At 38.9% G+C, this 60,948-nt stretch overlaps 7 protein-coding genes and 2 non-coding genes across 17 annotated transcripts; 4 read left to right on the forward strand and 5 right to left on the reverse strand.

Annotated features, from left to right (window-relative positions):
• The first annotated feature begins 8,153 nt into the window (after positions 1-8,153).
• Positions 8,154-11,107, forward strand: LOC18022104. Its single transcript, XM_024158096.1, has 10 exons — positions 8,154-8,285; positions 8,731-8,831; positions 8,932-9,106; positions 9,189-9,425; positions 9,521-10,009; positions 10,101-10,209; positions 10,309-10,364; positions 10,488-10,594; positions 10,710-10,797; positions 10,881-11,107. The coding sequence occupies exons 1-10, from the start codon at positions 8,154-8,156 to the stop codon at positions 10,896-10,898; spliced, it is 1,512 nt and encodes a 503-aa protein (XP_024013864.1). The 3' UTR covers positions 10,899-11,107.
• A 795-nt stretch (positions 11,108-11,902) lies between these two features.
• LOC18022105 (mRNA-capping enzyme) lies at positions 11,903-16,453 on the forward strand. 3 transcript variants are annotated; one of them, XM_006404899.2, is made up of 15 exons: positions 11,903-12,297; positions 12,522-12,648; positions 12,728-12,879; positions 12,959-13,042; positions 13,134-13,196; positions 13,320-13,451; positions 13,540-13,749; positions 14,175-14,288; positions 14,716-14,765; positions 14,894-15,056; positions 15,148-15,288; positions 15,377-15,484; positions 15,577-15,675; positions 15,739-16,050; positions 16,139-16,453. In XM_006404899.2, the coding sequence occupies exons 1-15, from the start codon at positions 12,196-12,198 to the stop codon at positions 16,271-16,273; spliced, it is 1,992 nt and encodes a 663-aa protein (XP_006404962.1). In that variant the 5' UTR covers positions 11,903-12,195; the 3' UTR covers positions 16,274-16,453. The 3 variants fall into 3 exon arrangements, with proteins under 3 accessions (XP_006404962.1, XP_024013893.1, XP_024013892.1); XM_024158124.1 differs by having other exon boundaries at positions 11,910-12,390; XM_024158125.1 differs by lacking the exon at positions 16,139-16,453 and having other exon boundaries at positions 15,776-15,904.
• Positions 16,454-16,566: 113 nt separating this feature from the next.
• On the reverse strand, positions 16,567-18,847 carry LOC18022106 (serine/threonine-protein kinase STY13). Its single transcript, XM_006404900.2, has 3 exons — positions 18,555-18,847; positions 17,172-18,094; positions 16,567-17,072 (listed from the first exon to the last, which is right to left on the reverse strand). Exons 2-3 carry the CDS (start codon positions 18,056-18,058, stop codon positions 16,733-16,735), a joined length of 1,227 nt encoding a protein of 408 aa, XP_006404963.1. The 5' UTR covers positions 18,059-18,094; positions 18,555-18,847; the 3' UTR covers positions 16,567-16,732.
• A 4,504-nt stretch (positions 18,848-23,351) lies between these two features.
• Positions 23,352-23,957, reverse strand: LOC112088016. The gene has a single exon (XM_024158163.1). It carries the CDS (start codon positions 23,955-23,957, stop codon positions 23,352-23,354), a length of 606 nt encoding a protein of 201 aa, XP_024013931.1.
• Positions 23,958-25,732: 1,775 nt separating this feature from the next.
• On the reverse strand, positions 25,733-29,099 carry LOC18022107 (serine/threonine-protein kinase STY13). 6 transcript variants are annotated; one of them, XM_006404904.2, is made up of 3 exons: positions 29,007-29,099; positions 27,417-28,401; positions 25,733-26,295 (listed from the first exon to the last, which is right to left on the reverse strand). In XM_006404904.2, the coding sequence occupies exons 2-3, from the start codon at positions 28,289-28,291 to the stop codon at positions 25,959-25,961; spliced, it is 1,212 nt and encodes a 403-aa protein (XP_006404967.1). In that variant the 5' UTR covers positions 28,292-28,401; positions 29,007-29,099; the 3' UTR covers positions 25,733-25,958. The 6 variants fall into 6 exon arrangements, with proteins under 6 accessions (XP_006404967.1, XP_006404966.1, XP_024014145.1 ...); XM_006404903.2 differs by lacking the exon at positions 29,007-29,099 and adding an exon at positions 28,786-28,962; XM_024158377.1 differs by lacking the exon at positions 29,007-29,099 and adding an exon at positions 28,897-28,957.
• A 3,096-nt stretch (positions 29,100-32,195) lies between these two features.
• On the reverse strand, positions 32,196-35,673 carry LOC18022108 (U-box domain-containing protein 52). Of its 2 annotated transcripts, none has more exons than XM_024158394.1 (9): positions 35,339-35,673; positions 35,135-35,229; positions 34,932-35,053; positions 34,631-34,836; positions 34,383-34,518; positions 33,998-34,298; positions 33,825-33,926; positions 32,541-33,728; positions 32,196-32,434 (listed from the first exon to the last, which is right to left on the reverse strand). In XM_024158394.1, the coding sequence occupies exons 1-9, from the start codon at positions 35,553-35,555 to the stop codon at positions 32,402-32,404; spliced, it is 2,400 nt and encodes a 799-aa protein (XP_024014162.1). In that variant the 5' UTR covers positions 35,556-35,673; the 3' UTR covers positions 32,196-32,401. The 2 variants fall into 2 exon arrangements, with proteins under 2 accessions (XP_024014162.1, XP_006404968.1); XM_006404905.2 differs by having other exon boundaries at positions 32,196-32,440.
• Positions 35,674-36,645: 972 nt separating this feature from the next.
• On the forward strand, positions 36,646-36,718 carry TRNAR-ACG. The gene has a single exon. It is a non-coding gene; the product is annotated as a tRNA-Arg (tRNA).
• Positions 36,719-47,527: 10,809 nt separating this feature from the next.
• On the reverse strand, positions 47,528-47,634 carry LOC112088303. The gene has a single exon (XR_002900466.1). It is a non-coding gene; the product is annotated as a small nucleolar RNA R71 (small nucleolar RNA).
• Positions 47,635-51,026: 3,392 nt separating this feature from the next.
• On the forward strand, positions 51,027-52,713 carry LOC112088017. The gene is made up of 3 exons (XM_024158164.1): positions 51,027-51,081; positions 51,249-51,743; positions 51,830-52,713. Exons 1-3 carry the CDS (start codon positions 51,027-51,029, stop codon positions 52,711-52,713), a joined length of 1,434 nt encoding a protein of 477 aa, XP_024013932.1.
• Positions 52,714-60,948: the final 8,235 nt, after the last annotated feature.

The following is a 60,948-nucleotide window of genomic DNA, read 5'->3' on the forward strand; positions in this document are numbered from 1 at the left end:
AGAATTCAAGAACGCGTTAGAAATATTCATGTATCAGGCCAAAAATATGGAGAGAACGAAAGAAAGCAGAAAGATGTTTTGTCCTTGTTTGAAATGCAAGAATACAAGGTATACACTAACAGATCATAACCTGGCTAAGGTTTGCATGGATGATTGGGCTGATCTTCTGAAAGAGTATCTACCGGAGGATAACTTGGCAGTGGCAACATACTATGAAATACAGAAGTTGATATTTAGTCTTGGTCTACCTTCTGAGATGATAGATGTATGTGTTGACAATTGTATGATTTTTCTGGAAAGATGATGATCAGCTGGAGGAATGTCGATTTTGCCAAAAACCAAGACACAGGCCGCAAACTAGTGGGCGTAAAAGGATACCGTACCAACGTATGTGGTATCTCCCTATAACTGATAAGTTGAAAAGGATTTATCAATCTGAAAGGAAAGCTGCATCAATGAGATGGCATGCAGAACATACACAAGTAGATGGAGAAGTTGTTTATCCATCAGATGCAAAGGCATGGAAACACTTCAATACGATATACCCAGATTTTGCTAAGTTCAAACAAAATGTCTATCTTGGTCTGTGCACTGATGGTTTTAGTCCATTTGGTATGTCTGGTAGACAATATTCATTATGGCCAGTAATCCTAACCTCTTATAATCTTCCTCCAGATATGTGAATGCAAAGGGAATTTCTTTTTCTTAGTATTTTGGTTCCAGGTCCCAATCATCTGAAGCGATCTCTCGATGTATTTCTGCAGCCACTCATACATGAGTTGAATCAGTTATGCTATACTGGCGTTCGCACATATGACTGTTCAACGAGAAAAAAAATTTACTCTGCGGGCTGTGCTTATGTGGACAATAAGAGAATTCCCCGCTTACGGTATGATATCAGGATGGACTACACATGAGAGGTTATCTTGTCCTTATTATGTTGATCGAACTGATGCGTTTCAGCTAAAACCTGGTAGAAAAGCCTGTTGGTTTGATTGTCACCGCATGTTTTACCGGATAACCATCCATATCAGAGGAACAAGAGGTTATTTAGGAAGAACAAAAGTGTATGTGTCCTTCCACCCATAAATTTAACAGGAGCTGATATACATGCGCAAATCAAGCATTGGGGGCAGAGGAAACAGTAACGCGTGGGGGAAATTGGCACACTCCTACAAATATGCCTGAAGGTTATGGAGTTCATCATAATTGACACAAGAAACGTATTTTTTTGCAACTACCCTATTGGAAAGATCATCTGCTGAGACACAATCTTGATGTCATGCACATTGAGAAAAACTTTTTTGATATCATCATGCATACAGTTATGAACATAACGGGAAGAACAAAAGACAATGGTAACTCAAGATTGGACTTGCCTGATTTATGCAACAGAAGTGAGTTGCATATACTGAAAAACGGGAAAGCACCAGTTCCTGTATTTCGGTTGAGTGCAGATCAGAAGTCAGCATTGTTCAAATAGGTTTCATCTGATGTTAAGTTTCCTGATGAGTATGTTTCTGATCTTTCTAAATCTGTTGAGAAGGGGGTAAACTTTGCAGGGATGAAAAGTCATGACTGCCACGTGTTTATGCAACGATTATTTCCATTTGCATTTGCTGAAATCTTGCCAAAAAATGTCCATGAAGTTGTTGGAGGTAAAATAATTACTACTTAACTACACTCTAGCTATTCCTATTATACTTTGTACATATTAAATTTTATCTAATATTATGTATATGTACATATGAAGGCATTGGTGCTTTTTTCCGGAATCTTAGTACATGAACATTATCAGCTGATGTAATAGCACAACTGGCATCGAATATTCCAATCTTGTTGTGCAATTTGGAAAAGATCTTCCCGCCATCATTTTTTAATGTTATGTAACATCTTCCTGTTCATCTCCCTCATGAAGCACATCTCGGTGGACCGGTTCAGTACAGGTGGATGTATCCGTTCGAGCATTTCATGAAGCATCTTAAGAGTAAAGCCAAAAACCTAGCTAAATTGGAAGGTTTAATTGTGGCGGGAAGCTAGACGCAAGAGACTTCGCACTTCACTTCGTACTATTTTGCACCAAAAGTACGAACACGCAAAAGAGCTACTCGTCAATATGATGATGGAAGAGGGGTACGACTAAACAAATTAGGATTTGTTGACGTGAACAAATCACGACGGTACAACAAGTTTGAGCCATTTATATTAGCTTCTCAAGCGGAACAGGTCACATTTTTGCCATACCCCCGAGTTCGAGCAACAGGAATCTCATGGTTAGCAGTAGTTAAAGTGGCTCCAAGGGGCAAGATTGTAGGGGTTGCGGATGTTTCACTGCAACAGGACACTTTCGTAGATCTGACTGAACCAGATGTTGATGAGGAGATTTTCTTAATTGACACTCAGAACAGGCAAGTTGAAGATCTCCCCGATGATACAGAAGAAGAAGGTGATGAGTTTGATGAAACCGAGGACGATGATGAAGATTTGGCGGAAGACGACGCTGATGGTGACGAAGAAGTAGAAGAAGATGAATCTAATTGATTTTCATTTTGGGGTTTTAGGGAATGTTTGTTATTATGTAATTTGTAATTATATTTGTTTGAATTTTTTAATGATAATTATAACCATTACGATAGTTTTACGACAATTTTTGTAAACCCTAAACCCCAAGTTTAGGCCTTATACCCTGAATGAATAGTATTTGAGTATTACGATGATTTTACGACCATCAGTCGTAACTTCGTCGTACTTTTACGATGATTTTACGACGCAATTTGAAAACCGTTGTAAAATCGTCATTACGGTCAAATCCAAAATTTATAATCATTTATAACTGATTAGTTTTTAACTATTTCACCAGTGTTTTTGATAGATTATCTTATTTTATATGAAAAGAATTCATTCTGATAAAAATCAGAAATTTGAAAAAATTCATACATATTTACAAGTTCATGCATGTTTTTGTAAATGGTAAGTAAAAGGTTATATATTAGATATGATACTTGAAATATTTGTTATTTCATTCAACAAAGCAGTCATACATGTAAAGTGACGAAATTTTTCTGATATGATAGTTTGAAATCAGTTTTGCATTGTCCTTAATGCAATAATCCTTTTGAAAGATTTGGGATTTGATTACTTTTTAAAATAAGATCGTAAAATAATCAGAAAATCGTCTAATATTACGACGGTTTTACGACGTCTATTCATTAAAATGTCGTAAAATCGTCGTAATGTTGATGACGATCATACCTCTAACAGCCACTGGATTGGCTCCAGATCTGAGGTACGAGGATATAAACTCTACGTATTACGACGGTTTTACGACAGTATGATGAACAATTGTCGTAAAATCGTCGTAATGCTCAAACGCTTTGAGCAAGCCACGTGTCGTGTCATGCACTGGTACATTGGTTTTATAACCAAATCGTCGTAACATAATCGTAACATTACGACGATTTTACGACAATCACAAAATCTATATAAAGGACGCGAATTTTCCTCATTCGTCGCTCATTCCTCACTTCTCTCTCTCTCTCTCTACAAACACTCTCTCTCTCTAGCTCTCCCTCCCCTCCCTCCTCTCCACCCTTTGTAAGTTTTTTTTTTTTCATTTTTAATTTATATTCCTGTTTATAATTTTAATACGTATATAGATATAATTAGGAGAATTATTAGATAAACTCGGAATTTAGAAATAAATTATATAATTAGTAATTATATTTAATTTAATTTTGTAGATTATTCAGATGGCTCCCCCGGACCAAGAGGTTTCACTACCGGGATATGGTTGATCCGGACGCTACCGCTCCGTCCACCTCAGCTACGGGATCTGCCATCCCGGAGTCCTTGGGAACACAACATACGGTTTCGCAACCGGTCGTTGTCCCACAGCCTGCACCGCCTCCACCGCCACCACTACCAGCAGAACCAGCAGCACCAGCCCCAGCCCCGATACAGCTTGAACCGTATGCCCAATTTACGGGTGAGAATCTTCTACGGCAACCGGGTCATGCTAGTATGAAGAAACTCCATACCAGCTGGAAGAAGCTGGATCAGGCAACTATTGACACTTGGTTCAAGTGTTTCGCGGTAAGTTATTTAAAATTACGAATTGTTTTATATTTATTTTTTTACAATAATTACTAACTTTTTTTTTGTAGCAAAACTGGCATTGGAAAACTTTTGCACACGAACGTGTGAAGACGACCTTCAAAGAGAAGGTCAAAACCGTTTCCGACTGGAAACGGAAGTGGGAGGTCGACGGTAACAAGGCCAAGCCGGCGCCAATGGCCGATACCGTGTGGGAGGGTCTGGTGCACCATTGGTTGACCCCACACAACCAGACTGTTGCCGCCAAGTGTTCCACTTCCAGGTTTGTTTGTAATTTAAATTAATATGTGTTTATAATATAATATTATATTTTTTAATTACAAATCTAATTAATAAATTTTTTATTTTCAGGAATGCTATTGACGATGCGGGAAATCCAAAGAACGTCCTGCACACTTCCGACCAGGTTCCTTTCGCCGGGAGACGACTTATGATGGTAACTTTTTAAAAATAAGTTTTGTTTTTCAATAAACCTAATTTTTCTTATTAATAATTTCAAATTGATTTTGTAGATCGAAGAAAACGGGAGAGAACTTCCTCTGATGATGAAGGTCTTCGCCGAAACCCATAAGAAGAAGAACGGCGAATTCACGGATCCTTGGGCCGAGGTAATCTACAATGCAGCCTTTGCGAGGATCGAGGAGCAGCAGACGCAGCTCACACAGCAGACGCCTCCAACGTCTCCCGGAGGTAGCTCGGTCCAGTCCACACCGACCTTGACGGTGGCGGAGATGGACCAGATCTTCGAAGAGGTAAGTTTATTTTACTTTATTTTTTTCTATTTGGTTTAATTTTAACTATATATAGTGTTTTATATAAGTTTTCTACGTTTTTTCAGGTTGCCCCTCGGAAGAAGGGCAGGGTATTAGGGATGGGATCCATCTGTTACCCCGATCGCTACGGTAACTGGTCATGTCCGGGCAGAGGATCCACTCGTTATCCGCCAGGAGCTCTACCAGATGCGGACGCAGTACGAGACAAAGATCGACCAGATGTACGGTCTCTTCGAGATTATGGGCGCCGACAACCCGTTGCTTCAGGCACAGTTGGACGAGGTTGCGAGCATCTGGAGTCTTCGGAGTATCTTCTTCATCTTCGAGGAGGCAACCACCGGTGCAGACGGACGAGGAGATGTTCCGGTCTCTCGAGGTTGATCTTTCTAGAGCCGAGGATCAGGCGGCGCCGGAAGCCTCCAATCGAAGACCCGGCAAGGAAATTTTGGACCAAGATGGAGATCTAGAGCGGGACGATGCGGAAATAGACGATATTAGTTTAGAATTAGATCTTTGATAAGTTTTTTGTAATTAATATAAATATTTTATTTTGAATTTTAATTTAAATTAAAATATTTTTTTTCAATTAATATTTTAGTTCGGATTAAATATTTTTTTATTTCATTATAACGAAAACGTCGTATAATCGTCGTAGTATATTTATTATTTATTTAATAAATCGTGGTAAATCGTAAAAAAAAAATATAAAACAGTACAACCCAATTACGACGATATATTCATCGTATAATATACGACGTAGTATACGACGAATATACATTGGCTTTTTACGACGGTTTTACGTCGAACATAAAAAAAACGACTGAATTACGACAAAAGTTTCGTCGTATATTATACGACGAACTTACGTCGGTTGTTAACGACAATTTTACGTCGGTTAGGCTGAAAACCAAATCGAGGCAAATCGATGTAAAGTCGTCGTAAATATTACGACGCATTTACGACGCTCTATTTACGACGATGTTACAACGATTTTTAATCGTCCTAGATTTTACAACGATTTTACGACAAAATATCGTTTACGACGATGAATTTACGACGGTTTCTAAACCGTCGCTAGTTCATCGTAATAAGGATTTTACAACGAACTTACGACGGTTTTGACCGTTGTAAAACAGTGTTTTTCTTGTAGTGTGATAGAAGGGCCGGGTATTGAGTTTAGCAGGGAGAATAACTCTAACGAAATCAGTCCTTTCATCTATACCAGTTCACTCCATGAGTACTATTTTATGCCAAAATCAACTCTTGCTAGACTTGTCAAAATTTCCAGAATGTTTGTATGAGGCAGTACTTCAGAGAATCAAAAACAGCATCTTATGTCTTGGAAAAGAATTTGTTTACCAAAAGGTAAAGGAGGGCTTCGGATTAGACCAGCGAAGGAAATGAACAAAGCTTTGTTAGCTAAGATTGGATGGTGAGTGCTTCATGACACTACGAGTTTGTGGGCAAGAGTGGTGAGGAGTAAGTACAAGGTAGGAGATATTCATGACACTTCATGGACATTAGTGAAAAATAATTGGTCTTCAACTTGGCGGAGTGTTGGAATGGGTTTAAGGGAACTGGTGATCCCGGGAATAGGTTGGGTTCTTGGGGATGGAAGATCGATAAAATTTTGAAAGGATAAGTGGTTGTTGAATGGGCTGATTAAGGAATTGACTACTAGTGATTTACCATTGGAGTTAATCGAGTTGAAAGTACGAGATTTATGGATTGAGGGGACAGGTTGGGACCTGACACGTATTGAGTTCTTTGTTCCACGCTTTGTTGTGTTGAATCTTGCGTCTATGGTGGTTGATACGGTAACAGGAGCAATAGATAGGGTTTCGTGGAGAGCAGATCCGACTGGTCGTTTTTCTGTGAAATCAGCATTCATTTATTTAACAAGGGATGAGTCTCCCGAGCCAAATATGGAGGCCTTGTTTGGTAGAGTGTGGACGGCTATGGTTCCGGAGAGGGTGAGAGTGTTTCTCTGGCAGGTGCTGAATAGAGCCATCATGACAAATTCAGACAGAAGGAGAAGGCATTTGTGTGACTCAGAGATTTGTCAAGTTTGTAAAAGCAGAGAGGAGACAATCCTAAACGTTTTAAGAGATTGTCCAGCGATGAAGGAGATTTGGCAGCGCATTGTTCCTCCAAGTAAGCGTAGAATATTCTTTGATCAAACTTTACTTGAATGGATATTTGGGAATTTGGGAGATGTTATAGTGAGCAATGCGTTTTCGTGGGCTACTTTGTTTGGTATGGCTGTATGGTGGGGTTGGAAATGGAGATGTGGAAACGTGTTTGGTGAGAATGGGAAGTGTCGAGATAGGGTTCGTTTTGTTAAGGAGTTAGCGCTGGAGGTCTATAGAGCTAAGCTACTAGCCAATGATGGTCCCGAAGATGTGTTAAGGGTGGAGAGATTGATTGCTTGGACTTGCCCAAGGGAGGGCTGGGTGAAGTTGAACACTGATGGGGTCTCTCATGGGAATCCAGGGTTGGCAACGGCAGGAGGAGTCTTACGAGATGGAGAGAAATAATGGATCCAAGGTTTTGCTCTTTATATAGGATCTTGTACAGCACCATTGGCGGAATTGTGGGGGGGGGGGGGTATACTATGGGTTATACATCGCTTGGGAGAGAGGATATACTCGAGTGGAGTTAGAAGTGGACTTAGAGATGGTGGTGGGGTTTCCAAAGGACAGGGATTAGTGACACTCATCCCTTGTCATTCCTCGTACGTTTGTGTTATGGCTTTCTTTTGAAGAATTGGATTGTCCGTATCTCATATGTGTATAAGAAGGCCAATCGTCTTGCAGATGGATTAGCTAATGCGTTTTCTCGGCCTTTAGGCATATTTTTGTTGGACTCTTGTCCGAATTGTATAAATTTTATTTTATCGGAGGATGTTAGAGGGTCTGTCCGCGGAATATTTATTTGTAATTTGATTTATTTTAATAAATAAAAGGGACAATTATTCCTGTCGCATACCAAAAAAAAAAAATCTGAATATTATTATTAATTAGTTAATTACCTAATTAAATAACTACAGTCCAAAACCATTTATGTACGAGGGAGGGAAATTGGCCGATGCTAATCATTTATGTACTACGACGCAGCTGGGCCTTATTATAAGAGAACTGTGGTGAACAGTGCCCTCATCGATTTCTCAGGCTTTGTTCCCGACGAATCTTCTTCACCAATTCACCGGCGACGAGCGATAAACGGAGAATCGAAGGCGGCGAGAGGTTCAAGTTCAGTGATACGAAGATGTCTGAAGGATTTGATTCACTAACATTCCCGATGCCAAGAGAATCCGAGTCCGCTTCTCGACTAAAAGCAATAATATCCGATATGCTTCCTCTCTTCTCTGACTATTACTCTGACGACGACGTCCTCTCTGTTCGTCATCTTCCTTCTCATCTTCATGCTCGTTTTGTTCTGTATAGGATTCCTAGGGTTTTTTATTTATTCTCGAATTCCTTTGTTTACTTTTGCTCTCTCTTGTACGAACTCTTCTCTGCTCGCAGAAGTAATATATACAGTTTAATTTCGTCGTCTGTCTTGTTTATGTAAATTTCGCTCAACGGATTTGGTACTGATGCCTATGTTATTCTTTTCCCATTACTGTTTTGGTTACATATCATCGATGATAGTTTCGCAGCTGGCTCGTATAAGGTCACGGTGCGTTTGGATTTCAGGAAACTGTATGTATAAATTATTGCTTTGTTCGGACTGATTCATTGTACGTCTGATCCCGTTGAGAGCAGAGAATGCAGGTTGATGCTTGATTCTGTGTGAAGAACAGTTGATTCCGTGTTTTACTGATGAGTTTAGCTTGTTCCAGGAGTATGTTACTGTGATTGTTTGTAACGGAAAGAGTCAGAGCCAGGCAAGAGACTATTTGGAGGCATTTCTTGGGGAGCAATCTGGGGAATTTGTTGCCTGGTTTGCTTTCTGAAATCCCCCTTTTTGATATACTCAGTTTCACTTATAAGGTATTTGTTACACTGCACAGTGACTACTATCTGTTTTTTTTCGTCTTCAGCTTGTGGGAGCTTCTTTTGAATGACTTCTCTCAAGGTAAACAGGAAAATTCTGGTTCTGAACCTAAGACTGAGGTTGACTGTGGTTTTCATGATACTTCAATCGAACAAGGTTCAAGCTCCAGAAGGGATAATGACTATGATCACAAAGCTACCAATGCTACTTACTGGATGAACGTATGATTAAGACTTCTGTGTCTTTCATTTTTTGTGAATTCTGCAGCAGTTTCTTGGATTCTCATTGTGAATGGCTTTGCAGGAAGAGCTGATATCAGCTACTGCTCGGGAAGACATTGAGACTCATGTGTCGCCAAAAGTTAAAAGCATGAACATGTTACGACAAGAGCTCATCGATAGCCCTTGTAAAAGGGCACAACCAAAAGAGAAAGATGATTGGAACTTGGCTGGTCTTAATTACTCTAGAAAAGTACTGCGCTCCGTTGTCGTTTCAGCCACTAAAGAACCATGTCGTATAAATCCTGATAAATATGAAAAGGTTGGAAAAGTTAATTTCCTGGTTCTGAGTTGGTTTTTGCAATCGTTTATGCAATTTCCGTCCTCTAACTTGACCCTTGCACATATGCAAAGCAGTCTATGGATGAAAGGAGAGGAAGCCTACAGAAGCGCCTATACTTTCCAAAACCTCATGTTAGTGTTTGGGATCGTTTGAGCCGACCATGTTCCAACCATGCCCTTGACAAAGAATACCCTACCTTGCCTAAGTTTAGGATTCAGGCAGATGAAAACGAAGTGCCAGAGCAGCATGGACCAGCATTTCCTGTAGCGTATAGTGAACAACATGTGGAGACATTTCAAAGAGAAGCTCCTGCAGTCAGATACAGGCGCGGAGTTTCCCAGTCTTATAAAGCTAGGAAACCCAAGAGTGGAACTATTACATACACTGAACCTCATACCGCGTATAACCTCAGCAGAAAGAGGCGTTATGGCATCATCAACCCCGATTCAGGAGGTGCTTCACTTGGTGAGTTGAGCAGTGTTCTTCAGTATAAGCAAGCTAAACAGGATGTTGAAAAGCCAAGCCTGATCTCTGATCAGTCAGCAAAGCCAGATCTTTTCACTGTACGTGCTGCGCATGTTATTAGTTATACTTTATTGCTATGTGACACTAGATTCCTCGCATCTGAAATAATGGTGTTCTTTCTTTCATCAGGAGATACTGAACATGAAACAAAAGATGCAACAACTAGAAATCCAGATTAATCAAGCAAAGCAGTTGAAGAAACCAAAAGTTGGAGAACTCAAACGCTCACCACAATCTGGTATGGAAACTCATACGTTTTGGAACCAGCTAATAACTCATTGCCGCTTAACTTCTCTGACTGTCTGCCTCGTGTCACGTGATAAATTCTCCTGCTCAGGCGAATTGCAGGATCAAGAAGATGTCACAGAATCAAGAATCATACATGTTACTAACGTAATCCAACAGGGTCCTCTTTTCATCTTTTCTTTGTGACATTGTCTATTTTCTTTAACTTGCTTTTCTGAATGAGGTTGAAAACTAGAACTCATCGAAACTACTTCTCCTTGAGCTTTTTAGGTGCACTATGCAGCAAAGAAAGAAGCTATATCAATGCTCTTCAGCAAGTGTGGAACTGTCGAAAACGTTACAATTGTAACTGATCCAGTAACTCGACATCCAAAGGGGTAAAAATCCTCTCTTCTTCTTAATCTCTTGTTCGTTTGCAAGAGTTTACTACACAGAGACTCATTTTAAGCAAGCAATCGTCCTTATTTACAATTGATACCATCCCTTCAGCAGAGCTGCTTTTGTGACTTTTGCTACAAAGGAGTCAGTTAACAAAGCAATAGCTCTGAGCAACACAATCTTCTATTCAAGACCAATCAAGGTCCACTTCAGTTCTTATCTATCTCTCTCTCTCGAACCATATTACTCGTTTCAGACACAACCAAACATCTTCCGACTTTCCAGGTTTGGAGGCACGTATGATAACTTTCTGGAGTAATGTCAGAGACACCAGCACCATAGGTAGTAGTTACTGGAAGTTTAACCAATAGAAGCTTTATAGTAAAGAGAGGCTACATACATCACCTTAACGACGTCGTTGTACAGCTTTTATAATCGTATCATCGATAGGAAACGACTAGAGATAACTGAAACGCATATATTTCGTTACTGATGTCACAATTGATTCCACTTTTGACAGTTTTTTTAGCTCTATTTACGTTTCATAGGACACATTAGCGATGATCTAAATGAGTAAAGCTAACAAATGACGAGACGTGAAGAAATGGTATAACATTTCTAAGTTAAAAAAAAAATATTAAGCAAACATTTGTTCAGATACAAATAGTCCCGGTTGTTTCCTTTTTACCCTATTTTGAGAAAATAAAATACACTCAGATTTTTTATAAATACACAAGAACATGTAAGGAAAAAAAAAGGTACTTTCTGAAATCAATATTCCCGAGTCGAATTGACAACCGACGTCAGGGGTTTCTCTTGACTAGTTCATAGTTTAGAGATAGTTTTACGAAAAATAAATTTTAAACGTAAAATGGAAATTTTGGTGGTTTAAACGTAAAAATAAAAATTTTGGAGGTGTAGACGTAAAAATAAAAATTTTGGAGGTTTAAACTTTGGAGGTTTACACATTAAACATAAAAATGAAAATTTTGAAGGTGTAAACGTAAAAATAAAAATTTTGAAGGTGTAAACGTAAAAATAAAAATTTAGGAGGTTTAAACTTTGGAGGTTTAAACGTAAAAATGGTTTAATAGTAGTATTACAGTACCTTTTGAACCTAATTGAGGAAAAATTTTGGAGGTTCAAAAGTAAAAATTCTATACAATATTCGGATTGGTGTAATAAAACAGTAAAACTATGGCGGCGGAAAGAAAATTGTCATTTTTTCTGCCTTGTAGTTTCAACTGCGGCATACTGTATATAAATACAAACCACGTTGTCGTTTCTATCTCTCTATTTTCCTATACGTCTCTCCCTTTTATATAAGGTTTCGATTTCAATTTTCTCCGATTGATTTCGTCGATTATCAACGCATCGTCGGATTGTTTCCTTGATTTGTGCCTATGTTCTCTGTCTGATGATTCCCCCGGGAAATTCTTAATCGGTTCTCGTGTTGTCTAATTGGGCTCGGCTGAGATTTTGGTGATTCGTATTTTTCTTCATTTTCTGCTGTTTGGTTGCTTAAGAGAAATCAGAGAAACGGAATATCTTGCCAAATTGGGAACTTGTGGTAAATTCTGTTGTTTTGCCATTGATTGATATGGACCTTAATGCTCCACCCCAGCCCGAAGAAGACGATGAACCTTTTAAGAGACGTCGTCTTGAAGATCGAACTGAATCTGCAGTTGAGATCGCAAGACGGGTATAATTAAATTCAATTTAAACACGAAAAGCTATAATCACAGACTATATAGTTAACTACATTACCAAGTGTTCTTGATTTGGCACCTTAAAGGTAGTGTTTGAATGTACCTCTAAAGAAGTAACTATGCAGTGATATCTATATATGTTCAGGAGCAATTTTGATACTTTGGAGTGATCATATTCTTACTATCTTTTCTTCAATTGTTTTACATTTCGTTATAGGAGCGTGAAGAAAGAAAGAGAAGAATGAGAGTAGACAGGCCAACTCGAATCTCTCAGCCAGTTTTCCGTGATCAGTATCATCAGAACAGAGATACTAGAGTTTATGATAAAAGCAAGATACCTCAAGGTAATGTATTCTTTAGCATATTTTCTCAAAAAGATCTTTTTGTTCCTTTTTAAGATCAGTATTATTTTGGCCACTACAGGTTGGCTAGATTGTCCTGGTTTTGGTCTGGAAATAGGATACATTATTCCTTCAAAGGTTCCCCTTAGTGAATCTTACAACGAACATGTTCCTCCTGGAAAAAGATACTCTTTTAAACAGGTGGTCCGAAACCAGGGAATAAATGGAAGAAAAGTAAGTTTGAACATTTCATCAGTTTTTTCAATGCTATTCAACTCCCTGAAAATGGGTATGTATACTATTCTTGTTTCAGCTTGGTCTTGTGATTGATCTGACGAATACAACTCGTTACTATCCTACACTAGAATTAAAGAAGGATGGCATCAAACATGTTAAGGTGAAATGGAATACATGTTTTTTTCTTATCGTTCGTATCATCTTCACTGACACTAAAGGATTGCTTTATCTTCTTCTTTTTCCTGTTGTAGATTGCCTGTAGGGGTCGTGATGCAGTTCCAGATAATGTATCTGTAAACAACTTCGTCCACGAGGTACTTGTTTCATAAATTCAGTTCTCTTGATGGACAAAAAACATTCAAAACCATTTTTTTCCCTCTTGCATTTCAATTGTTATCTATTGCTATTAGTAGCTTATTCAAGGATATTGTCTTCAGGTTAATCAGTTCATTTATAATCAAAAACACACAAAGAAGTATGTCCTCGTCCACTGTACACATGGGCATAACCGGACAGGATTCATGATAGTTCATTTTCTTATGCGCTCTACGCCGATGAATGTTACGCAGGTTTAATTCTTTCACTTTTGCACTTGTGCACTCGTTATATCGATCATGTTTATAATGGAGAATCTTACCTCTCTGTGGCCTTTGGCAGGCGTTGAAAATGTTTTCTGATGCCCGTCCACCTGGGATCTATAAACCAGATTACATTGACGCTTTATACACTTCTTATCACGAAATTAAGCCTACGAGTCTTACTTGCCCACCAACTCCTGAATGGAAGAGATCTACCGAGCTTGATCTTAATGGTGAAGCAGTTCAATACATTGATGACGATGATGAGGCTCCACCTGGCCCTGTACAAGTAAGCGTGGTGCAGTTTAGTGGTTATTGTATATTAATCTCCTAAGTTCAACACATATTGACAGCAGTTTCCATTAAATGATATCATGCATGCATTTTTATGCTTCAGATGTGCTCTTTTCCTTTGTCAATATAGACTTGCTAATCTGAATACTTGCGTTTTTTTTTTCCCATTCCAGCTTCATAACTATTGTTTCTTGACTTCATGGTAATTTACTTACCACTCAGTGATCTTGGAAATTTTTTTCTAAACGTAGATATTCTCTGTAGATATTATGATCACTTTTTACTTTTAAGTCAATTTATTTGGGTGCAGTTGAGTCTTTTAAAGGCTGAAAAAGTTCATAAACTGTCAATATCATTTTGCTCGAGCTTTCTAATTGGTATGTTGTTGATCTTTACTTTCTTACTGTTTTGTTATTTCAGGAGAACAATCAAGAGAATGTGATGATGTCGAATGATGACATATTGGGTGATGAAATACCCTATTATCAGGAGGAAGCTTACAGGCAATTCTGTTATAAGATGCTTATGATTGGGGTAGGAGCTTAAAATGTTTATTTGTTATTCCCTGTTTTCTCTCTATGTGCTCTTATGGAGTATTATGTTTAGGCCTACTTTTTTCTTGCATATATCTTTCATTTAAAGCATGTTCAAAGTTTGTTTGTACTGATGTTATAGTAACTTTCAGTGAACTTAGTCATTATGCCTATATCAACCGATGTTTTCCTTGTCTTGGTAGTTTTTTTATTTTTACCATTGGTTTTTCCTTCTTGTCTTGAAGATTCTGTTGATATATCGTATAGTTTAGTTTAGGAGTTCCTTCGTTTTCGTTTGACTAGCATATGCGTTTCCCTCAAGTGATTGGATAAAATTCTGTTTCTTCTTTCCTTTGTCTCGCTGTTGTATGAGTGTGATTAGCCAAATCTAACACTGGCTTTCATGGATTAATTTTTCTCTGATCCAGGGAAGAGGATGTACGCAATTCCCAGGTTCTCATCCTGTATCTTTAGACAGGTCAGACTCTCTGCTTTATTTTGTTATTGCATAGAAAGACAATTTAGCAAGTTGATGTCCTTAATTTAAGTGGTTCAATATTCTTACTTTCTCAATGTAGTTAAACTCTTACGCTTACTTATGCACAGGGAGAGTTTGCAACTGTTGAGGCAGCGGTACTATTACGCGACATGGAAAGCAGATGGAACACGTTATATGATGCTCATTACTGTAGATGGATGCTATTTAATAGATAGGAGCTTTAAGTTTCGAAGGGTTCAGATGCGGTTCCCTTGTAAGAACCAAACTGAAGTGAGTAGTTTGCTATCTTTGCTTAGAGGCCTTCTGTGTCTATCTCGAAAACGTGTGAATTCCCTGAACTACTTGGTTTTTTGGCTGGTAGGGAATATCTGATAAAGTGCATCATTACACTTTGCTTGATGGAGAAATGGTTATAGATAACGCCAAGGATGAAAAAGGAAAGGCGAGGAGAAGGTACCTTGTATATGATATGGTAGCAATCAATGGCGAATCGGTCGTAGAGGTTTGGAATTGTCATTATTTCCTCACATGTTCCTCGTGTTGTTAGTTTTCTTGGACTGACTTCGATTGATTCTGAAAAATCGAAACAGCGGACTTTCTGTGAAAGATGGAACATGGCTCAGAGTGAGGTTATCAATGTCCGAAATGCCGAGAAGCACAAAAGTCATTGCTACAGATACGACCTTGAACCTTTTGGGGTGAAGTTTTGCCAGTTGCAAATTTCTGTCACAAGCCATATCTTTGTTGTATAAAACTGTTTTGGCTAAAGTTTTGTTTGTTACGCATAAAGGTATGGATAAAGGGTTTTTGGTTACTTTCTACTGTTGAGAAGATTTTGAAGAATACTATTCCGTCGCTTTCACATGAAGCAGATGGTCTAATATTTCAGGTAACCAAAAGGGATGTTTATATTTGGATTATAGGTTCCTTGAGCTAACGTGTATATTAATAGGGTTGGGATGATCCTTATGTTCCTCGAACGCATAAAGGCTTATTGAAGTGGAAGTATGCAGAAATGAACTCTGTGGACTTTCTGTTTGAGACGAGCGAGAATGATGACCGTGGAAAGCTCTTCTTGCATGAAAGAGGGAAGAAAAAGCTTATGGACGGCTATTCGGTTGAGTTTAGATACGATGATTCGGATCAATCGAGTTACAATGGGAAGATTGTAGAGTGTTCGTGGGATAAAGAGAAGAAAGTATGGGTTAGCATGCGGGTCAGAGCTGATAAAACCACACCTAATGATATCAACACTGCTCGTAAGGTCAGTGTTACTGAAACGAATTCAAGCTTGGCAAAAACAAAAGACAAAATGTTGATCTGTTTGGTTGTTTGTGTCTGAAAAATAATAGGTGATAAAGAGCATAAACGACAATATAACAGAGGAAGTGTTGCTTGAGGAAATAAGAGAGATCATTCGTCTCCCAATGTACGCAGAGCGCATTCAAAGTGACCTTCGAGCTGCTAATGCTAATCGCCGAAGGTGACAAAGAATTATACTATATATTTTTGGGGTCTCTCTAGATCGGTAGGAAACTGTTTTTGGGTTTACAGGTATCTCTTCTCTCAATAGTTATACAACTAAATCAAATTTGTGGACGAAAATGGAACTAAAACATTAATTGTTTTGTATTTTTGGACTCAATGACCATATCCATTAAATTTCTGTTATTTCCTTTTTGTTTTGAATCCATGTAATCATATGGCATTATAAGTTATAACTGAGTGTTTCTTTTTTTGGTTTTCTTCTTGATTAACATGAATACCCTTAGATTTAAAATGGTGGTTGGGTGGTAACTTAATTCTCCTATCTTGAGAAAACAAAATACATTTCAGTTTCTTTTACAAATACACAAACACACACACATACACACACAAACTTAAAAATCTAAAAAAGCCCTTTTCTTCTCTTCTTATATATTTTCTCACTTGTGGGATTTTTTTATTTAGTCGATCGTCATTGGTTGACTCATGCAACATCTGAAACGGGCTTTTCTAGAAGTCGTCATTATCTCTGTTTCCGCAGCTTCAAGCAGACTCACAACCTCCACAAAACATGGACGCACTTCCGGGTTAGCGTCCCAACAACGAGTCATGATCTCACTCAGCACCGGTAGACAATCGTTTGGAACCGTTGGACGAACTCCTCGGTTCACAACCGCAAACGCTGCCTGAACAGCTGTCATGTTCTGAAACGGTAACAGTCCTGTGATTAACTCCCACAAGACTATCCCAAAACTATACACATCCACTTTTTGATTGTAGGCTCTATGCTGTATCATCTCTCTGCAACCATCAACAAAAACAGAATCTCTATATTCATGCATATAGAGACAAGAATGATAACAAAAAAAACAAAGATCAAGAATTGGTTTCGAAACTTACGGAGCCATCCATCTGTAAGTTCCGGTTTCTGGTGTCATTCCTTCGGTTTGAACTTCGATTCTAGCAACACCAAAATCTGCAATCTTGATTGACTTATCAGCTGAGATGAGAAGGTTATCTGACTTGAGATCTCTGTGTATGAAGTTGCGTCCATGTACATAAGCCATACCCCTAGCAACATCCAACGCCTGCTTAACAGCTAACTTCAATGGCACTGCTCGGTTCTGTCTCTTTGTCAAAAACTGCCTCACTGAACCTCCTTTAGCGTACTCAGTCACTATACACCACACCATTGGCTTGCGACACGCACCAATGAACCTTACGATGTTAGGATGCTTCAAATTCGCAAGCATAGACACTTCTTGCTGAAACTGCTGTTCCATGAACTGTGCCTTTTCCGGACTGTTCTCTGGCCGCTCAAGTATCTTGATCGCTACGTCCTCCCCATTGTACGTCCCTTTGTATAATTTACCGAAAGCCCCTTGAGCAAAAGCAGGACCCATGTGGAGATTCCTCAGATCTATCGTCCACTCTTCATAGTTGGCCAGCCCTTCTGTTGGATTCCTGCTATCCATTAGTGCTTGAGCTAAGGCGTCATCATTCAACGCGTGTGTGACTTTCCCGGGGCGAAACACGCTTTGCCCGACCGAGAGTGAGTAGACATGGCGCAATGGCTTCAAACCCGGGTGGCCAATAAGAGCATCACTAGAACCAACGCTGCTGTTATCCACAGACATTGACACTGAGCCTCCAGCGTTACTCGTCTGCATACTCTCCATGGACATGTTTGAACCTTCATTGAGCTTTTGATAGAACTCTTGCGTGAAAGCATAGTCATTGTTGTGATTCCCAACAGCCAGCACGTTGAACTTTGCTCCCTCGAGCATCTTTTCTTTAATCGATATTACGATTCTCAAACCAAACTGCAAGGGCACAAAGATGATACAAAACAATCACTTCAATATACACCACAAGCAATGAGATAAGAAATAGCATTTGTCTTCTCTTGCAACTGTAAAACAAATGTATCAATACAGTCACGAAACTAGTGAAAAAGCTCTACACCATGCAAGCCCTTAATTGAGAAAAAGGAGCTAGTGAAACGCAGAAAGTAAGCACACCAACTATGTTTACTCTTCACCATTAGATTCGAATTTAACTTCTCCAAGAAATTAAGCAGAAACCAGACCCATTACAGAGAAAAAAAAACCTAAATTTGATAGCTACAGATCATGACTACACAAAACAAACTATCATTTCCATATACTGAAAGAGACAGTGGCTCTGAAATCAAAACCCAGAAAAAAAAATAAAAGTGAAGAACACAAAGTTAACACAGATCCAATGATTCGAGTGCAGAAGAAGAAGAAATTAGGGTTTTACCTAGAGCTTTCTAAGCCCAATAAAACAGTCGATATACGCGGGAACACATGAAAAAGATGCCTCTTTTGTCTCACCCGATGAGTAAAAAGATCGAAGAGAAGAAGACAGTGACAAACATCCGATTCGGGAAATTACAAACCCTAGCTCATCAAATCGCAAACTTTTAAACGTTTTACCTCCGATCAAAATCAGAAACCTAAGAAGAGAAAAAGGGAACGAGGAGGAGGAGGAGGAAGAGGAAGAAGACGAGTCAGTCGTCGTTTCCCATTTACTTTCTCAGCTTTCGATTTTTGTTTTGTTTTTTTGGTTCGTTTATTTAATTTTTGATCCGTCTTTTATTAATTTTACCGGCAAATTCCTTTTCTTAGCCACACTCTCGCTGATGGAGAGGGTATCACACGCGCTATGATGAAATAACACGTGTTGCATATTTATTTGTTTTTACCGAGGTCGTCGTATGAGGCAGCGCGTTGCCGCTTTAGTTCTACGGCAACAGTATTCTTTTCTTATTCACGCTTGCCTTCTTTTTAGAAAATTATTATTGATTTACCTTTTTTTCCACCCATTATTTTGTTTTTTTTTATTAAAGAAAAACAAATCTCGTATTTTAATGTATGACACATTAAATTAGCTAGTTTTTATTTGAATATACAATGGCATATGTTTTTTCATAATCTTTTAATAGCAAACTTTTATGTATTATATAAAATAAGTGAGTATATGTATGTTTATATGTATATATATATATATATATATTATTTAATTTGGAAGAGAAGGAAGTGAGAAAGGGACGAGAGGTAAGTGGGAGAGAGAAGATTGATGAAGAGTGTTTCTTATTTCACTCGTCTGAAAGTTGATTTCTTTACATAACATGAAGGTCTATTTATAGACCAAGAGAAAACTTATAATAATAAAAGTAAGTCGGTAAGAGTAAATATCTAAAAGTATAAGACGGTGAAAAAGTGATGAGGATAATTATCCTTTTTAACACTCCCCCTTAATTATCCATCATCGTTAACGTATTACGTATTGCCTCGTTAAAAACCTTATCATGGAAAAACCCAATGGGATAAAAACCATGACAAGGAAAAAAGAGTACAATAACGTAATCTCCCCCTGGAATGATGGATATAACGTTTTCTCTTCATAAATCCCGCAAATGACGCATTCCGATACTTTGAATATGCTTTCTGAATATTGTAGTAGGAAGCGCCTTTGTAAAGAGATCCGCCGCATTTTCACATGAACGAACATACTGGATATCGACTTCTTGATTCTTCTCGAGCTCTTGAGTATAAGAGAAAAATCTTGGAGGAATATGTTTCGTTCTATCACTCTTGATATAGCCTTCTTTTAGTTGAGCAACACATGCAGCATTATCTTCGAACAATCTTGTCGGTTCTTTGTTAATGGCTATTCCACTTGCTTCTTGTATATGATGAGTCATAGATCTGAGCCATACACATTCTCTACATGCTTCATGAAGCGCAATAGTTTCTGCATAATTTGAAGAAGTGGCGACTAATGTCTGCTTTTGAGAACGCCAAGAGATTGCGGTTCCTCCAAACGTAAAAACATATCCAGTTTGCGATCTAGCTTTATGAGGATCTGATAAATAACCTGCATCTGCAAAACCGACTAAACCAAGTTTGGAGTTTCTAGGGTAAAACAATCCCAAGTCAATTGTTCCTTGAAGATAACGGAATATATGTTTTATTCCATTCCAATGTCTGCGCGTAGGAGACGAACTATATCTTGCCAGTAAATTTGTAGCAAATGCTATATCCGGTCGGGTACAATTTGCAAGATACATAAGTCCACCAATAGCGTTCATATAAGGTACTTCAGGACCTAATATTTCTTCGTTATCTTCACAAGGTCGAAACGGATCTTTTTTCGTATCGAGAGATCGATTAACCATTGGAGTACTCAAAGGAGTCGCTTTATCCATACAAAAGCGTTTTAATATCCTTTTAGTATAATTTGATTGATGTATGAATACTCCATCTCGGAAATGCTCTATTTGTAATCCAAGACAAAATTTTGTCTTTCCGAGATCTTTCATTTCGAACTCTTCTTTCATATGAGTTCTTGCATCATCAATCTCTTTTTGAGTTCCAATAATGTTCAGGTCATCCACATAAACAGCAATGATCACGAATCCTGACGAAGATTTCTTAATAAAAACGCAAGGGCAGATTGCATTATTCACATACCCTTTCTTTAGTAAATATTCGCTTAAGCGATTATACCACATGCGTCCGGATTGTTTTAATCCGTAAAGTGATCGCTGTAACTTGACTGAACATATTTCTTTCGATTTGGAACTTAATGCTTCAGGCATTTTCAATCCTTCAGGGATTTTCATATAGATATCATTATCAAGTGATCCATATAAATATGCTGTCACAACATCCATAAGATACATTTCAAGATTTTTGGATGCCGCAAGACTCATTAAGAATCTGAATGTAATTGCATCCATAACCGGAGAATAAGTTTCTTCATAATCAATTCCCGGTCTTTGAGAAAATCCTTGGGCGACAAGTCGGGCTTTATATCTTGTCACCTCATTTTTTTCATTTCTTTTTCTCACAAAAACCCATTTGTACCCAACCGGCTGTACATCTTTAGGTGTTGTAACAATCGGTCCAAAAACTTTCCTTTTATTAAGGGAGATCAATTCAGTTTCTACGGCCATTTTCCATTTCTCCCAATCAGATCTTTTCTGGCATTCTAATATGGACCTTGGATCTGGATCATCAATTTCATATTCAATTTCTTTGCATACAGAGAATGAAAATATTCCATCATTATCTTCTATTTCATCTCTAGCCCATAATATCCCATCTTGGGCATAATTGATGGAAATCTCATGATTTTCTTCGTCATTTTCGTCTTCAAGACCTTTCTCTGTATGTGGTTCTTCTGGACCATTTTCATTTTGTTTTCCCAATTTCTTTTTCTTTCGGGGATTTTTATCCTTTGATCCAATCGGCCTCCCCCTCTTTAACTGAACTTTGGGTTCATTTGCTATTTTTCCATCATTTTGTTCTTCCGGAACATTAATTCTCGATGGAACATTTGCAGCGGGTATATATGACTTTGTCACCCTTTTCGTATCTGTGAATGCATCTGGTATTTCATTTGCCATATTTTGTAAATGAACAATTTTCTGAACTTCGAGTTCACGTTGTTTCGTAGGGAGATCAAGGTGCAACAAAGATGGTGTGCACCATGTAACATCTTTTGGAACTTCTTTAATTCCTCCCCCTAACGCTGGAAATTCATCTTCATTAAAATGGCAATCGGCAAAACGTGCCGTAAACATATCACCAGTTTGCGGTTCAAGATACCTAATTATACTTGGTGACGTATAACCGATATATATTCCCAATCTTCTTTGCGGCCCCATTTTTAATCTTTGTGGCGGGGCTATCGGAACATAAACCGCACACCCGAACACACGCAGGTAGGATACATTTGGCTCCTGGCCAGATGCTAATTGTATTGGGGAATATTTATTATATGAACTCGGTCTTATCTGAAGCAATGCCGCTGCATGCAAGATAGCATGACCCCATACTGAAATTGGGAGCTTTGTTCTCAATATTAACGGTCTAGCAATGAGTTGTAACCGTTTAATCAATGACTCAGCCATGCCGTTTTGTGTATGAACATGTGCAACAGGATGTTCAACATCAATTCCCAATGACATACAATAATCATTAAAAGCTTGGGAAGTGAATTCACCAGCGTTATCAAGTCTTACTTTCTTTATCATATAATCAGGGAACTGTGCTCTCAACCTGATTATTTGGGCAATGAATTTTGCGAAAGCCGTATTACGTGTTGTCAATAAACACACATGTGACCATCTACTGGATGCGTCAATTAATACCATAAAATATCGAAATGGCCCGCATTGTGGGTGAATAGGCCCACATATATCACCATGTATTCTCTCTAGGAATACTGGAGATTCATTCCCGATTTTAGCTGGTGATGGCCGAGTTATAAGTTTTCCTTGAGAACAAGCATTACACATAAATTCTCCCGATTGAAAAATCTTCTGGTTTTTCAACGGATGGCCATTAGAATTTTCCACAATTCTCCGCATCATGACTGAACCAGGGTGCCCTAATCGTTCATGCCAGATTTTAAATGTACTTGTAAACTTCGGGTTTACAGTAACATATGATTCAGTCATATTTATCTTTGTGGAATATATTCCGGAGGATAATGCTGGTAATATTTTCAGTACAACTTTTCTCTCCGAAATAACTGATGTAATGCAAAGATATTCAATGCCGTTCTTATTCATAGTTTCTATGTGATATCCATTTCTGCGGATATCTTTGAAACTTAACAAATTTCTGTAAGATCCAGGGGAATATAACGCATCATTTATTTCAAACTTTGTTCCCCTTGGCATTGAAAAACTGACTCTTCCGGAGCCCATAATAATTTTTGCATTACCAGATATTGTATTCACGCTTCCAGCGGAATCTTTCATATTTAGAGAGGAGAAATATTTTTTATCTTTTAATATTGTGTGCGTTGTCGCACTATCTGCCAGACATATATCTCCATCCTTGATCTTAATCTCTGACATTTTCTGAATTCAAGATATTTATAAAAGATAAATTAATATAGCAAACAAAAGAGTCTATATTATAATAAAAACCTTTTTACAACAAAAGATACATTTTTTTAAACATTATATTTTACATTTTTATTTGTCACACTATGTATACATCATGTCACATCTTCTTCTTCGAGAAGATTTTACTCGTTTTATTTTTCGTTAATATCTTCGGGATCAACGATGAAATCAGATATATCGAGATTTGTATCATCGTTTATACCATCAAACGAAAAACTGGATTCACCATGGATGAAGTTGGTTTCACTTTCTTTTCCTTTCGCCTTTTGCGATTCTTGGTACAGATCGGCTAAATGTTTTGGCGTACGACAGGTACGAACCCAATGTCCTTTCATGCCGCATCTGTAGCAAGCACTCTCATGTTGCTTGCGACCAACTTCATTACCCTTGAACTTTTTGTTATTTCTTCCATCGTTTAAATCAGCAGGACGGAATCTTCTTCCTCGTCCACGACCTCGACCACGTCCAAAACCTCGTCCACGACCACGATCATTTCCGCGACCGCGTCCACGTCCACTTTGCCAATTTTCATGGCTTGACGATGCAACATTCACTTCTGGGAATGAAGCTGATCCAGTTGGACGAGATTGATGGTTTAAAATCACGAGTTCATTATTTTGTTCTGCCACCAAGAGAACTTGCATTAACTCCGAATACTTCTTGTATCCGTTTGCCCGGTACTGTTGCTGCAGGACTACGTTTCCAGGATGAAATGTTGAGAGAGTTTTCTCAATCATATCATGATCACTTATATTTTCTCCACACAACATTATCCTGGAAGTGATTCCAAATAGAGCGGAGTTATACTCACTAACGCTCTTATAGTCTTGGAACCGGAGGTTCAACCACTCATGTCTAGCCTTTGGTAAGATCACATATTTCTGGTGATCAAACCTATCTTGGAGTGATTGCCAAAGATCTGCAGGATCTTCTTTCGTGATATATTCATCTTTTAAACCATCATGGATATGGTGGAATAAAAAGATCATGGCTTTCGCCTTTTTCTCTTCAGGAACTGTTTTTGTTTTATCGATGGTATCAAGGAGCTCATTTCCTTTTAAATGCATCCTTGCAGCTACTGCCCATCTCATATAATTTCTTCCAGAAATATCAAGGGCAGTAATCTCGAGTTTTGTCAAATTCGACATGATAACTGTTATCAATACAACAATTTATAAATTTCAGTTTCAAAAATTCTGATTTTAATAAAACATGATAAAATTTTAGAATTCATAAACGTAATAAAAACTGAATTTAAAATACTGAATTTAAAGTAATAATAAACAGAAATTAAATAACAGTAATTAACAGAATTTAAAGAACAATAATTAAAATAAATATTCGTCTTCTGGACGAAATTAATTATGCAGTTCTTCAGGAACGCTTTTATATATCTTCTGGATATATATTTTTTTATATAGTTCTTCTGGAACTATTCTTTTTCATATGTCTTCTGGACATATTTTTCTTTCAAGTATGTCTTCTAGACATAACATGTTTTTCTTAGTTCTTCAAAAACTTTTCTTAAATGTCTTCTGGACATTTATTATATGGAGGTAATGATCTGAGGAGTCAACTACCATATGATCATAAACCAACCATATATTTGATCTGAGGAGACATAGTCTACCATATGATCATGATCGTAAAGGCATAGCCTCCATGACGATCGGTTCGGAGAAGGCATCGCCTATCATCCCGACCATAGAATATAAACATAAAAGTAGACGGATTGATCATAAATTAAACCTCACCTTTTCGGTATAGGAACGGTATAAGAACGGTTCGTGCTGATAACGTTTTATGTATTATATAAAATAAGTGAGTATATGTATGTTTATATGTATATATATATATATATATATATATATATTATTTAATTTGGAAGAGAAGGAAGTGAGAAAGGGACGAGAGGTAAGTGGGAGAGAGAAGATTGATGAAGAGTGTTTCTTATTTCACTCGTCTGAAAGTTGATTTCTTTACATAACATGAAGGTCTATTTATAGACCAAGAGAAAACTTATAATAATAAAAGTAAGTCGGTAAGAGTAAATATCTAAAAGTATAAGACGGTGAAAAAGTGATGAGGATAATTATCCTTTTTAACACAAACCAAATATTTTCCTTTCTTGTGTTAGAATCACTTCTCAAAAAATTTGGCAGATAAACCAGGCATTAAAAATATTTAACAGTTAGCCCAATCATGTATTTTAATCACTTTTCAGTTAAATTTTTTTTTCCTAACCGATATCAAAAGCCAAAACCTAAATTTTTCTCGAAACTAAAGGAAATCCGAGTTTTCTTGCCACTAACAACGTTTACCGATGGTCAAAGATGATTACAACTAATTAGTTTCACAATAAAAATCTTGTATTCTTCAACAATGGGAGTGACAAATTTGTAAAAGAAAATCCAAACTTCGTGTTTGTAGTTTGATCAAATGTGAATATTTTTCTTGTATACAAAAAATGTATTTTTTCTTTTCATTACAACTTGCAACCTTAAAATATATATACTCTTCTCAATAAAACATTGATTGATAATCTAAACTTCTACATGATAAATTACTCGACGAGGCTCCCTCTACACACACTGGAGTGAATAATACACAAGTTGAAGATAAATACATAAGAGCATACATAAATACACAGTATATTTATCTCCTTTTCAAATGTTCCTCCTATGTTCTGTTCTGTTTCTGTCTTTTTGTCTCTCATTCTCTATATACTCTCCGGAGACTCAGTCTGTGGTCATGGGTTGAACACAGCACCTGAACCTAGCTTTACGAATGTTGTTCACTATTTCTGCTTCGGCTCGCTCAAGCATCATCACAATCTCAGTAAATGGTGGACGAACTTCAGGGTTTGCATCCCAACAACGAGTCAAAATGTTGCTCAGCACCGGAAGACAATCGTTTGGAATCGCTGGTCTCACTCCTCTGTTCACAACCGCAAACGCCGCTTGAACAGCTGTCATGTTCTGAAACGGGACCATCCCGGTCAATAGCTCCCATAACACGATCCCAAAGCTGTACACATCAACCTTCTGCGTGTAAGGCCTGTGCTGGATCATCTCTCTGCAAAATACCATCAATGATTATGATCTTTTTTCTTTGTAACAAAATATTGTCTATATCCTTTAGCATATTCCAATGAAGAAAGCTGGAACACAATTGGATTCTTATTCTCAGAGATTGACTCTAGTAAGGGTTTGACAAATGTTAATAGCATATGCTTAGAATATAGAATCTCTATCTCTCTGCTTGACTAAACTTCCACCATTAGTTTTCACTTTCCATTTTAGTTTTACCAACATGTTAAATGATGCAAATTGGTATACCTAAATGACCCACAAAACAATTCACATAGCACAAAGGGCACACACACACAGAGACTCATAAACTACACTAAACCTAGATCAGATATCAAACCAAGAGAGACGCCTAAACTCAGATGCAAAAATTGCCACCCAAAATATGCTAAATTTGCCACTAAAACTTCCAGGATCAAATTATACTAGCATCGAGTAGAATTACGAATTCGAAAATACTCCCAGCTTTCTAATGGCACATATTTTAAATATATCATCATGTGTGTCTTTTAACTCTAGTTACAAGCTGATGTTAAGAGTCTTCAGTATTACTAAGTAGCCAAAGGACTAGACCACTAAAATACTCAAAATGTGGGGCTTAAGACAATTAGGTCAAATCAAAAGAAAAGAAAAAAGGTAAGTTTATGCTATATAATATTCATTATGCTTCTCTCAACTTGGTTCAAGATTCTACTAGGGGAAATCAAATAAGATTCATATCCCTGAATCACCATAGCATGGTTGACTATCACCATTGCTGGGAAACTAGTGGATTACACTATTTACAAAATCAAAATAAAACAACGAAAGGAAAATAAAAAAAACACTCAAGTGGGTAAAAACTATATCAGGAAACAAAAGTCATGTCCACAATCAATGCCTTTCCTCTTATAAGAAAACAAGAATCTGCTTTATGGTCCTATGATATCTTTTAGTATTTGTGAACTGGTTTGCATGAAACTAAACGTCATAGAGACCAAAGCTCAATAACTGCTTCTGATAATGCGCACATGCTATTAACCAAAGGAGAAAATCTAGCAAACTAAGGCTAATGAGACGAGATTAGGGTAGCAATATGTATTTACAGAGAGTAAGATATGGACTTACGGGGCCATCCAACGGTAAGTCCCTGTCTCTGGAGTCATTCCTTCTGTTTTGACCTCAATCCTAGCAACACCAAAATCTGCAATCTTGATGGATCTATCCGCAGAAATCAGAAGATTATCTGATTTCAAATCTCTGTGAATATACCCAAGCCCATGAACATATGCCATTCCGGTAGCAACATCCAACGCCTGCTTAACTGCCAGTTTCAAAGGCACAGCTCGGTTTTGTCTCTTTGTCAAAAACTGTCTTAAAGACCCTCCCTTGGCATACTCTGTAACAATGCACCAGACCACTGATCTACGGCAGGCACCAATAAACCTGACGATGTTTGGGTGCTTCAGCGTTGCAAGCATCATCACCTCCTGTTGAAACTGTTGCTCCATCAGCTGCGCCTTGTCAGGGTCATTTTCAGGCCTCTCAAGTATCTTAATGGCCACATCCTCCCCGTTGTATGTTCCTCGATAAAGCTTACCAAATGCTCCTTGAGCAAAAGCAGGACCCATGTGGAGTTTCCTTAAATCAATCGTCCATTCATCGAACTCCTCCAACCCTTGAACCGGATATCTACTATCCATCAAAGCTTGTGCTAGAGCGTCATTGTTGAGCTCATGGCTCCCTGGACGGTAAACACTGTTTTCTGCTGTGCCTGTGTAGTTTTGGCGAACCGGTCTTAGACCAGGGTGGCCTAAAATGTGGGTTTTAGAATCATTCGACCCAACACTGCTGTTATCCCTCGACGTTGCTACAGAAACCCCAACAGTACTTGTCTGTAAACTATCAATAGACATGTTGGAACCTTCAAGTTTTTGGTAGAGCTCATAGTAACTGCTATTGTTGTGGTTATTTCCTCTGATGAACTTTGGTGCGTCGATCATTTTTTCCCGATCATTCAACAACTTTTGGTAAAGTAAAAGGCAGAATTTTTTGAACTGGCAGTGAATAATGTTCCAGCAAACGGCTAAGTTAGGCTTTGACTGTGTATATTCTGTACCATGAACAGATAAGAAACAAGAAAAAAAACACAACTTAGGCATAAAGATTAGAAGACATTTGCACACACACAACCAAACTTTTAAGAGATGTCTCAAGACCTAAGTAAGTTCTATTTATGCTTATGTGAGGATATTTCCCTAAAAGCAATACCTTTAGGGTTTTCTATATTTGCCCCCAACATTAGGATAAACAGAAAAACACCCAGAAATAAATTGGTTTTAATTCAGCTATCACTTCCATCAACAAAATCTCGAAGCAGGTGAAAACAAATATCTGAAGCAACACAAGTCTGGATTTTGATCGTTTTAAACCACTTTCGATTCAAAAACGAGAAGCAAAAAAAGTGGGTTTTGATCAACCGTTAATGGGTCAAAACCTGAGGACAAAAGTTGTGAATTTTCACCACAAAATTGTTCTGACTATTTGAAGATGATGATTAGCAGATATCAGTAAGGAGAAAGCGATGAAGAAGAAACGAGATAATTACTGATTCGAAAGCAGAGATGTGTGTGAGAGAGAGAGAGAGAGAGAGAGAGAGAGAGAGAGAGAGAGAGAGCGATAGAGAGAGAGAGATAACAACATCGAAATGGAAATTACCTCATCAAGAAGACATTTCCGAGAGAGAAGAGAGGCTGACCAAAACGACGAACGACAATAAGAGAGAGATTGAGAGAAAGAAAAGTCGTGTCAGTCTTTGCTCCTCGATTTTGTTCCTTTTATTATTTCTTGAAATCATTTTAATTAGAGTGAATTTATTGTATATCAATGGATAATCAAAAAATTAAGTTTATAGCATTGATAAAATGATAATTAGGTAACTAACAAAGAGAATATATTGTGTTATCCACTTCTATCCTTTTTACTTTGTTTATTTACAAAATTGCCATTGATTTAATTTTTTTTTCTGACAGATTATACTAGAAATACTAGTCACCCACCAACTGATTACACTGTACATCAAACGTCTGATGACACTATTCATTACCGGAAAATATCTTGTTAACATGCTAACAACAATTAATATGATAACAATTATTTTGTTAACGACTAATATAAAATGTTAACGTGCTAATATTAATATAATGTTATATAATTAGTTAATATGATAACAATTATAGTAACATATTATATAAATATTAACGTGTTAACACTAATATCTGATAATTATAATGTGTTAACAATAATATCTGATACTTGTTGTGTGTTAATTTAGTTATCATAACAAGATTTATACAAAATTATATTGATAATTCATTTGCTAATTGCTAACAACGTTATCGATAACATATCGTTACCGATGTCAAAAAAAAAAAAACATATCATCGTTACGTCACCATTGACGTCACCACCGTCATTAACACCATCGTCGTTACACCATCATCGTTGTACTATAACCAACCTCCATCTCTATTTCTATCTTCACCTTCATCTTCTTTCTTCTCTTCTTTCTTCTTTTTCTGTTCTATTTTTCTTTTATTTTTTGCATTTTTTTTTATGGAAAATGGTTGAAAAGAGATAAAAATAAAGATGTAATTTGATTGAAAAGAGAAGGGCAAAATTGATTTTTGACAATGAATAGTACGCGATGAATAGTGCGGAGGAGAGAGAACTAATTTTCAATTTATTGGTTACTAGTTACTGCAATTTCTCTTTTAATTAATAATTTCTAAATTTTCTGACATATATTTTTTTAAAAAATATAACGAAAATCCCATAATCGAAAGCATAACGTTCTACAATGTCTCTGATAGTGTGGATTCATACCAAAAAAAATGTCTCTGGTAGTGTGGACTAAAGTGGGTATAATTTGTGGTGAGCCTTATATTCTTATTTGTTTATTTCATATAAAATGATTTTTTTTTTCTAAATAGAAAAACTAAAATAAATAAAAAACAGAAATTACCATATGAAATTATATTGAGTAACTTGGTTGTAAACTCACAATTACCTTCAAAATTGAGAATTTTTTATTTTTTCTGATTTATCCCTATATTCAAAGACATATATTTTCTGAATATTTTACAATCCGACATAGCATTAATTGCTCTGAGGTTGCAATGTTATAGGCAGGTCCACCGTCTAACACAAAGATTTACCAATATTTAATTAATGCATAGTCATTAATTATTTTATTTAATATCGACATCGTAACGATAACAATAAATTTTATATTAGTCAACTGCGCTAAGTACTGTTAACTTAGTCGTTCAACGCTAACTTCGATAGCAACAACAATGGAGAAATACCTTTTATCCCTTACGGTGTGCAATTTTTTTATGGCGGTGGGATGTATGACATTCTGTTTCATCTTTTGTGGTATATAGGAAGGAAATGTTAGAGACTTTGATGTGGATATCTTATTGTATATGATAAACCCCAAACATCCTTTTGTACAATGTTAACATATGCTAGAAATAATTATTAGCTATCATAGTTATATGCGAAACTAAAAATATATATTAAGTTAGTTATTAAGAACTAACATTAACGGATAAAAGCCCATATTCCCTCTTTCTAAAATCTAAAACCCAAAACCTTAACCCTAAACTCTACACCCTAAATACTAAACTCTAAACTCCAAACAGAAAACCCTCAACACCTAAACCTTTCACCAATTTATGTAAACATAGATTATATTTAAAACCTAAATCATAAACTACGAACCCTATTAAACCCTATAATAAAACCCAAAATCCTAAAACACAAACTCATAAACAATAAACATGAATCCCTAAACCAAAACAAAATGACTAAACACTAAATCAACTTAAGTAACTCATTAACTAAACACTAAATCAACTTAAGTAACTCATTAACTAAACCCTAAAACAAATGTCTAAACAATATACCCGCTAATGTGTAATAGCAATACATTATGGACTAACTGCATTATAGAATTGAATGTTATGTATGTTATCAGCGAATAAGTTAGTATCATAACATGTTGATAACAATGCACAATTACATCTAACTCATAACATTAACATGTAATATATGTAAGTTATAGGATAACTGCGTTAGGGAAGAATATGTTATGCGTGTTATCTACTAATAGTAGAGTTTAAAGTAATACAACTTGGATGTTGTTGGGAGATACTGTAATGATGGATAACAATATGGATAAAGCCAAAGTTTAATCTTGTTTTTTTTTCCTTTTTAATTAACTTCCTACTTTTTCTAATATTTTTCTACAGAATTTGTCATGGAGACCCACCGCAACACACTATTTTGTTAAAAGTGTTATAGTTCTGCAAGTGGTAGCTTCTGACGCGGGAATATGGGTAATGTGAGCATTTTTTTTTTTGAACAATTCCTTTATCACAATGTGCATTCTGACATTTAGTTTAGAGTTATATATAACTCAATTATATTTTTGGAACCTTATAATTTATTTTGAAGAATTGTTTATCAGATTTATAGATTAATTTTTTATTTTTAATTGCAAATTATAAAATTTAATTTGTGAATAATTTTATAATGCCATTGTAATTGCTTCATGAACATATACTATTCAGAGAAGCATTAAATTCAAGGGATGCAATTAATAGTAAGTTTGTCGACATGCCTCCTTGTTTAGTAAGAAATTGTTGTGAATAAGTTACCAAGACAAGACAGAAGAAATTGTTGTATCTAATTCCATGAATAATGAGAGATATATAATATTACAAAAATTTAGCTATGATCACAGGTTTTCGATGTGACATTTTATATGAGTCTTATAATGAGCATCTATATTAATATTTCATAACATGATTGCATTTTCTTTTAATTTATGGTTAAGTTGGATATTATAGAAATGATCTGTACAATTTTTGAAACAGTTTCTCTACAAGGGAAAGACATTCTATTGCATCTCCTTTATACTACGAGCATGCAAGTTCTTCAATTGCTCATTTTCATGACCATATTTAAAACTTTCTCCAATTAGTATTTGAGGCTAGCTCTTGTCTACTTTAGTTAACCCTGTACTTAACCTCCAAGTTATATCTCAATCACTGAGGCACAGAGATAGAAGCACCACCCAACTGTTCCTGCAAAAATGTGTTGTCAAGGAGAAGAAATAAGCTCATGAGTATTATATCAATGGACTCTAATTTCTTGCTTTTAGCTATATAATCAGTTCTTTCTCACCAGTTTCAAGGAATTTTGGCTTCCGGTTGGGGATGGTCCAGGGCTATTGATGAATTGTACAGACTGCGTTGATTCTTCAGCAAGTGTTCTTAATCTGTTTAGCTCAGGCAATATAACTTTAGCTAGGTCAGGTCTGTCTTTTCTCCTTAGCTCTGCGCATTTGAGTGCTAACTTGGCAAACTCTGCGGTATCTTCAAGTGGCCAATCTGAAACAGCAGGATCCAACAAATCTGCCAAAGTCCCTTTCTCGAGTGCTCTCTCGACGTAATGAGTGAGACCCATTGGTGGTTTTGCTGTTATTAACTGCAGAAACATAATCCCTAACGAGTAAATATCAGATTTCACACCCAACATGCCTGTTTGCTGATACTCTGGGTCGATGTAGCAGAACGTGCCAGCTGTTGAAGTCATGCGGTATTGTGTCACCGTGTCTGCAACTGATGGAGGCACTAACCTGGCCAAACCAACATCAGAAATCTTGCTGACAAAGTTACGGTCTAGCAAGATATTTCCCGGTTTGAGATCACGGTGAACCAGAGGCTCAGGTTTAGCTTGGTGCAAGAACAACAGTCCAGTGCCTATCTCTGCAGCGATTCTGAACCTCATCTGCCAAGACAGAGGCGGGCTGTTTCCTAATCTGAAGAGACGATCTTCTAAGCTTCCGTTTGCCATGAACTCGTAGACTAAACATCCACATTCTGGACAAGCCCCAAGAAGTAGAACCATGTTAGGATGTCTAATGCAGCTCAATACCTCCACTTCTTGTTGAAACTGAGATCTTCCTTGGGCTGCATCCGGACGAAGAACTTTAACAGCAACTGGTGTGTGATCAAGATAGCATTTGTATACAGGTCCATAACCACCTTCTCCAATCTTGTATTTCTCAGCGAAAAACTCGGTTGCACTCTCAATCTCTTCAATGGAGTACTTCCTATACCTTACGTCTGAGTTTGCTAAAGCGGTAAGGGCCTTTGTTTTCTCTTCAGACTCCTTGAGAGCTTTCATTTCCGCGTTAACTCTCTTCTTAGCCTCGAGTTCAGCTATCCTCTGAGCTGCCTCAGCTGCCTCCATAGCTGCTTTGGACTTTGCTTTCTCTTTCTCTGCAATGGCTAATGCTGCTTCCTCTGCAAGTCTTGCCTCTTCCAGCTTCCTCTCTTCTTCTAACTTCCATCGCTGAAGCTCAGTCGCCTGCAAATACCAACACATTGATTAGAAACAAAACTGAAGACAATAATAACACTTGATTATTTCGCAGAAACCATATATATATATATATATATATACCTTCTGTTTTGCTGTAAGTGCTTCTTTGCAAGCTGTACTGTACATTTCTATTGTCTGCTTCAGCTCCAGTTTAAGCCTCCTCATCTCAGACTCTACATCATCCTGCTTTTGGTAGTTTTTTTAAGTCTTAGACCAAATAAAAGATATTATATGCAAAAGATTATCGCTCTTACCATTGCTGAAGCAGATGAAAACCTTTCATTACTATCAAACGAGCCAGACGAATAATCAGTAGGTGAGCTTATGTCCACTGATCTCCTTCCATAGTTGGAGGACTGATCAATGCTAGGACTATAGTCCATATCAGAGAAATTTGATAGCCTAGGAGGGGTTCGGTTTGGATCATTATTGTCATAAATATTAGGGAAGATACGATCAATGCTTGGTCTACCAGAACTGACAAAGGATATGTCTGATTCCGGAACAGATAAGTCCCCGTATGATCTCCCATAGCCTCTTCTAGTAAAAGGAGATCTGTTTTTCATCCATGGATTTTTCAGTTTCGAGGCTCTAAGTATTTTTTTTCAAGATTTATGTCCAAATGAAAACACAAGATACCTGAATGACTCTGATTGATCCTCCATAGACCTGCGTTGTTGATCTTCCATGGACCTGCGTTGTTGATCCTCCATGGATCTGCGTTGTTGCTCTTCCATAGACCTGCGTTGTTGAGACTCAAAAGACCGTCTCTCAGCTGCATAAAAGAAAGATTAAAAACCAACAAATTTTAAGGTGGAAAATTAACAAATGAAAGAAGCGGAAAGTAAGAGATGTTTTGTGTATTTTTGTGTTTTATATTTTACAACCTCGCATGTTGGTGGAAGTAGAAGGCACAGGTTGAGGTGGCTTTAAGCTAGGTGGTTGAATAGGACTGCGTAGAGGAGCAGTCGTTGGTGCAGAACGAGAAGCTGATCTCATTGTTGAAATCTTTCCTTTGGATATGACATAAACTGTGCAGAAATCAGGTGCGGTTTTTGCTATGGTCCCTGGAATATCTGTAGGCTTGTTGAACCTAAAAGGTTTGACATAAGATCCATCATACAATGGAGAATTCAAGATTCAGAAAAAGATGGAAGAAGGCAGAGGATGAGGGTAATAATTTTATACCTGAGAAAACCACCTTTGTTGGAGGAACCAACCACCAAAACTTCAATGGCGGCTTGGTTTGCATATTCGACTAAAGCTTTTGCTACATCGTACTCCTCAAGCAACACATCTTGGCATTGAATCTAGAGAGTTTTCATTGCACATGAATAGCATGAGCATTCAAGAAAGGTAAACATAGAAAGAATCTAAACCGAGAAACTCACATCTTTGCGCGTGCAGAAGCAACGGAAAGGAAGGAATATCTCCTTGGAAGCGCCTTCTGGATCTCTACAAACCAATGAAGAATCCTGGCTCAGCTCTGAAACAGAAACACAAACCAATCAGAAACAGAGAAAAACGAAAGGTAAGGAGAGGAAACAAAGGAAAACAGCTAGAACAAGGAATAAGAAAGAGTTTTGTTTGGTTACTTGCAGAAGAAGCATGAAGAGAAGGGCTATTGGTCAAAGGGGAAGGTCGAAGCTTGACATGGACGAGAATAACAGATTGGCCTCTCTGCAACAAATGATCAACGGCCCATTTAAGTGCGTGTTGGCTGCTTTTGTCTTTGTCTATAGCAACAGCCACAACTCCGGACGATCCTCCTCCTTCCTTGTTTCCCACGTTATTGTTCTTCGCCATCCACATCTTTTGTGTGCCTCTCTTTCTCTCTGTCTCTCCTTTAGGATTTCAAGATTCACGAAACTTGAGGGAAGATATCCAAAGAGAGACAGAAAGAGAGGAGAGACGTTTTGTGGTCTGAAGATGTTTTTTTTTTCTTTTTCTTTTTTGGTTGTTTCTCTTAAACTTTTGGGTTTGACTCTTTTTCTCCGAAATCTGCTGGATTATTTTTCATTTTGTTTAATTTGGTAGGAAGAGAAAATAGTTTCTATAAAAATCGTTTTGTTTTGTCTCTCTCTCTCTTTCTCTTTCTCTCTATGAACGCTTCTCCTTCTTCTCCGCCATAAACTTCTGTTCGACCAATATTACAAAAAGAAAATATAAAAAGTGAAAAGATAAAACAATGAAACAAAAACGTATCCAAATTGTGTATATAGATTGTAGTAGAAGACTAGAGGATGTATCCAAACTTTAAAAATAGCTTATCTATAAATGAAGATGAAAAATCAAACCTTTTGGGATAAGAAAAGAAAAACATTGACTTCAACTCTCTCCTTACTAAATTTACCAAGTTGCTTCTGATATTCATTAGTTTGTTCTTTGCCTTATGCATATCTCGCATTGATAGTGCGCCAGTTCATCATAACACCTCGATTGTGGAGTGCCACAAATCGTATAGAGACATTACCGAATCTTAATATCTTATGTTCTTAATTAAAATAACATATTCAGAGATTTACATGGTCATGAAAGTGTTTACACTAGTTTCTGATAAGTTTGCTCCCAAGAAAACAACATTGAAGAAAACGAGTGATGTGAAGAAAGATGAATATTGAAGAGCTTATTGGCTCCTCCCTATAAACATACAAAATGGAGATGAAAGTGAGAAGTTTATAAACATACATTTCAATTGCTCTTACAAACTAGTTTCTTTGAGCTTTCAACAATGATGGTGTTTTAGTGTTTATCGTTCTTTGACACATTATAGAATTATTCCATCAGATAAAAGTGAGAAGTTTTACCCTGTCGGTCTGCCCCGATTTATTTGGGAACGAGCAAAACAATTTTAATTAAATAGTTGATTTACATAATTGTCATGCTAGTCATGAACAACAAAGACTCTGTGGCCCAATGGATAAGGCGCTGGTCTACGAAACCAGAGATTCTGGGTTCGATCCCCAGCAGAGTCGTTTTTTATCTTATTTTTCTGATAGGGCCTCACGTTTCAAATTCAATTAATCTCTTCTTTATCTTTTCACGACATTACCCTCCTGTGATTTCTTTTTAAAATTTAAGTTCTTAATTTTCAAAAATGTAAATGAAATATTTTTTATGAGCAACAAATGGAAAAAAAAAAACAGAATAAGTCATCATCATTCTTTTTGTTTTGGGCAAAAAGTCATCAATTCATCATCATTCAAATGGCAAAAATTACACGAGAAGCTACTCAAACGGACTCGATTAGTCCCTGCACAGTGTAATTGGTAATCTCTTCTAGGCTCGGAGGTAGAGTGGTCTTCACAAGTAGCATAATGGTAATAGTGACACTGATATCCTTAGCTCGAAAGAGATTTTCTTATCTTAAATGATAAACTCTAATCGTATATATATTTAACTGCGAACCAAAAAATTGAACTGTTGTGAATCAAACTAAAAAAATAATAATAAAAAAATCACAAATTAAGATAAATATTCGTTTAGAATTTTATTATTAATTATATGAATGAATAATTACAATCTCTAAGCCTTGTATTTATATTTTAAAAAAAAATTGAACTCACAATCTACTCGATAAATGATTTTTCTTTTTCGAGCCCATTAGAAAACCGTACCGTGAGGGGCTTCGGCCCCCACACCTCCAAGTGAATCCACGTAAGCACATGACCCAATGGGCTTCATAGGTCGCTCTAGCAGAGTCCTTTTAGATATTTTGTCACTAAGAAATAACAATCTCCATCTTGATAAAAAATATTCATAAAAGTCACATTCAAACTCCTATCACTTCCGGAGGGATTTCATCTTCTTCAGCACTTGAAGGTATGGAGCAAATCCAACCAATGCTTGAACTTCTCCACAGTAATGGGTTTGGTCAATATATCAGCTGCATTCTCCAACGTGTGCACCTCCTCCAACAAGACTTCTCCAGATGCAGACAACTCTCTAATCTTATGAAATCTGACATGAATGTGCTTCATCCTTGCATGATATACCGGGTTCTTAGCCAGAGATAATGCACTCTGGCTCTCGCTGTATAGCTAAATTCCACCTTGATCAACATCCAATTCTGTCACAAGTCCTTTCACCTAAAGTGCTTTCTTAGCTGCTTCTCCCATTGCCATATACTCAGGTTCTATAGTAGACATTGCTACAACAGACTGTGTAGCACAGATCTCCAACAAAGGACCTCCAGCAAGAGTAAAGACATACCCTAGTAAACCTTATGTTATCTAGATCACCAGAATAATCTGAATCCATATATCCCACAACTGAGCCACACTCTTGAAACCAAACATAAGCCCAAGATCGCTTGTACCCTTTGAATATATGAAAATCCATTTGACGGCTTTCCAGTGTTCTCTTCCAGGATTGGACATATACTTGCTCACTTTACTAATGCTTGTGCTAAATCAGGTCTAGTGCACACCATCACATACATCAATCAGCCAAGTGCACTTGCATAAGGGACCTTCGACATATCTCTGATCTCTTGATCAGACTTAGGACACTGCATCGCTGAAAGTAAGAAGTGCATCGCCAAAGGTGTAGACACTGCCTTTGCATCTCTCTTGTCAAACATGTCTACAATATTCTGAATATAGTTCTGTTTGAGAAAGCCATAATCTCCATGAGCTTCTTTCTCTGTGAATTTCCATCCCAAGGATCTTCTTTGCAGCACCAAGATCCTTCATATCAAACTCTTTCAGCTTATCAATATCCTCCATATCTCTCGCAGCAATAAGTATATCATCAACATAAAGTAGTAGGAATATGGGAGAATGATCATCCATAAAATTTATATAGACGCAGCAGTCATACTCACAGCTTGTGTAGCCAATCGTCACCATGTAGGAGTCAACGTTTATACCATTTCCTAGGACCTTGCTTTAATCCATACAGAGACTTCTTAAGTCTGCACACAAGCTTCTCCTCTCCTGGTTTCACAAACCCCTCTGGTTGCTCAATATAGATCTTTTCGCCCAGATCTCCATGAAGAAATGCTGTCTTTACATCCATCTGATCAAGATGGAAATCCTAGCTTGCTACCAAACCAGCACGGCTCTAATAGAAGTGTGCCTAACCACAGGGGAGAAAATTTCGTCATAATTAACCCCTTTCCTCTGTGAGTAACCCTTTGCCACCAATCTTGCCTTGTACTTAACTGGTTCCTTCTTAGACATCCCAGGTTTTACCTTGAAAACTTACACTTGCATCCTATCGCCCTCTTGCCTTTTGGTAAAGGCGTTAGATCTCATGTTTGATTTTTCTCCAGCCTTTCATTCTCATCTGTCATAGCTCCAATCCACCAATTTCTCTCAGGACTTGTGAGAGCTTCCCAAAAGTTTCCTGGATCATCTGAGCCAACCACCAGAGCATAACTAGTCATGTCTTTAAACCCTAATCTTTTAGGCGGTTTAATGAGGCGTCTTGGTCTTTGAAGTACCAAACTCTCCTCTGCTTTCCCATGCTGAACGTTCTGCTCCACTTCAACAGGTTGCTCATTACGTCCTGCTGCTGGTCTAGTCTCACTAGACTCCTGCTGTGATGTACCAGAATCCGTTTCAGTCTCAACGATCACAGGAACTCGATCTGATCTCGCCTGCTGCACCATATACTGCTCATCAATAGACCCCAACTCGACTAAATACCCTCTTCTTATCAACATGATCATATAACTTGAAGCCTTTCACACCTTTTCCAAAACCCATAAATATGCACTTCTTGGATTTCGAATCCAGTTTTGATCTCTCATCACTTGGAACGAGCATATAAGCTGGACATCCAAATATCCTCAAGTTTGACAGATCAATATTTGTCCCAGTCCAAATCTCTTCAGCGATCTTCCCTTCTAGAGAACTCTTAGGCGACTTATTGATGAGATACACCGCCATGTTTACTGCCTTTGCCCAAAACTGCTTAGGAAGTCTTGCATTCAACCTCAAACACCTTGCCTACTCTGCAATAGTTCATTTCATCCTCTCACTGACACCGTCTTGCTGTGGTATTTTCCTGACAGTGAAGTGTCTTTGAATGCCATGCTCCTCACAAAAATTCTGGAACTCTCCGTCAGTATACTCCGTGCCGTTATCTGGTCTAAAATATTTAACCTTTTTCTTCACCTGATTTTCATCTTCAGCTTTCCAAACTTTAAAGTTGGCAAAAATTTCAGATTTCTGCTTTAAAAAGTACACCCAAACCTTCCTCGAGAAAATCATCAATGAAGATGACAAAGAACCTATACCCTCCAATGAAAGTTCCCGAGGTTGACCGCACACATCAGAATGGTTATAATCTAAAAGACCCTTTGTCGTGTGCTGTCTTGTCTTGAACAAAACTTTTGACTGCTTTCCCATCACACAGAACTTTCAGAAATCCATCTTGCAATTTTTTAACCCATCCAGAAGACCCCTTTTATGGAGCTCAAGCAAAGCATGCTCTCTTATATGCCCCAGGCGCATATGCCAAAGAACTGTGCTATCAGATTCAGACACAGTAGCTGCAGCTCCACCTACAATCACACTCCCTAACATCCTGTAAACGTTCCCAACTATCATCTTTCCTTTAATCACCACCATAGATCCCTTACAAACCTTCAACACGTCTTCATCCTCATCACTTTTGAGTCTGAATCCATTTTTGTGAATAGTACCTAAAGAGACCAAATTCTTCTTAACTCCTGGAACATGCCTAACATCAGTCAATGTTCTGATGATGCCATCATGCATGCAAAACTTGACCTCTTTAGTACCAACGACATCACATGACATGTCATTTGCCAATTGAACAGAGCCCATGTTCCCAGCCATATACGTTTCAAACCATTTTCTGTGAGGAGTACTATGGAATGATGCACCTGTATCCAGTATCCAAGAGTCTGTGCGATCACCAGATGTCACAGCCAACAAATCGCCTACACTGTCATATGAATCCTCCTTCTGAACCATATTAGCAGAACCAGATCCACCTGCCTTCGGTTTTCTGCTAGGAAAATTCCTGCGATAATGGTCTTTCTGACCACAACCAAAGCACATCGAATTCTTCCTTGGCTTAGACTTCGACATGTTCCTTTTACTTCCATCCTGCTTCTTTTCCTGCCTTCTTCGTTGATGATTGCTACCCACGTATTATCCATCACCTTGAGATTTGTCCACCACGGTAGTGTTCTGTCGCATTTCCCAATGAGATTGCAGAGAAGTACGAACCGTCTCCAGCGTTATAGTCATTTTTTCGACTATAATAGCTGTCACCAAAGTCTCGAACTGAGGAGGAAGTGAACACAGCAAAATCATGGCTTTATCATCGTCCTCAATTTTAACATCCACACGCTCCAAATCTCCATTGATTTGGTTGAAGTTGTTGACATGAGCAATAAGATCACCATTTTCTGCCATCTTTAATCCATACAACTTTTTCTTCAGATACAACTTGTTGGACAACGACTTCAACATGTACATCTTCTCTAACTTATCCCACATCTCCTTACAAGTCGTGATATTCATCACCTGATTGGTAATATCATCAGAGAGACATAGTCGAATCGTCGAAATAGCTTGATCCTGTATATTGTCCCAATCATCCTTCTTGATCTTATCCGGCTTCTTCTCTAACAGCGCCTTCTTCATCCGGGAAAATGGTCTATTCCCCCACGAACTTTATGCCTCATGAAAATCCATACACGAACTATTGAACTATGCCTATACTTACATGAAATATTGAAATGCGGCCAATTTCACCAAAACCGTAATCAGTGTTAATTTTCTTAAAAAAAATGCATTCCCTAGAGACATTTATTGACTCTAATAAACTAAAAATATTTATATTAAAATCCAACTGAGATCAACATAATCTTCGGTTGATAATCCTTGGCACCTAATCATCCCTTACTTCACTCCGACTTATAGAGTCGTCCTCTATGACTTAGTTTGCACCAGGATTGATGCTGGCCCTGGATCAGAGCGGATATCCATATAGTTTTGAGATATCCTGATCTTTATCTAGATACGGCGGATCCGAGTTTTAATTATCCGGATCCGTATCTGGAATGTTCAGATATCTGGACTTTCAAATATTCGTCTAAATATTAAGATATTCACGGATAATTGCGGATATCCGGATCCGGATAAAAAAATATATTAAAACCTAAAAAAATTAAAATAATAATAAAATTTAATTTTTATTTAATATTTGTAAAACTAAAATTTTTTATTAGACAAAAAAATTTTAATTTAATTTGAATTATTTATATATATAAAAGTTTCAATACATTACATAATTATCAATAAATATAATTTTTAAATATATTTAGAAAAAAGAGATTCAGATACGGATATCATGACCTTAAAATTTAACTATCTGGATATGGATCCAGTTTAAACGGATACAAGATTTTATTATTCGGATCCGGATCTGGCCCTCTCAGATATCTGAATTCTTCAAAACGGATCAAAGCAGATCCTGAATCAGATCTCGGATACCAGATAATAATTCCATCCCTAGCCGGCGCAAACTAAGTCGTAGAGGACGATTCTGTAAGTCGGAGTGAAGTAAGGGAGGATTAGGTGCCAAGGATTATTAACCAAGGATGATGTTGATTTAGTTGAATATCAATATAAATATTTTTACTTTATTAAATTCAATAAATGTCTCTAGCTTAATTGGGATGGTGGTGAACCCTTATTTCAAAGGTTATTCAGGTAATACATTTTTTAAGAAATATCAAAACGACGTCGTTTTGACCACTTGAAAAAAAAAAAAACAAAATCAACCAAATTATATAGTAAACCGGTATGCCACAATTCCTAAGCACTGTATTTATACCCAAAAAACCCGATTCTCAAATCCATTTGATAAAGGATTTTCTTTTTCGAGCTTATTAGAAAACTATATCCGGGGGGAGGGGGGGTTTGCCGCCCACACCCCTCTCCACTGAATCTGTGTAAACCGATGACCCAGTGGGCTTATTTGGTCGCTCTAGCAGGGCCCCTTTAGATATTTTGTCTTTAAAAAACAACATGAACTAACCCGATATATATTATTTTATAACATAATTTATCTTAATTTAAATAAAAATACAAAAAATCTCAGTTTTCAGTTTAAAATCAAACTAATCTGATGTATATGTTATTTTGTCTACCTTCTCATACAAGATAAAAGTGATTTTGCCATGTAAATTGGCTAATGGTCCACCATATTCGAACAAAACAAAATAGGTGGTATTTATAGGAACAAAAAGGGTTACTCAGACAATGCGGTTTCGTCAAAAAAGGTGATTCAGACAATGCGTCCTTCGTCGAAAAGGCGTTACGCGCTTCAGGCGGATGCTCAGTCAGATACGGCTAATGGGGGGGGGTGGGAAGGCGTTTTTTCCTGATAAGGATAACTTCCACATTACAGGCTAGCTTTGCTAACCTGTGATATGGGGGGGGGTAAATTGTTTGGGATAAATTCGATCATTCCTACGTGGATGAATCACGTACTAACATGTAGCGTCCATGGTCTTTTTGCAGGTACAACCCCTCCACCAGGCCAAATTAGAACTTGTATTGGGCCTCCGGTCCAATACGGCCTAAGCCTATAGCACGGGGCCTCGAATCCAGTTGGATTCGGGAGATCTAACACGATAGGCCATTTATTCTCAGAGTCCTTGTGTGTAATAGCGCATGCCACGCTGTCAAAAACAAGGAAGTCAAAAACTGGGTAATTAGAAGGAAGGGTGGGCCGCACCTGTACCCAGAGAGCAAAGTTTTTCATCCCCGGTAGCCCGGTCCCAATATCAAGGGACCCGGGTCAGGTATGAGTAACCCATGTGAGCGGGAATACTATTCAAATCTCCTTCCAATCAATAATAGGAATATGCTTTAATCTGATTTGATTGCCTATACTCTTACAAGCCCGCGAAAATGAAATTTAATGCGTTTTCCTTGTGTGTGTCAGGTGAAAGTGACTTTTCGCAAGAGGTAGGGAAAAAATTAGAGGAACAGCAGAGAGCGATACTGCGTCTGAGCTGCCGACCCAACTCGTACACTGAGAACAAAAGGGACACGCCAAGAGACGGTCTCGTTGCAGGCAGAAAACGCCAAAGAAAGTTGGTGAAACCATCAGAGGTGTGACACCATCGTAAGATTCAAGTTCAGCCAAGTCGGATCATGGGCCGATCCACCCGATCCACTATAAATACTTGACTCTTTCCTACGGGGAGGGGGTTCACATTTTTTTAGCCTCCCTAAGTCTCACGATCTCTCTCTAGATACTTATGGTTCTTAAGCTCAGACATTCTACACGATTCCAACCATCTTTCCGGTCATCTTTATGGTCACCTCATTTCGTTCCTAAAACGTGGAACCCCTTTATTCTCAGACTCTTCTTTTCTCTCTTCCCACCGTGAAAAGCCCATTCTCATCATAAGGTCCGAGTAGATTCTGCCTCTATCAAGGACTCTCGGACTACTTTTCTCCTAAAAGTTTTCCGACTTCTTTCCGGTCTCCGAACAGTCCTATTGTGGTCTTTTTCCGAGTTCTTCTCTGATTTGAACGCCGGAGTGCCTTCGGAAAACACACCTTCATCATGTTTTCCTGGCCCTGATGTCATTTCTGTTTTGCATGAAACTTACCCCCAGAAGAGGACAGAAAAACCCCCAAAAATCTAGCGCTAGAAGGAGGGGGGCAACCCTTTCCTGTGAGAATGATCGTAGCTAGAAATGATAAAAAAAGAACGAAAAAAGTTCGCCAGGGAAAGACACGGTAGAAATAATGGATGGAGAGAACATCCATGGGGCGGAAGGACCTACAACGTTGTTCTCTGGACGAGCAGATGTAGGAGGAGCATCTCTAGCTCCCCCACCACCGCCAAACGCCCACTCAGAGCTCCTCCAAAGCGTATAGGAGAATGCCCGACTCAGGGAGAAGGTGGACCAGCTCTCTTGTCAACTGGTCCTGGCAGAATCCATGCAGAGGGTTCCTTCAAGTCCGGAAGTCCAGAGGCCCCCACGCTTGCTAACAGACCTAGCCGAGGAGGGTTCCTGGGTGCATTCGCAGCACCTATCCAAAGTCGAATCCAACCAGTACCTCGCGAAATAAATCGAATGAGACAGTCCCAGTTTAATACTGACGGGCAAAGGATTGATAGATATGCCCAACCAAACATCGTGGAGTTAGGAGGGCCCGATGAGGTGAACTCCACACACGGTTGGGAGAACAACCCGAACCCGCGTGAGTGGGAAGCGAGGAACGGAATGGACCTGATAAGGAGAATGGACCCCCAGCTGGAGGAGAGATTAAGGGAAATGGAACTGATGTTACGGAGGATACTAGGTGTCTGTCGTCCGGCAAAGCGAGCTGCCCGGGACTCCTTCAACATAGTGGAGATTCATTCTAGGTTCAGTTTTCCCTCTATGAGATACTATGATGGGCTCACTGACCCAGATGAACACATGGCCCATTACAAGCAATAGATGATGTCGACATGAATACCATATTACGCACGAGAGGCGTGTATGTGGAAAAGCTTCAGATCCAGCCTGGTTGGGCCGGTATTGCAGTGGCTCATCAATCTGTCCAGGGGGCAAATCCGATCTTTTGCACAGCTATACGATGCCTTTATACAGCAGTTCTCCAGCAGAAGAGCTCACACCAAGGTGTCTGATGACTTATACGAAGTCGTTCAAGCCTCGGAAGAGACTCTAAAAAGTTATGTTACCCTATTCAACAACGAAGTCATCACGGTGTCCAACTGTAACATAATCGACTATGCTGTCAGTCTTCAAGAGGGGTCTCAACAAAATGGGCGCACTATACAAATTGCTCACGAAGTTCGCCCCTTTCTCCATAGAAGACGAGATGCTGAAGGCGAACACAGAGATAAAGTGGGAAAAAGATGAGCCGAAGAAAAACGATAGAAGCTGCGGGGAAATGATGAGTGGAGATTTTGACTCATTCTAACTTGTGTTTACTAATTGTTTTAGGAGTTTTTGGAGTCTTTTCAGGAAGTTTCAGGTGACTTAGAGGCCTTATCAAAGGATTGGAGTGTTTAGGAGGCATTGGAGCAAAAGGAGATGAATTTGAGCAATAAGGAGCTATTTCACACGTTTTTGGAGAAATCATCCGCGGAGCACCTGCTCCCGGTTTGGACCCTTCGTAGAGCACCTGCTCCAGACGGGAGAAAAATAAGGAAATCGACTTTTACCTAATTTTGGGAGGAGAAAGAGAATAAAAAGCCCACAGCCGCCTGTGTTTTATTATCACGTTTTTCTACAGACTTTTTACGCTTTCTTTTTTACAATTTCCTGGACCATAGAGTTTTTACTTGTAAGCTTTTGGGAGAAGAAATCTACTACACTTTGAGAAGAATTCTGAACCCTATTATCTCTTCTGTGATTTTAATTCATGAATTCCTTTCCATCTGTTTCTGTGTTTCTTTTCTCCATGTCTGAGTAGATCTCTTAGCTAGATTAAAGCGTTCAAAGGATTTCATGAGTTAGAGGATTAGATGCAAATAGGGCTTGATATCTATTGTCTTCACCATTGTTAGACTTAATGCTTAGGTTGAATTGATCACTCAATCTGCGATTTTAGGTTAATCTGTTCATCAAAAGTGTAATAGGTTGCTAGAATAAACATTGGTGAGCGATTTGTCCTTAGCCAACGACAGTTGAAGTTAAGGCAAATCGTGAACAGATCACACCTGCTAGCTAATGCTTGTCTGCAATTTTCTAGGTTCAAACGACAGTTTAGGATTTAGGTTGTTAGACAAAGTTATCGAGATCACGACAGTGGATCGATAAGCTTTTCTGTTTGAGTTCGAGACTCGCGTTACACTTGTGCCCTGAATAGTCATCTGGTTATTATCTCTGAAATTCCTGCGAATTGCTTTGGTCTAGTGCTTGTTTTAATTTGAATTTAAATCGTTGTTTGCCATTCTGTTTACTTTTTAGTTTTCGAAACAAACCATCTTTCGTCTTAGCTTTAATTCAATCCTCACAAATTCACAGAGTAACACTGGTCCTCTGGATTCCGAATCCTTTATTTTACAACTACATCACTGTTCTATTGCAGTAGAAACTAGGAGTACATCCAGTGTGAATCAAATTTTGGCGCCGTTGCGACGGGGACCAATTCGTTACCTTTGATTTTTGGTTTGAAATTCAGACTAAGGCTTTACTAATTTTTCTCTCTTGTTCTCTTGTTTGCGCGTGTTTCAGGTGTATGTCAAACATATCCACAAGGAGCAACAGCACCGATCTTGTTTCTTTGTCGAACACCGATCTAGCAAGAGTCGAGCGAGAAAACAGACGTCAAAGGCCTATTCAAGCCAACATGGGCGATCAAAGCAACAATGGCAACATGGCTGTCGAGGTTCAACAGCTTCGACAACAATTGGAGCAGCTGCAAAAGGCGCAGCAAGACAGGGAGCAGCCACAACCTGCTATTGGAGACAAGGACAGTCCGCACGCCTACTATCACAACAGGGCTGCGATTGCTCCTCCAACCATTCAGAGGCAAGACTTTAAGATCAAACCTCAGCTGATCTCATTGGTGAAGCAGCACCTCTTTCATGGGCTTCCTGCTGAGATTCCGATGGACCACATCGAGAATTTTGAGGAGATTTGCAGCACGACTGGATCAAATGGGATACCAGCCGATTTCTTGAAGTGCAAGCTTTTTCCGTTCTCACTTGCGGACAAAGCTTTGCGCTGGCTGAAGTCATTACCACCTGGGTCATTGACTACATGGGAAGAGTGCAGATCAGCAGTTTTGGACCATTTCTACACTAAGGCAAAAACTGCAGCTCTGAAGAACAAGATCTCGTCGTTTAAACAGCAACCTGGTGAAGCTTTCTGTGAAGCTTGGGAGAGGTACAAGGAGTACCGAAGAGAGTGCCCTCACCATGGGTTCTCTGATGAGCAGATTCTGTCAACCTTTTATGATGGTGTCAACTGGAATTACAGGAATGCTTTGAATACAGCTAGCAATGGCGATTTCATGACTAAGTCCAAAGAAGCTGCTTATGAGTTGATTGAGAACTTAGCTGCAAGCTCCAGCAACAAATCCCAAGAGTATGACAGGTCTAGCAAAGCAGTTCATAGTGTGGAGTTGAGCAAAATCGATGAGCTTACAGCAAAGGTGAATCTGCTGTTGAGAGAGAACCAGAGATCTGTGCATTTTGCTGATGAGGTTGGTGATGCACCTCTTGCTCAAGAGTTTGTAGATGCAGAGAATAATGATCAGATGGAGGTAAATTTCGTGAATGGACAAGGGTATGTGCAGAATCGCAGTTTCAACAACTTCAGAAGCCACCCGAATTTATCCTACAGAAGCAACAATGTTGAGAACCCTCAGGATCAGGTCTATCCGCAGCAAGGAGTGCAGAATCAGTCAGGATTTCAGAAGAACTTCTCCAGCAACTTCCAAGGAAAGCAGTTCATCACCAATCAGAATCGATTTCAAGGTGGAAATCAGCAGAAGTTGCCTTTCACAAGTCTACAGCCTTCTTCGAGTTCCTCAAATAACTCGCAGGATGAGCTGAAAAACTTGATGCAACAGCTGCTGGTTAATCAGCAAAAGTCTTCCATGGAGATTAATGCCAAAGTGGACACCATGTACAATGATTTGAATAGCAAGTATGAGGCTGTGTGGACTCATGTGAAGAAGCTGGATGTTCAGGTAGCTCAGACTGCAGAAGCTGTGAAGAGATCACCTGGAACTCTCCCTGGAAAAGGTGAAAATCCCAGGAATGAGTTTGTGAATGCTATTGAGCTTAAAAGTGGGAAGACTCTACATGCTGCACCAACAAGCTCTGTCTCAGAAAAGAGGAAGAAAAAAGACGTGGAGCACCTGCTCCAAGAAGAGGAACCAGCTCATGACGTAAAAAAAACGAAGGAGCACTCTTCCTCCATCGGAGCACCTGCTCCAAAATCTGGAGCACCTGCTCCAGACGTAGATTTGACGAGGGAGCACCCTGAGCCAACGAGGGAGCACCTGCTCCAGCCACCTGCCCCAGCAAACATTCCTGCAAGAGTTTACACGCCTAAGGTACCTTACCCAGTTCCACCAAAGAAGTCTCGCAAGGACTTAGAAGATGCAAAGTGCAGGGAGATGCTGAAGGATTTGACTGTAAAACTCCCTCTAGCTGATGCTGTTCAGATGATACCAGCCCTTAAAAGATACATGAAGGGGTTAGTGTCTGGGAAAGCTGTTGAGGAAGAGAGTGTCATGATGGTTTCGAAGGAGTGCAGTGCTGTGCTTCAGAACAAAGTGCTGAAGAAGAGAAGTGATCCAGGAAGGTTTGTTCTCTCAGTTAGGATTGGGAATGTACTTTTTGCAAGGTCTCTCTGCGATCTAGGTTCAAGTGTGAATCTGATGCCTTACTCTGTAGCCAAGCGATTGGGTTACACCAGATTCAAACCGACGAAAATCTCGCTGGTATTTGCTGATAGATCAACCAAATTCCCTGTTGGTATACTTGAGGATCTGCATGTTCAGATAGGTGATACACTCATTCCAGCAGATTTTGTGGTTCTGGAGCTTGATGAAGAACCCAAGGATCCTTTGATATTGGGTCGATCCTTCTTATGCACAGCTGGTGCAATCATAGATGTGAAAGAAGGAGTGATAGATCTCCAGCTGGGAGATATGGTGGTGCGATTTGAGATGAATAAACTCTTCAAGAAACCAATGCTGGACGGACAGACATTTGTCATAGATGATGGTTCAGGCATTGCTGAAGAGGTTGCTGAAGAGGTTTTGGCCATCGATCCTCTCGAAGTTGCACTCACCAAAGCTGAAGGAGAACATGGGTATTTAAGTGAAGAAGCTGATGGGTTTGCAAAAATGCTGAATGCAAGCACGAGGATGCAAAGGCTGGTGGCGTACATGAGCTTAGAAGGCAAGGAGAGCTCACCTGCAGAAAAAGCCGACGGAGCACCTGCTCTGAATCCTGGAGCACCTGCTCCCGACGGCTTGATAAATGGACCTTAGAGCGAATTGAGAGCTCCAAAGCTTGAGCTCAAACCCCTTCCTGTGGGGCTCAGGTACGTGTTTCTAGGACCCAATTCGACATTCCCTGTGATAGTGAACTCTGAATTGAACAATGTAGAGATTGCCTTGCTTCTTTGTGAAATTAGAAAGTATAGGAAAGCTATAGGATATTCACTAGATGACATTCCAGGGATTTCTCCTGATCTTTGCATGCATAGAATACATCTAGAAGATGAATCAATGACTTCTGTAGAACATCAGAGGAGGTTAAACCCGAATCTACAAGATGTTGTAAAGAAAGAGATAATGAAACTTCTAGAAGCTGGTGTGATCTATGCAATTTCAGATAGTAATTGGGTTAGTTCGGTTCATGTAGTTCCTAAGAAAGGTGGCATCACTGTGATAAAAAATGATAGGAATGAATTGATACCAACTAGAACTGTTACTGGGCATCGAATGTGCATAGATTACAGGAAATTGAATGCTGCAACTCGCAAAGATCATTTTCCTTTACCATTTATCGATCAGATGCTTGAACGCTTGGCTAACCATCCTTATTACTGTTTCTTAGATGGTTATTCAGGTTTCTTTCAGATCCCAATCCACCCGGATGACCAGGAGAAGACGACATTCACATGTCCTTATGGCACCTTTGCATATCGCAGAATGCCATTTGGCTTGTGTAATGCTCCAGCAACATTCCAACGCTGCATGATGTCGATTTTCACTGACCTGATTGAAGACATAATGGAAGTTTTCATGGACGATTTTTCTGTCTATGGAAGCTCCTTTTCTGTCTGTTTGTCTAATCTGTGCAGGGTTTTGCAGCGGTGTGAGGAGAAGCATCTGGTGCTTAACTGGGAGAAATGCCATTTCATGGTGAGAGATGGGATCGTGCTGGGACACAAAATCTCAGAGAAAGGGATCGAGGTGGACAGGGCAAAGATCGAGGTGATGATGAGCCTGCAGCCACCAACATCAGTCAAGGGGGTTCGCAGTTTTCTGGGCCATGCAGGTTTTTACAGACGCTTCATCAAAGATTTCTCGAAGATTGCCAGACCCCTGACGCAGCTGCTGTGCAAGGATGTGAAATTCGAGTTTGATGATGCATGTTTGGAGGCATTTCACAGGATAAAAGGAGCTTTGGTCAGCGCTCCTATTGTCCAGCCACCAGATTGGGAACTACCTTTTGAGGTCATGACCGATGCTAGTGATTATGCAGTGGGAGCAGTGCTGGGACAGAGGAAAGAAAAGAGGCTCCACGTCATCTATTATGCTAGCCGAACACTCGACGAGGCTTAGTGCAGATATGCCACAACTGAAAAGGAGCTTCTTGCAGTGGTTTATGCTTTTGAGAAGTTCAGGTCCTACCTTGTTGGGTCGAAAGTTGTTGTTCACACAGACCATGCAGCTCTGAAATACCTGTTGACGAAGAAGGATGCCAAGCCAAGGCTCCTTCGATGGATCCTTTTGCTGCAGGAGTTTGATTTGGAGATTAAAGACAAAAAAGGGATTGATAATGGTGTTGCAGACCACTTGTCGAGGCTGAGGATAGATGATGACATTCCACTAAATGACAGCCTTCCTGATGAACAAGTTTACGCCATAGATGTTTCTGGGTTCGACGAGCACCTGCTCCCCACCGGAGCACCTGCTCTGACGAGTTTTTGCAACCAAGTTGACATAGATCGGCATTCTGGTTTCCCATGGTTTGGAGAGATTGCAAATTACCTTGCTGCAGAGCAGGAACCTGCAGGTTTTGTGGGAAACAAAAAGAAGAAGTTTCTGAAGGATGTGAGGCATTACTTTTGGGATGAGCCTTATTTATACAGGCATTGCTCTGATGGAATTTTCAGAAGATGTGTAGCTGACGAGGAGATACCAGGAGTGTTGTTTCATTGCCATGGATCCTCTTATGCAGGTCACTTCGCCACTTTCAAGACTGTGTCGAAAATTCTCCAAGCTGGGTATTGGTGGCCAACGATGTTCCGAGATGCAGCGAGTTTTATCTCCAGGTGTGACACATGTCAGAGACAAGGGAACATCAGAGGAGGAATGAGATGCCTCAGAATTTCATCTTGGAAGTAGAGATTTTTGATGTGTGGGGTATAGACTTCATGGGACCTTTTCCATCATCTTGTGGGAATGAGTATATTCTGGTGGCAGTTGACTATGTGTCAAAGTGGGTGGAAGCTCTGGCTAGTCCCACAAATGACGCAAAGGTGGTTTTAAAGATGTTCAAATCTGTCATTTTTCCCAGGTTTGGTGTGCCGCGAGTGGTGATTAGCGATGGAGGCTCTCACTTCATCAACACAGTCTTTGAAAACTTGTTGAAGAAGAATGGTGTAAGGGATAAGGTGGCGACCCCATACCATCTTCAGACGAGTGGGCAAGTTGAGGTTTCCAACAGGGAAATCAAGAACATTCTGCAGAAGACTGTGAGCACCACAAGGAAGGATTGTGCAGTGAAGCTTGATGATGCTCTTTGGGCATACAGAACAGCTTACAAAACACCTTTGGGGACTACACCATTCCACTTGGTGTATGGAAAAGCATGTCATCTTCCAGTGGAACTTGAGTACAAAGCTGCTTGGGCAGTGAAGCTGCTGAATTTCGATGCAAAGAGTGCTCAGGAGAGGAGAGTAATGCAGTTACATGAGCTGGAGGAAATTAGGCACCTGGCCTATGAAAACTCGAAGATTTACAAAGAGAGGACAAAAGCTTTTCATGACAAGAGGATCCTCAACAGAAGCTTTGCACCAAACGATCAGGTATTGCTGTTTAACTCTAGATTGAAATTGTTTCCAGGGAAGCTGAGATCGAGATGGTCTGGACCATTCACCATCAAGGAGGTTCGACCATATGGAGCTGTAGTGTTGCTGGACACTAAAGGAGGCGAGTTTGTTGTCAATGGACAGAGGTTGAAACCATACCTTGCTGGTCCAAATATCGCAGAGGGTGAATCAGTCACCTTAAGCGATCCTCCTCAAGCCTAAATGGCTTTCCAAGTCAAGCTAATGACTTAAAACAAGCGCTTGGTGGGAGGCAACCCACCGGTAAGAGTCTCTAACTTTGTGTCTTTCAATTCTTAGCTACTAACTTTGTTTTTAGGTTCTTTGTTTTCAAAAAAAAAAAAAAAAAAAAAAAAAAAAAAAAAAAAACAGGTAAGAAGTTTTTCAGCGATGGAGGTGAAAAGAAGAAGAAGGAGGGAGCAACCCACCGGAGCACCTGCTCCATCTGCTAGGTTGGTTGCTCACCACGTAGAATTTGACGAAAGAGCACCACAGCCCCCACCGGAGCACCTGCTCCAAGGGGTGCTCACCACGGACAATGCGACGAACGAGCACCCTGCTCTAGTTTGGAGCACCTGCTCTGCCAGGGTGTTTGGCACTACCAGGTAAGTTTTCTGGGCACTTCTCTAGCTTATTTTCACACCGGGGACGGTGTGAAGTATGTTCGGGGGAGGATCATGACCCTTGTACTTCTTTCTTTTGCTTTCTTCCTTTTAGTACTTTCTTTGAGTCAGTTTTTAGTTTGTTTGTTTGAGTCATTTAGTTTCTTTGAGTCAGTTGGTTATATGAGTCAAGTCAAAGCTTGTGGGAATTAGGACCAATTCTATGATGATTTCAGACCATTTGTGAATCTTGACCATCTTCTTCTAGTGATTATTGCTGCAGAATCATCCAGATCGACTAATGAAAAATACAAAGACAAAGCAGTAGACTAGAGGAGCCCAAAATTCTTGACTAATCCATTGAACCTGAGCTAATTTCTCAGCTCTTCATTTTCCTCATCGATCAGGTTAGTGCTCATAGGGCTTGACTCCTCATTCTTACCTGACAAATAAAGACCTGTGTGATAGATTTGGTATTCCTCTCTCATGTTCTAAGCATTGTTTCAGGCTGTTTCTAAAAAAAAAAAAATGATCAAAAGGCAGAAAAGATTGAAATGATTTTCTTTTAGAAGTAAAGGGTTAGGAAAATTTCCAAGGATCCCATTATTTTACTTCTAAAGTGGAATGATCACACAAGGGATGGAAGCGAGGGGTAGGAAAATTTCCTGTGACCCCATTATTCGCCTACACCTTTGATATATGATGAGGGGACAAACCGGGGATTCGGTGGCAATCACCATCAATACTCGCGTCTTTGAACCTTGTTATATGTGCCAAAAAAAAAAAAAAAAAAAAACGAAACAGCTTGAAAAGTGAATAAGTTCGGGGGAGAGAAAAGGTAATTTTGTGTAGTATGGTCAATTTGTTCAGGTATAGGTATGGGAACGAGTCTAGAAGGTCCTTAGCACTGGTTTTATCGATGAGACTCAGCGATGATGGGACATGGATGATGTTATGAAATTGAGGGACTAATCTGGAAAGCTGCAGCGTCTACGGAGAAGTACATGGACGTTAGATTTTTGATTGATTTTGCAGCAGATTGTCACATGTCTTGGTCAGGTTTACGATCTTTTGAGTTTTGCGAGTTCCCAGCTTTATCCAGTCATTCTTTTGGAGTTGAATTTGAGTTTGTTTGAGGACAAACAAGGATTCAAGTTCGGGGGAGTTGATGAGTGGAGATTTTGACTCATTCTAACTTGTGTTTACTAATTGTTTTAGGAGTTTTTGGAGTCTTTTCAGGAAGTTTCAGGTGACTTAGAGGCCTTATCAAAGGATTGGAGTGTTTAGGAGGCATTGGAGCAAAAGGAGATGAATTTGAGCAATAAGGAGCTATTTCACACGTTTTTGGAGAAATCATCCGCGGAGCACCTGCTCCCGGTTTGGACCCTTCGTAGAGCACCTGCTCCAGACGGGAGAAAAATAAGGAAATCGACTTTTACCTAATTTTGGGAGGAGAAAGAGAATAAAAAGCCCACAGCCGCCTGTGTTTTATTATCACGTTTTTCTACAGACTTTTTACGCTTTCTTTTTTACAATTTCCTGGACCATAGAGTTTTTACTTGTAAGCTTTTGGGAGAAGAAATCTGCTACACTTTGAGAAGAATTCTGAACCCTATTATCTCTTCTGCGATTTTAATTCATGAATTCCTTTCCATCTGTTTCTGTGTTTCTTTTCTCCATGTCTGAGTAGATCTCTTAGCTAGATTAAAGCGTTCAAAGGATTTCATGAGTTAGAGGATTAGATGCAAATAGGGCTTGATATCTATTGTCTTCACCATTGTTAGACTTAATGCTTAGGTTGAATTGATCACTCAATCTGCGATTTTAGGTTAATCTGTTCATCAAAAGTGTAATAGGTTGCTAGAATAAACATTGGTGAGCGATTTGTCCTTAGCCAACGACAGTTGAAGTTAAGGCAAATCGTGAACAGATCACACCTGCTAGCTAATGCTTGTCTGCAATTTTCTAGGTTCAAACGACAGTTTAGGATTTAGGTTGTTAGACAAAGTTATCGAGATCACGACAGTGGATCGATAAGCTTTTCTGTTTGAGTTCGAGACTCGCGTTACACTTGTGCCCTGAATAGTCATCTGGTTCTTATCTCTGAAATTCCTGCGAATTGCTTTGGTCTAGTGCTTGTTTTAATTTGAATTTAAATCGTTGTTTGCCATTCTGTTTACTTTTTAGTTTTCGAAACAAACCATCTTTCGTCTTAGCTTTAATTCAATCCTCACAAATTCACAGAGTAACACTGGTCCTCTGGATTCCGAATCCTTTATATTACAACTACATCACTGTTCTATTGCAGTAGAAACTAGGAGTACATCCAGTGTGAATCAGGAAACACGACCGAGAAGAAACGACCCACAACAAAAAGGGCGAAAGGAGAGGGGACTCCAGGCAAACTGGAGACCAGGACTACAAGGATCACGGTAGAGAGGACAGCAGAAGAAGTACCGGAGGGAATAGGTATGGAATGGTCCACCAGACGGAGGACTACCAGAGTGACCGAGAAGAAAGGGGTCCAGAACCCCCGACGTTGGCGGAAATGGGAGTGGATATCCTGGAACCATGCTGGTCTAAAATCTCAAGGACTAGGAGGCCAAAATCCAGTGGCTATAGAGCAGGAGGCAAGACGAAATACCGTAGGGAAATGAGAAATGGTGCGAGTTTTACCAAAGGGAAGGACACCAGACAGAAAAATGTGTCGCCCTCACAATGGAAGTATATGCCATTCTTGAGAAGGGCTATTTGAAGCAGTTTCTTTCGGAAAAAGCACAGAAAAACATGGAGAGATCAGCTGGACCCTAGGTGTCTGGGGGCAAGGAGATGAGTAAAACCACCCCGCCCGAACATAAGTTGGTGATCAGCTTCATCACAGTCAAGGAAAGGGATGACGTTGGAACGGTCGCCTCCATAAAAGGGGAATCAGGTGGCATCGAGTGTTTGTCTCTGATGCTGCCCCGAGGGCAACCGATCATCTTTGATGCTGCGATAGGAGAACGGTTTTGATCCACCAAACGAAGCATTAATGGTGACTCTGCACATCTCAGAGTATTTGGTAAAAGGAATCCTGATTGATAACGGAAGTTCAGTTAACTTGTTATTCTATCTGGCGTACAAGGGGATGGACCTCACACCAGAGAGGATGGTCCCTAGAGTCACTACACTGGTAGGATTCAACAGCGATTCTATTAGGTTGCTGGGTGATATGTCATGCTGCCCGTATCTGCGGACGGAGTAACCAAAGAAACGACGTTCACGGTGGTAGATTGCCTTTCACGTTACAACGCCTTGCTGGAGAGACCTTGGATCCATGCAATAGAGGCAGTGCCGTCGAATCTCTGTGTGAGTCAAAACTCACGCAACCAAAAACTTGTTAAGGAAAACCTAAAGGATCCAAAATTTCTAGGGTTTATCGCAAGAACAGTAAGATCGAAAGAATGTTTTTATTGCTTTGAAAAGTGTTTAGTCTTATTGCTTAGGATTGCAAAAGTTACATAATGAATTTTCTGCGTCGACTATTTATACAGTCTATGAACCACCTAGCCAAGAATCTCGGGAATATTTTTAGAATATTTCTTTATTGCCTCGCGCGGCCGCCGCCTCAACATCTCGCTTAGGGAGTTGCATGGGCTTTATCCTCCGCGGCTAGGCCTGCTAAACGTGGAACATCATTCGGCTCGGCCCAAACGTCTTACAATGTGGCTCACCCTTCATTTCTTTTTTCAGCTCGGCCCACTTGCGCATTCTCACGGTTCGGCCAAACTATACTTCAGCGCAGGGCTCGGCCCACTTGCTCTCTCTCGCAGCTCGGCCCAATTGTTTCTCCTTACTCAGCTCGGCCCACTACCGCAGCAAGGAAAAGCACGGCTTATCATAACGCTGCTGCACGGCTCGGCCCAACCGAGCCCGTTGTCGCGGTGTGGATCGGCCCAACTGAGCCCATTGTCGTGGTGCGACTTGTCCTGGTTGGGCTTGTTATCGCAGCGCGGCTCGGCTCAACTTATGTCACAGCTCGGGTCTGTTTAGTGGACATGGATCTAGTATCCTTCATTTTATACTTAGTCATTTTTTGGACAGCTAAACTTTTCGGGGTGAAATCTAACCCCAACAGTTAACCCCCCAGCTCGTCAGCTTCGGGGGCGAAGATGACGAGGTCAAAATTGTCAGACTAAGGTTAGCTGTCAGATTTTTTTTGTCTCTCCAAGCCGAGGATGACCAACCCACTCTTCTGCATTTATGCCAAGCCGTAGTACAGCAAACATCATCCTTCTTGTGATCGAGCTGTACCGAACCATGAAAAGAAGGTGATGTCGCCGCGGTGTTCTATTGGAACGAAGCCTAGAGCAAGGCGTTTTTTCAGGATGTTAATGTTGGTTCCTCTTGAATGTCTCCAAATTTGAGCTGGATCAGACAGTGAGAAGGTCTTCATTTGAGGCAACACTTCTGATGGTCTGATTCTGAGCTAAAAATATGGATTTCTCATGTTTTTCTCTAAATTTCCTGAAAAGAACCTTAAAACTACAAACATAGAAAACTACAATAAAAGTTCCTAAAACTAATTAAAACTTTTGAAAAAGCATTTGAAATCAATTCTGAAAATTGGTACAAATATGGTGTTATTAATGTCCTACACGTTAAGGAAGACCTTCCTAAAATATATAATTGAGAATTTGTTGTTCATTTTTTTATACAACTCAAATGTTAGGAAGTCATCTTACACACTTCTAAAAGCCTTTCGAGAACATATGAATGAGAACTTATATCCAATTTTTATACAAGTCAAATTTAGGAAATCATCCTACACATTAAGGAAATCATCCTACACATTAAGGAAATCATTCCTAAAACGTATAAATGAGAACTTTGGTGTCTATTTATACATTTTAGAAGCCGTCCTATACATCAATAGAGGACCTTATTAAATACAAGTAAGACACATTCCTAAATTTGCACAAACATTTTCTTATCGGATAAACACAAGTTATAGCCTTTAAGATCATTTATCCATCTCATATTAATAACACCATCATGTTTCTCCATTTGATCTCTCATATGTTTGTTGCAGAAGAAGCTGTGTGTGGTATTGAAACCTCCTTTTTGTTGCTTGAATCTGAAAATAATTGTGAAAGAAAGTTAAAATGTATGAGTATAAAGGAAGTGGACCAGTTTTCTTCTTAAATGTGCGTCCAGACTGAAGGATATTGTCTGAATTGGAGAAGAGGCCACGTGTGCTAGTGAAGCCGCTGAAGAAGCCAAGGGTGGTACTAGAGTTTGTGTGGATGTAGAACGACATAGGAGTTGCATTAGACCAAATGATTCCCGGATTTGGAACAATCACGCTTAGCTCATATATACTAGTTCTGGCCTAGGAAAGATGCTTGGGAATAGCTTAAAGATTTGTCAAAATAGAAAGCAAGCCTTATTTCTCTGAGCTTCATCACATCTTCCTCTTTAACCAAGCAACATAAATCATCAATCTATGGCAATCAAGTGGTGGAGATTTGTCTTGATTGGTTCTCACTCTAAAAAAATGACAGTGGGTGGTGTACAACATGAAACCACAAAATGATGAACTGCAGAAGTTTTGTACGATTCAGGGCGGCATTTCTAAACTATTACAAATAATTCCTGAATATTAGGGAGGTCTTTCCAAATTAAAAATTCAGTCGTGGGTTTCAAATTTTTGACAATCTGTAGTTTAAAATTGATTCTAAAACGATTTAAAAGGAAAATTGGCTTTTTCCTACCTTAACTATGAGAAGATGTTAAATTCAGACTCGAATTTACTATCAGTGCTAAAACAAACGTGAACTTCGTTTTAATTTAAATCTCATACCTGAACTATCAATTTTGTGCTAAACCTTTGATCATCTAAACAGTGTTAAGTCTCCGTTATTTTAAGTGGATGTGGATGACACGTTGGATTACACGTTCGTCGTAAGAACTGCGAAATCATTTGGTTTTCAGGAAAAAAAACAACCTCGTATGAGTTTAAGCTAAAAAATTTACTAAACGATGACAGTTATTGTTTTTCTTAGTTTCTTCTTTCTCTCTTCAAACTCTCGACAAACTGGAAATAGAACTAGGGGTTTCAAAAAATAATGATTGAAGAGCAAATGTCTTCTTCGAGCTGTTCGGGTTAGGGCTTACAGCATTTCACCTTATTCTGTGTTCGTGGTTATCTAATTTCTGGGAAGTAGATGTCTTTTTAGTTTTTTAGTCGCTATCAAATGATGTAAACAGCAGTGGGATATTGAAGAGCTACAGCGATTCATTGCTGGAGAACAGAGCTCAGGGAACAGTTTAAACCAAGGCAATTCGATCCAAGAATTGTGTGGATACCAAGATTGCAGTGACGGAGAGAAAGGAGAAGAAACTCAGGTTACCGAGGCAATTTTGGTTTTAGCTGCTAAGGTTTGAAGATGAGGAGGGAAGGAGAGAGAAGTCAAAGGCTGAGCGAAAGGTGTTTTGGCCTAAGGAAATCTATAGCTCATCTCAGAATCTTATAAGGTTTATGTATGGAAGTTGTCTTTGTGAGATTTAATTGTAGCCATCGAGTCCAATATCTGAAAGAACCCGCTTTTAATTTCGCTATCTGTAATGTGTAATTGCCTTTTCTCACCCTCACTGAAAGTTTACTAATTCAGACAATTTGAGTTCTTAGATCATCTGGGTAAATTCACATATCCTTTGGCCTCTGTTTCTCAATCGCAGGTGGAGTTAACTCGGAAGAAACATCCTTGATCTCAAAGCCTTTATTGACGATGTTGACATTGAGACCCTTGGTTCCTATATAACGTTGAATACTCGTTGCTTTTCACTCAGCACTCCTCATCACCATGTCCATTTCTGCAAATCCCCATTAAAGCTCAAGGCATATGCTCAAAATGGCGGCAATGACTCGGCCAAGGAGTCTTTTGGTGGACCGGTTAGTAAAGAATAAAGATGATGGGGATAGTTCGAAGAAAAACCGATTTGCTTAGTAATTTTAAACTTCGTCGTTTTTAGCTTAAACCACGTCATACCTTATGTGTTAGCCACATGGACACTACATAACAGAATGTTAACACCGTTTCGTTTGAAGTAGGTTTTAGCACAAAATTAAAGTTTAAGTATGAAATTTGAAACGTTATGAACTTGATGTATGTTTTAGCACTGGATATAAATTCGGGTATGAAATTAACATTTATAAATACTTCAGGTCTAAAAAAGCTAATTTTCCCGATTTAAAATGCAAGAAAAACAGATTTTCATCGAGAACCTATTGCTTAAGCACAAAAGTTTTCAAAATACTCAAATTTTTTTTCTAAAACCTGAAATTTGAAATTGCTTATTCTTTAAATCATATCTCAAATAGCTCTTCCAGACAAAATCAAATCTCTCTAGATCTCTTAGTCAAACCATAGACAATGATGAATGCTTTGAATTCCTTCAAAATTTGAGACTTCAATTTAGGTTTCAAATAAGTTGGAGAATTGTTTGGAAGAAACAAAGAGAGGTAATAAATTGCCTTGGTTGCTAGAAAAATTCAGTAACTCTGACGGTGATTTTGTCAAATCCCGAAAAAATTCCGACGACGGTGACGATCGATGAACGTTTTTCAGAGATTCCTTGATTTCTCAGAAATTTTTAAGGAAGAAAGGTTTGTAATCGTGTATTAGGTTTAGTGAATGCTAATTTGGTAACAGTGGAAAAGAAGGTTTCTTTTTTAGAATATTTAGTTTTTAAGGCTATTTTTGAGAATTATCCTTAATAATATATATATTGAAAAAATAAAGTAATCTAAATAAATATCTTAGTTTTCAAAATTAAATATATATATAAAAAAATT

The sequence above is a fragment of the Eutrema salsugineum genome, unplaced genomic scaffold, assembly GCF_000478725.1.
Source record: "Eutrema salsugineum unplaced genomic scaffold, Eutsalg1_0 scaffold_15, whole genome shotgun sequence".
Classification (NCBI taxonomy): Eukaryota; Viridiplantae; Streptophyta; class Magnoliopsida; order Brassicales; family Brassicaceae; genus Eutrema; species Eutrema salsugineum.

Excerpts from the sequence above, each read along its gene's own strand:
- LOC18022104 (XM_024158096.1), top strand. The coding sequence starts at position 8,154 with ATGTCTGAAGGATTTGATTCACTAACATTCCCGATGCCAAGAGAATCC. Across the intron at positions 9,107-9,188 it reads ATGCTACTTACTGGATGAAC|GAAGAGCTGATATCAGCTAC; the intron begins GTATGATTAAGA and ends ATGGCTTTGCAG. Across the intron at positions 10,210-10,308 it reads CAAACGCTCACCACAATCTG|GCGAATTGCAGGATCAAGAA; the intron begins GTATGGAAACTC and ends TCTCCTGCTCAG.
- LOC18022105 (XM_006404899.2), top strand. The coding sequence starts at position 12,196 with ATGGACCTTAATGCTCCACCCCAGCCCGAAGAAGACGATGAACCTTTT. Across the intron at positions 12,298-12,521 it reads CAGTTGAGATCGCAAGACGG|GAGCGTGAAGAAAGAAAGAG; the intron begins GTATAATTAAAT and ends ATTTCGTTATAG. Across the intron at positions 14,766-14,893 it reads CATCCTGTATCTTTAGACAG|GGAGAGTTTGCAACTGTTGA; the intron begins GTCAGACTCTCT and ends ACTTATGCACAG.
- LOC18022106 (XM_006404900.2), bottom strand. The coding sequence starts at position 18,058 with ATGCTCGAGGGAGCAAAGTTCAACGTGCTGGCTGTTGGGAATCACAAC. Across the intron at positions 17,073-17,171 it reads ACTTACAGATGGATGGCTCC|AGAGATGATACAGCATAGAG; the intron begins GTAAGTTTCGAA and ends TGATGGTTGCAG.
- LOC112088016 (XM_024158163.1), bottom strand. The coding sequence starts at position 23,957 with ATGATTGAGAAAACTCTCTCAACATTTCATCCTGGAAACGTAGTCCTG.
- LOC18022107 (XM_006404901.2), bottom strand. The coding sequence starts at position 28,450 with ATGCCTAAGTTGTGTTTTTTTTCTTGTTTCTTATCTGTTCATGGTACA. Across the intron at positions 26,296-27,416 it reads ACTTACCGTTGGATGGCCCC|AGAGATGATCCAGCACAGGC; the intron begins GTAAGTCCATAT and ends GGTATTTTGCAG.
- LOC18022108 (XM_006404905.2), bottom strand. The coding sequence starts at position 35,555 with ATGTGGATGGCGAAGAACAATAACGTGGGAAACAAGGAAGGAGGAGGA. Across the intron at positions 34,837-34,931 it reads AACAAAGGTGGTTTTCTCAG|GTTCAACAAGCCTACAGATA; the intron begins GTATAAAATTAT and ends CAAACCTTTTAG. Across the intron at positions 33,927-33,997 it reads TTTCATCTGCTTCAGCAATG|GATGATGTAGAGTCTGAGAT; the intron begins GTAAGAGCGATA and ends TACCAAAAGCAG.
- LOC112088017 (XM_024158164.1), top strand. The coding sequence starts at position 51,027 with ATGCCACAACTGAAAAGGAGCTTCTTGCAGTGGTTTATGCTTTTGAGA. Across the intron at positions 51,082-51,248 it reads TATGCTTTTGAGAAGTTCAG|ACCACTTGTCGAGGCTGAGG; the intron begins GTCCTACCTTGT and ends ATGGTGTTGCAG. Across the intron at positions 51,744-51,829 it reads TATCTCCAGGTGTGACACAT|ACTTCATGGGACCTTTTCCA; the intron begins GTCAGAGACAAG and ends TGTGGGGTATAG.